Genomic DNA, 68937 nt, shown 5'->3' on the forward strand with positions numbered 1-68937 from the left:
CTGTCGATACCCGCCTGCATTATAACTTGGTCAGATACGCGTAGCACAAGTGCGGCATCGAACTGTCAGTTTAGCATAAAGTAAAATCCAGAAATTTGAAATCGATATCGATACACAGGAGAAGCCTGAGACAAAAACATCTCTTGAAATTAGTCCATACTGGAGTCTTTGCTTGTATAACGGTATATACATGCAGAAAAATCATTTCATTGATATTTATTCTGTGGATATGACTGTTTCGTGTTTCAGTTTGCATCCTAACATCACTGAACAGTGACTGCAAATTACCTTGTGAATGAGCCGACGCTGTGCTTTACAACGTCCACTGGCAAATACATTCAGTACAGAACCTGCAGTAGAGCGATCAATATACAATAACAGAGCAGAAAGGTCACAGATTCCATAGGCAACACTGTCGTTTACAGTAGCATAGTTTTACAGAACGGGGCTGAAACGAGCCCCATCTGCGTGTGAGTGGGAGAGGAAGAGACATAAAAAATTCATTAGAAGATGGAAGGAGATGTCATATCGAATATGTAGCCAGCTGCACTGATGGCCACGGCAAGTGAGCTGTGCGAGGCTGGTGAGGTAGCTGTGAACCAGCACTGTGGACCTGACCCGGGTGAATTCTAAATTACACCATCACAGAGGTCTCGTCAGCGAGGAGATGCAAAAGCAGAAGCATGATAAATGTCAACAGTTGCTTGTTTTAATGCTTACTTTGTAGTTTATCATAAAAACCCTAATAAATACTGGCTTGATTTGATTTGCTCATTGATGAATAGTAACAAAGACTAACTGGATTTCCAAGAGGCTTCTACTTTTTGGCTCAGAGTTTTGGCAAAAGCTGCGGAAGTCTTTTTCCTCAGTGCAGCAAGTGACATTTTCATCCAGGAAAATGCATAAAATATGCATTAAGACAAATGCACAGGCACAGATTGCATTCATTAAATTGCATCAATTACGGGACATGCAATCATAATAGAAAATCAGAATTGGCCAGATGATAAATCATGATCTTTCGAACCTTTATAGAAAAAGCTTGTCCCTGAAGACCGTTTTGACAGGAAGTGGCCTTACCTCCACTGTGATACTTGTGTAAAGGTGACAAAAGGCCCACACGGATTATACCGGTGGTAAAGGAGAGTATGATGTACAGTATGATGAAGTGGTCAAGCCTATCTTCACAATGCTAGGAATATCCACTCTAGATAACATCCTCCTCATCAAATATTTAAAGACAAGAGGGAAAAAAAATAGACTTAAATGCCAGAAGATTCACAGGGGGATTTAAAAGACTAGGAGATTGTTGCTCATTATCTATCTAAATGTCAGTGAAACGCGAAAGCCTTGCAGTAGACCTTAAGTACTTCAGTCACTACACAAATGTTGCTTTAGGCTTCCTTATTGCCCTTTAATTTGATGGGAAAACATGTTGGTCTAGTTAGAGGAAGAATGCATTAAATATGGTGATACTTGAAGACATTTACTAATGGTTCATGGCAGCCAGTCCACACACACACACACACACACACACACACACACACTTGCACTTACTTTCCTGCATACAAGCTGAGGTTGGTATCACAGTAAAACAAGGCATCTCCTCTCTCAGATAAAAACACATTAGAAGGTCAGAAAACAAAGCGTCTTTGTAACAACACCATGGGTGCAGCGTTAACATATTGTTAGATTTAGGTTAATGTGACAGTGAGTCACCAGCATCGAATAAACACGGTCCAGAGATCTGAAACTGTGGCTTCTCGTTTCCACCCCGATAGTAATTAGGTCCCCACAATATCTGGTTGTCACCTTGTTGTATCATTACTGTCGCTGGATCTTTTCACCGTACTTAGTTATTACTTAGCGCCCACTAAATATAGCTTTCCCCAGGCAGCCAGTGTGATAGCACTCTGCAGCAAAGCCAGCTGTGGGTTGTTACATCCCAACCACCCCCCGTCCACTCTAACCTCAGTCAGTCAAGAAGACTTAAATGGATAATGTGCCACTCACTGAGTTATGTTTTTTTCTTGAAGATTTACTCAACCGGGGACACTGAGGAATTGGAAAGGAGTTATTATGCTAGTTTATTTTCTTTCTAACAGGGACCCTGCTGCGACACTGAGCCCCCCCAGTCAATTAATATAAGCCTTATAGCTCTCGTAAGGACGCGCAGTGGGCTGAGATGCTTAAGAGGCAGATTTGATGAAATTGAAGGGGGAGAGACTGTATTTACTGATTATTTTTAGGGAATGCTGTTTTTTTTTTTTTTTTTTATCATGGGGTGGGCGAATGGATAAATGTGGCCTCTGTCCTTTCAGCTACACTTGATTCTCAAATGACATGTCACTGAAGATGATGCCTTCAGGCTCCACATATCTCATACCAACTTCTGCTTGAGTTTTACTGAAGTGTCAAACACGAAAGAAACTGATCCCAGCAAAGTTTTTACAGTGTTCGCTGTCCTGTGTCTTCAAGTATAGGCTTGTTTATCATACACATCCATGAAATTATAAAGTGCAGCAAAAATGTCTGTCTCAAAAGCAAGGTAATGCAGATTTCATTGCATATTTACAGGCATATTTACTTGTTAGCCTAAATAATGTGTACAACAGTGTTTTCTATGATTGTAGTGAATACAACACATAATGATATGTAAACAGTAAAAGATAAGATCAATAGACTGAGCACAGAGAACACTAAAATGATGGTTACAGAAATTGTAACCCCAGGTCTATGAAGAGGCTTTGTGTGTGTTTTTTTCTGTTTTTTTAGTTGCTTTAGAGGCCATGGTATACGGCCAGTAATGCACTCTGTGGTTTTGTGTTTTCGAATAATGAAACTTATTTGGTAGTACCAGACCACTTTTTTATCTCGTTCTATTTTGCCTTGGCCCCTTGTGATTTTATATATTCAGGACACATTTTCATGCTAATGATAGTTTAGCATTTAAAAAAAAATATCTGAAAAAATGTACATGATCCCCAGAGTATGAATCCTAATGATTTTGGTGATCCCCTGACTTTTGCTCTAGTGCCACCATGAATTTGACATGTATGGTTTTTAGTGAAAGGTCCCAACAACTATATGGCCTGCTATGAAATTTGTTGTAGACATTCATGTCATGTCAGAATGAATTGTGATAATTTTGGTGATAACACTTTTCCTCTAGTGCTAGCATTAGCTCAGCCTTTCACTTTAAGCAAGCCTGTACTTTGGATTTTGACCATGTACCTGTAAAACTAATGATATTCCCATCAGCCTCAGCTGTACTTTGTGTTAACTGCTAATTAGAAAATGTTAGCATGCTAACCTAACATGGTGAACCTGAACCATATACACAGTATCTATCCCGTCAGCGTGTTAGCACAGCCACACAGAGCTGATAGCATGGTTGTAAATCCACAGTGTCACTTGTTCCAACATGAAACCAATTTTTTTTTTTTAGCTCTGGCCTGGGGAGCTGTGGGTGTACTTGTTTTCATTAGTTTAGAAACTCCTGACCAATAAGTGAGCGAACAAACCTTTTCTCTGTCTTTTCTCTGAAACAACAACAAAAAAACAACCTAAAACAAAAAAAATAAAAATTTGTTTTCATGGTTTATTTTCATGGTTTCAGTAACCCCTTAATTTCTCAGGCAAATTTGATAGAAAATTAGGCTAAAATTAGAATTAGAGGAGAATAATCATGAAATGAAAATGATCAATTATGGCAGTTAAAATGCTGATGTTTGACCTTCTCTAGAGGCCTAGAAGTGCCAGTGCTGTGATTAGTTTTTCCCACAGTGAGTTTTACAAACGAATTTACCTCTGTTGTGTTTTTGGTAGACTAAATATTTTAGGATATACAGTGAAACAAAACAGCTTACTAAGCAGTGTGTTCTGGGAATTGTTATGGGCAATTTCATATTTTTATATGTGTACTTCCTGTTGCATTTAGACTTGCTGACATGTAATACAGTACCCCAACTCCCGCTCTCAATACTTTGTCTTCAGAACAACTTTTTTTTGAGTTTGCAACCCTAAACACACCTGCAGCTGGTTTATTTTTGCATTTGATATTCAGTGTTTACCTTACTCTATTTTTGTCATTTGGATGTGTGAAAATAACAGAACAGAAAATTATGCTGTGCAGCTGCTATAACTCATTTGTGCCATGAAGACATTCTCCACAGTCCCATGGTGCATGTGCTATAAGGCAAAAGACCTAATTAATACAGAAAATAATTGTTCTTTCTTTCCTGATGTCCAGCGGCCTTCATTTCTTCTCCAAAATATACAGTAACTTTACAACAGAAATGAATCATGGAAAGGACGTAAACATAAAAGCACTGATGATACAACATTGTGTTTTAAAATTCCACAGTACATAACTCAAAAACAAGCCAGTGTAAGTAAATATCCAAATATTATAGCCTATTTTATATCAATCAGACACATCTATGCCCATTTCCCAGACAGATACAGGATGGAGGCATCCTCTTTGTTGCTATCCACACCTGTCATCTGGGAGGGTTGCAATCCCAAGGTGGCCAGCAGCCTGCAATACCATCAGTCATGCTGGCTAGCATGGAGCTGGAGGCCCTCACTTCTGTTGGTCATACTGTACCCCTCAGTAAGTTCATGCATTTATGTCAAAACAAGGGCGTGTGTGCATGTCTGCACCATCGACAGCCTGGCCCTGTCCAAAAGTAATAAAATGGTCCTGCCCAGAATTCCCTGTTTCCCCATCTTTGATCTTCACGTTATAATAATAATAGTAATAATAATAATAATAATAATAACAAAATCAAAAGACAATGTGAAGACAATGTGACAAAGTGAAAGGGGTGGCTCATAGGGATAAAATAAAAATCACACAAATCCGCAGTTTCTCTCGACTTTACAGGACTGTATCGTGAGTTTCACCTCTTTATTTATCTGTCTGGTCCACAACTTCACTGTTCTGGCTCACTCTCACCGCTGTCACACCATCATGCCACCCCTCATGCCGCAGTAGCAGCTGTTTTTAAAGAAAAAGCTGTAAAATGCCACTGTGCTGTACCTGCTCAGCGACAAACAGCACACAGACACAGTTAAAGACCAGCTGGTGAACAAGAAAGTTTGACTCACATTTGCCGAGACGAAACAAACCCAGCTCCAAATGAATGATGATGTTTCTCTGTAGCTCTTGAACTCCTGAATGTTTAGTCATAATTATCAACTAAAAAGGTGAAGATATGACAAAGTTGTGTTTACAATTTGTTTCTGCGGCTCCCAAGTGGCCAAAAATGTTCTTATCTTATGAAGAAAGGAAGTGTACTTCCCAAAACTGTCAGGGACCTTGACTTCTACTTTTAGAAAACCTGCCAGGACTGAACCCCAACCTGTCAAGGGCAAGAAAAGGTCGCTCTGCAGTTTTGCCTCAGTACCGTAGTTTCTGAGCCAGGAAAAACCCTGTAAGTGGCCTATAACATTAAATGCAAATTTGACAATGCCATTGTGCAGAGAGGAGTGGGTGAGCCTATAGAGTGTGGACAAGGGGCTCATTTGATTGCTGCACTATGTCTTTCTCTTTAAAGACATAATGTATACCTAAATGTAGAGGAATGTCAATGGTTGACCTTGGCTGAGCACTTGAAATACATCAGTGATAAATACTACATTGTGTTTGGCTGGTGAACCATGTCATTGCTGTTGAATGCTATAATTTAGCTTATTATTTAATCATCATAGTGCTACTTCACTAGCTGTGTGACAGCTATGGCAGCACTATCTGCAGCTACATGGATGTTTTGGGCTGCATGTAGAAAGATAAATAAGCTACTATCCAACAAGACGACCTACAGGTAAGAAACTCTGAGACTCTCTCATGGTGGGCATATCATTTTAGAGTAACTACCAAATTAGGCCAACTCTGAATAATTCAAATTAATCTTCTTAATCAAGTATTATCTTGAAACGCCTCCTAACTTTAAAGAAGAGATTTAAGGGGATTTCATAAGCCATCGCCAATGACTGGTGACCTAATTCAGTTCTCTTTAAAAATCCACTTTACTTGTGGACCTACAGCGCATGTATTCATGATTGCCTGGTAATTTCATTTAGAAAAATGTCAGTGTTGACATGTTCAGGCAAGTTTGTATTAGTGCCCTAATTAGTTTAAAGAGCACTCCACTGATTTAGCTGCCCTGTCGGAGTCGGAGTCACAACATACAGAGAAATAAGCATCAAAATCGATAAAGCACATACAAAATTTTTCATCCCACACATTTTTTTTTTTTTAATCAAAATCTGTGGCTTACATTACCCCCAATTCGACCCGGCCTCTGACAGATTGATAAGAGATTCAGGTGTGTTATGATAGTTGCGGCTAGTTGAGGGATGGTTAACTCGCTTCTTTCTATCTCCACACACCAGACTTGATGTTCCCCTTTAACAATGCAATTAACTTTCCAACAATTACTTTAATTAACTCAAAATCAAGACACATTCATGGATTCTAAGTTTGTGTTGATGTATATTTTTTGTTCATTCATTCATTCATTAGTCGTACTGCTTACCTGGGCGGGCTGGAGCCTTTGGACTGTGGGAGGAAGCCGGAGTACCTGGAGAAAACCCACGCAGGCATGAGGAGAACATGCAAACTCCACACAGTAGGACCCCAGTCGGCCAGCAGGTTCGAACCCTTGTTGTGAGGCCGCAGCGCGAACCACTGCACGGCCGCGGCATTCTTTCGTTTTTAACAAATCCATAAAAAAAAGGCTAAAAAAGTCATGGCTATCAAGGTTACACAAGTGCACCCAGTCAACCTGCATGAAGTGCCACATGAACACAGTCCAACAGTTATGATAAATAGATAATATCAGTTCTATATTCATGATTGATTTGGATTGAATTATCTAACGGGTGTAGTCTGACTGTGAAGTTCACTAGATGATGTATGACCGAGCTGTCACTGGAGAAACTGATTTGTGGTGAAGTCAACACAGCAGCATCCCTCTGAGTAGGACATAAAACTGCTGGTCAGGGCGGCTAAATGCATCAAGGTCATCATAAGATGGATCCATGTGGTTCAGTGAATAAAATAATTCACCACACTTCATAGGCTGATGTACAGTACATCACATTACTGCTGTGGTTGAAAAAGACTTTAATTCAGTGCCTGGGAGAAACAGTACAGCACATTTTGTTATAAAAGTGGATATCCACAGGTTCAGTCAAGACATCAGTAGCACTAAGGCCAGGTTAGTCTCTGAAATTCAATGCAAGGTTACTGCAAAAACACTGCCTCCTTAACATACTGGTTTTTCCTGTCCCTATCACCCGCGACAGCAATCAGTCCAACAAAGATTAGCAGCAAACTAATCATTTCCAGCTTACTCACTGGTTTTCTGGTTTTTATAAAGTGGTATAAGGGAAAATAATCATTTTAGATTCAAAAGGCTCATCTTGCCCTCTGGATGTGGGATTATTCATTACAGTAATGTCTGTATCCAACAAGATCATTTAAATTTGGGTTGAAGTAAAAGCATCTGAAGGAGTAAAAACCACTGTAACATTTACATATTGGTAGAATAATGTGTAGAAAAGACGTGGTAGACTACATGAGCTTATTGTGAAAAGCAGTCCAGGTTGTGTAATAAGGCACAGTTTCTGATCAGAAGCTCTTTTGAAAAAGAATTAAATGTTCTGTGCTGTGTAGACTATAATTGAGGGTATTTAGCTTTTTTTTTTTTTTAATTTTTCCTAATCATTTTTTGTTCTTACATAACTTCATTTAAAAATAAATATCTATTATCTTCTTTAAATTTAAAATAGTCCTTAAAAGTTCGCTGTACCCCATCATAACCCACAATTCTAAAATCAGATTGTAAAAAATGTGGAAATGATCCATACCTAAAATAAAAAAAAATAAAATAAAATAACAGGATGGATATAGCATTTTTAAAAACAGTTCATAAGGTAAAACATTGATAACGTCAAAAAAAAAAAGCAAAACAAAACAAAAAACAAAACAAAAAAAGAACACAAACAACAAACATGTAATATACAGAATTTTAAAAAATGGATACAATTTGAGAACGCATTCAGCTTCTCCGCTGTTGTTCCACCCCTTGAAGAAAATATGTGCCAATGCCCCCAAGAAAAAGGACCAACACCCCTCTGTTCGACCCATCTCTTTGGCGTTTATGGAGGGGAGGAGCAGACGATGCAAAGCGTCTCTGCCAGGCAAAGAGCCACAGGGCCAGTTCACTGGACGCTGCATGTTCACAAGGCGCGTTATCAGGGAATTTTAAAAAAAACATGTCTGCTTGGACACTAAAACTGTGTTTAACTAGGGCCCAGAACAAAAAAAAAAAAAAAAAAAAAAAAAAAAAAAAAAAAAAGAAAAAAGAGGACGGTGGACTTATTTTTTGGAGTGCGTTATGAGGGCGTTCTCGATGCAGAGGACGATGTAGGAGCCGGAGCAGCTACTGGAGGTTTGCTGCAGGACGTGGCCACTCTGTAGCGATGATGCCAGACCAGTCACAGCGCGGTCGCCTGCTCGCCATGTTTCACAGTAGTGGTCTGTTTGCCGGTGGCCTTTGTTGTTTGATCCATGCCAGACCATTTTCTCTGGCCTGTGGCAAGGTACAAAACAAGCACACAGGTCAGAATATACATACACTGTACATTATATACACACGTACTTCTACAAATACAAAACCAACTGAATGTACAAACTGTAACTGCAGATTAACTTAACCTACGCTACTACACCTACAACAGCTACATGTTAGTGCACAGGATGCTGTACTGATCTTTCTCACCATGCGCTGTCCCTGAGGATATCTCTGCCATCAAAGGAGTAGATTGGTACATTCTCCCTCATTTTGCTTGCATTGTCACCAAAGATAGACTCCCAGCTGCTGAACAACACTTGGTCCTGAAAAGAGGGAAAAATATAATGTTCAAAATTTTATTTTTCTCCTTCATACATTGTTCATCGTAAGGAGCAGCAAGATACACACTACATATACACTCTAAACATTTCCAGGAAACCTTTTAAATAAAAGTAGTCAGAGCTACAGCTGGACCTCTGAAAATTGCACATTGCACATCTTCACTTTTGGGTGTAGTGTAAACACAGCTACACCCACTGTCTGTTTTGGAGTATATCTCCGATTCCCGAGCAGCAGTATCTCACCTTGAGGTTCAAGATGGGGAAGCTGTCCCTGTCCGACCTGCGGACGATGGTGTAGAGGTCTTGAAGCTTAGAGGACAGGAAAGCTCTAAAGGTTCCCTTCAGGCCCACAGCTCGAGCCTGCTGGAAGCACAGGAAGTCTGCCCCGCGGATCCCTCGCATGTTACCAGTCTGAGGGGCGTTCAAGGCGATGAGGTGCAGCTGTTGAAGACAGGTTTATGTTAGAACAGCAGCCTTTCTTTGACCTGCTCTTGCGACACATCAGTATGAATTGTTTTAATAAACGTAATAAAGTTTGTTTCGTTACATCACATCAGTCACATCAGGATATGACCCTTCTTCTGTAGAAAATACCAGATGTAAAAATTCAGTTCCAGGAAAACATGACTAATGTTAAAGACAACATGAGCTATCAGTGACTATTCTGACTGAAGCTGCCTCTCCTCCCACACTCCCCTCTCCATCTACCCCCTCATAGCCATGTGTCCAATCAGTGTACTCACTTTACTACATTCTTCTCAGAGCAGGAAAGAAAGTGTGTGTTCCTTATACACAGAATAATGACAACAAGAGCGGGAGCAGATTCCCTCCCCAATAAGTTCAAGGCTGCTTCACTGTCACAAATCTTTCTGGGGGATTTTGCTCCTTCTTTTGCTGAATTTTACCCAGTTTGTTCAATTTTTTTCAGAGACCACTCCCAAATCACTTATAACCTTCCTGTCAGATAGATAGACAGACTACATTCTCATCATCATCATCATCATCATCATCATCATCATCATCATCATCATCATCACTGTTTTTAAGGGTGCTGCACTGCTCTCTCCTCCTCCCCCCACCACCAAGTGCATTATCCCATCAACTAAAACGCCTCTTAATAATCACTCACTTATTGAATGTGAAATGTTAAGTACTTGAGCCTCAGGGTTTAGACTAAAGTATCCTGCATTAAAGTAAACTATCCTTCATAAAGAAGTAATTCATGTTCTCCTGGTTTGGCTCTACTCACTCCTGATGCTGATGTGCCCACGTGGACACCGGGCTGTGGGACAGGTGGGCTGGGTCGTCTCTGTGGAGTGACAGGGTATCTGTTCTCAGTCTGCTGGGTGGCTAATCTTCCGTCCGTCTGACCTGTGTGTCTGGGGTCTGGGAACCTGGGATCATACTGTGGGGGGTATCTGGGGTCTACAGGTGGGTGTGGGGGGGGCTCAATGGGGCGTATGGCAGAACCACCCTGGGAGTAATGGCCAGCTCCGTTGTTGCGGGACTGGTCCTGGGACTGGGGGTACAGGATCACAGGGGGAGGCTGGACCTCCGCCACCTCGTTCTCCTGTAATGAAAAACAAAGATTGAAAAATCATGAAACAGTCAAAATATCTTTATTCTATTTTGTTGTTTTGTTGAGTTTAACTCACCAGATCTCTGAAGAAGGGCCTGTACTCTCCGAGCTGAGAAAATACAAAGCAAATAAATACTGACATCTCAACTCACAATGAATTAATCTCCTGATCTGAATATATGTGTATATTAACATTAAATCAAATGCCTGTATTGAAATAAACACATAACTTAAACAAAGCTTTTGACACAAGTAAAGATATTTTACAATAAACTGCTGAACAATAGTTGTTAAACAGTAACAGTAAATTCTAGGCAGTAAGTGTCAGTAAAATCAAATTTCAAATAACTATAAATAAAGACACATTAAATAAAACAAGTAAATATCTGCATATAATCCTGCTGAAACATTTATTACTGGTTAATTTAGATGTGTCTTTTTGCACATCTACAAAAAATACCAATATTTCTGTAAAAATAAAACAAAAACAATATTAGCATCCTGATGTATTAGTTGGTACGTGTTAGACTAGTTTTATAAAGCGGGGATATGGCAGCAGTGGTCTAAACTTCTTTTTCACCTAGTGGACAAAAATCTGTAGAGCAGCAGCTTTAAAGTCTATAAACTGTATCAAAGCAATGTGGTATGGTCCATAGTATTAAAGCCTGTTTAAAAGTTCCATAAGTGAAAAGTAGATTGCTGTACCATGACTTGCCGCAGTCCATCTCGTACTCTTAAGTAGAGGTCTGCTTTGTCGATGATGTAGATGAGGCTGCCCTCTGCCTGGCGTCTGGCAGAAGCAATCATTGTCTCATACGACCTCAGAACTGTAACCTGTGGAAAACAAATATACAGGATATTAAGTGTCTGGTAGGAATGACAGGAATAATTAAGAAATGGGTGCCATTTTCTATCCAATACACAGACTGATCATTATGAATTATGAGTATGTGATGGGAACTGTCTGCTGAATACTCACAGTGAGTATTCCAGGTTAGTAGGGCAATTATTAAAATACAGTGATGGTACTTACACCAGAGGTGAGACCAGGAGTTCCAGGTGGGCCAGGAGGACCAGGAGGTCCAGGGACACTGACGGCTTCATATTAAAACAAAAGCTTGTTAATGATTTGGCTTGTTAAAAGCTCCAGTGAACTTAGTGCAGCAGCAGTAGATAGTAGCTTAAGGTCACCTCCACACTAGCTGTAGGAGGGACAGCATGACTCTTCAGAACTTTACAAGCTGTATTTCATTCATCCTTCAAAAGCTCTAACAGTGTCCTCAGGAGCGTGTAATGTATTCAAACTTACGGTGATTGGGCCTGTATGCTCCAGGAAGAGAGCCTGGAGCTCCTGGAGGTCCAGGTGGTCCTGGAGGACCGGGGCGTCCATCGTAACCAATGCCTGGTGGCCCTGGTGGTCCCTGGGGTCCAGCAGGGCCCATTATGGAATCTCCTTTTGGACCCTGACATTAAAGAGAAAACTCTACATTACTGGGACATTGCAGACACTTTTAACATGATCTGCACTTTACAACAAACAACTTTTTGTACTTCATATACTTATTATACACATGTGCAACAGAAGTCCTGTGCTTCTTGACAAACTGGGGTTTGATGGACATTTTACTCTCAGAACTCACTGGCAGGCCTGGTTTGCCATGAGGCCCTGGGGGGCCTTGAACTCCTCCAAAACGTGGATCATAATATCCACCACCAGGCTCTCCCTTTTCTCCCTTCACGCCTGGATCTCCACTCTCTCCCTTCAGTTCATTCTGTTGGAAACAGTTGAACATTATGATGAGTTTTTCTTACAGTTCATCCAGCATACTCATAAAACTGACCGGTTGTGTAGCAAGAAGCTGCTTTACCTTGAATGTGTAAATATCAAAATTAGCTGTTCCTACAGAAAAAAAACACAACAAAGACATTTTAGTAATTAAGCACTAATAGTTCACTTCAAAGCAGTCCTGCAGTGCAGTGGATGTGTATGTAATAATGGTAGTGTGTGTAAGTCCAGGACGTACCTGGGATTCCTGGAAGCCCTCGGTCACCACGCTCTCCTTTCTCCCCTTTAACTACTGTAACAAAACACAAGATTTAACACTGCAAAGTTGGACACAGTATCACACAGGACGTGTATATGACACTGGCACTGCAAAACTGTGACACTCTGATTCATTGATAGGGATGCCAGCTATGTTTTATTAGTTCATTCTCCAGATCTGGTAAGACTTGACAGCTTAATCTCTTGACAATACAGTGCATATCCCCACCAGGCTGAGGCAGCTGGATCAGACTGAAATTAAGATTGAACTGTTTATCTCTGCAGACACTTTAAACCTTTTCTAAATCTCTCTTCCCTCACTGCCACGTTGACTTAACTTCTCTGTTCTGAGCCCTCTCTGTCTTACAGTCTTATGTATGTGGGGCTAAAACAACAAACTGTGTGTTGGGAGGTCATACCTGGGTAATTCCTTGAAGTTTCATCATAGCGCTAAGAACAGAAAGAAAAAAAATGATCAATGACACACAGCAACAATAGAGAAAAAGATCTGTCTAAGGTTTGAGTTACATTATGCAATAAGGAACCGACTCACTATTTTCACCAGCCAGCAAAACTTTAACAGCAGAGCAAACAGACGGGATAATGGCTGACTGTCTGTCTGACTGACTGAAATATGGTTTAGTTCTCTGCCAACAGATGGTACATGACAGACATTAACTTTGTGGTACAATCTACAAGTAACTCTAACTGGTTTCCATAGAAATGTCTGGATCGAGGTACAAGGTTTGGGAACTTGTGTACTCACATTGAAGCGATCTAAAGGAATGGCTGGCCCGGGGGATCCGGGTGGTCCGGGTGGTCCTGGTGGGCCAGGCACTCCCTAATGAAAACAAAGTTATTCACTCTTTGTCATTTTTTGATGTGTGGATACAAAATGACTCATTAGGCATTGGTTAGACATCATCAGTAACTTAAGACAGTCGTTTACAGCTTTGATTCAGATCAAGGATGCTCATTAGAAATGGTATATATCTACATACATGTAAGTGTCTATCAACATTTAACACAGTGGCTTTTTTTATTCAAAAATATAAGTATTTATATAGTAGAGCGGAACAGCTGACATTTGTTGAATTAAACAGTAGCTATGTTTCTGAAAACCCAAGACGGTACAACACTAGAACTCTGTAAATAATGTCTTCAAAATATAAGCAGCTACTGAATACCACTTGAAAAGAGATCTCAGTGAGGCTTTACTGGTTCAAAGAAAGTTAATTGAAAGAAAATAAGCTAACAAGCTAGCTATCCAGGCAAGACTCTCTTCCTTTCAATAAATAAGTGTATTTCATGACAACTTTTTGAGGCATCTGAGGCTGTGGCCTCATTACACTCTGAGATTGCCTGGGGGCTGGACAAGATGATATCAAACTGTCTTTACTTAACTTCTGCAACTGCCAAGTCAGCCTACTGTAGTTACTGGTAATGATATTAATACTTACTGGGTAGCCATAGCCAGCGCCACCTCCTGACTCTCCTTTCTCACCCTTGTATCCATTTACACCAGGGCGACCCTGAGGGAGAAACTCATTCATTTTTTTTTCCATACGTGGAAAAACTGAAACAATCAGGTTAAAATGTAATTATTCTAATGTAACGATACACACTAGGTCAGCAACATGTACATGGTACTAACAGTGGCTTCAGAAAGTATTCAGATCCCTTCACTTTATCATGTTTTAGACCTTATTGGAAATTGATCAAATTGCCATTTTGCCCATCAATCTATACTAAATATCCCATAATGACACCATGAAACATAAACATGACATGATTTTATTTTTTTTGGCAAATGCATTAAATATCCCATTTTATTGGGTAAGACTCTACAAACTTTTCACACCTGGATTGAGCCATTGAGTCATCAGACTGGACGGGAAGCATCTAAACTGTCATCTATGGGGTTTAAGTCTGGACTTTGGTTGGGCCACTCAAGGACAGTCACAGACTTGTCCCAATGTCACTCCAGCATCGCCTTGGCTATGTGCTTCAGGTCAGTGTCATGCTGAAAGGTGAAGCATTGCTGCAGTCTCAGGTCATGTGCACTCTGGAGCAGGTTTTCTTTTAGGACCTCTCTGTATTTGGCTGCTTTCATCCTTCTCTTGGTCCCTGCCACTAAGACACACCCCCGGAGCATGACGCTGCCACCACCAGGCTTCATCTTAGGGATGGTATTAGATAGGCGATGAGGAATATCTGGCGTTCATCAGACAAGAGTTCGAAGTTCTCCAGTTTTTGCCTGTTTTTGAGAATCTTTTTCCTCGTGCTGTCAGAGTCCTTTAAATGCTGTTTGGCAAACTCCACCTCTCTACCATAAAGGCGTGATTGATGGAGAGCTGCTGCGAGGGTCGTCTGTCTGCAGAGGACCTCTGAAGCTCCGCTAGAATGACTGCTGGGTTCTTGGTCACCTGCTTGGCCAACGACCTTCATGCCTGGTTACCCAGTTCTAGGGAGAGGCCTGGTTACAAACTTCTTCCTTTTTCTCAATTATTGAGGCCGCTGTGCTCCTGGGAACACTCACAGCTTTGGAAATGGTTTTATACCCCTGCTCTGACCTCTGTCTACAGAGAGTTCCTTGGACGTCATGGCTTGGTTTTTGTCCTGACATGCAGTCTGAATTGTTGGACGGTATATACACAGGTGTGTCCAATCATTTCAATTAGCTGGTGGAATCTAGTTCTAGACACGTCTCAATCATAGTTGAAGCAAACAGGAGGCACCTGACCACCGTTTGGAGCCAGGGCAAAGGGTCTGTATATACTGTAAATGAGAGATCTCAGTTTTTAATTCTTTAATAAATTTACACAAAATTATAAAAACATGTTTTCACTTTGTCATTATGGGTTACTGAGTGTACATACAACAATTAATTTGACAACACAATAAAGTGTGTGAACAATGAAAGGGTCTGAATACTTTCTGAAGTCACTGTATTGTAAACACACAGTAGAAATAGAAATATTTAAAAAATATATATACATACACCATCATAAGACACCAAGAAAGGGGTACTTACAGGTCGTCCAGGCATTCCAATTTCACCCTTTAATCCAGGAGGCCCGTACTGGCCCTACAACAATCAATCATGAAATATAAGAAAATGTGAGCTGACTGGAGAATGAAGTGGAAAAAATAAAAAAAATTATATATTATATTTTAATTTGAAACAGTTTTGGTACATTAGCTTGAATATCTTAGATCGAAATGCTCAAACACTTACAGGGGGTCCGACAGGCCCAGAGGGTCCTCTGTCTCCCTACAAGCATGGTAAAAGCAAATTAGTTTCAACATCAAAAGTACAACCGTAACCCAGTACACAAAAGGCTTGAAAACAGGCAATCAACAGAGCACACACAGGATCAAAGCAGGAAACATGAGAAGTAGCAACATATGCTGTAGAGGAGAGGTATGTGAGTTCATTTGTATGCACAGTATGTTTATTATGTGTGTGAGAACATCAGACGACGTCAGACAGACTCACCTTCAGACCTGTTAACCCTTCCAGAGACAGAAGATTTCCATCAGGTCCGATTACTAAGCCTGGCTCTCCTTTCTCACCCTGAACACAGAGCAGCAGAAAGAGACAACATGCACTCAATTACCGTGATGTCATAATGATGAGGAGGAGCTAAATTAATGGTTGAACAAACAAAATATCGAGACTTTACCCTCGGTCCGTAGCCAGGAGGGCCAGGGTCCCCTCTGTCACCCTTTGGTCCAATAGGACCCTGCAGGATGACAATAAATAAATATGACATTCATAAACTAACAAGTGGACAGTCGTTTGGCAGCTGATCAATCCAAGCCAACATGATGATCCGTCCTATTAGACTCTGTTTATACCGTGCAGCTTCTGAGTTGCTGAGAGGGCCATTGTTTAGATATTGAGTGTAGAGATCAGTGGATGAGATGTTGGGGGTTATTTGAGCGGATGCAGTGCCAAGACGGTACAACTGTAGTAGAGAAGCACCTGATGCTTGCCAAGGTCTATGGATGCTAAGCTGTACTGTTACATTATCTGGAGGCATCATGGGTATTTGAAAGAAATGGACTGAGTGTAAAGAGGAAATGTGAAGAAAAATATCACCACCAGCACCAAAAGTCAGCACACAGAATTTAAACCTGTAATTAAATAGAAATCTACCAATGAATCGATTCCTGTTAACAAGTGTTGTCTGTGCAGCCAAAGCCTGATACAACTTTTAGATTTCCTTCTGTTTGTGTTTGTTATAGTTACGTTCCAGGGGAAAACATCAGGGCCATAATGGAGAGTAGGAATGGTTACAGCGACCTATTCTCACATACATATGGGCAAAGTATTGTCTTAAAACAGACTTGAAAAATCCTGATCCTGTCCTTCTACATTCAAAGACTCTAATCTGCTTTATCTGGACAATGTGGATGTGGTTCAGTCAGTTTATTCTAACAGTGGGCTGACAACACAAATAAACACCCCAACACCTGTCGTCATGTTTTCATTGAAACGTTAAATATTTAAGTTGGTTGGTTTTGGTCTTTTCAGGGGAACTACTGACAATGTGGAAAATACAGAGTATCTGTAGAATAAAGAATAATGTTTGTATTTGACTTGTAAAAAAATAAATAAAAGCAGCAGGAAAAACAGGTCTGTATTTTTAATTATCACCTGCTGAGAATCAGACTTCAATTATGTATGTAGGTACACTTCACATTTATTGTTATAATAGGGGCAAGGTACATAAATTATGTAAGACAGGGAGACTTACAGGGAATCCAGCCTGACCAGGCAAACCAGGTCCTCCCTGTCGAGGAAAACAACACATTTTACATTCAGCTTCATTAGACTGGTGGTAAACTGGTTGTTTACAGATAAAAAAAAAGTAAAAAAAAAAATCCAAACCACTTATTCTGGTCTGAGCTTGTTGTAAAACATGTGAACAGTATAAATGAGTGTAACACAACTGACTTTATTAAGAAGTTAAAATGGAAACAGATGTTTATTTCTTGATTGTGGGTATGTTTCATAAAGGTCAGACAGTCATGACAACAATCCTGTGTTTCCTATGTTTCTTTCTAAGGATCGCACACTGATCAACACACGTAAGGACAGGTTAACTGTATGTTTCACCATGTGGTGTAAATCTTGTTTGTCTGTCATGTCTCACCTGACCGCCCACTCTACAATTACAAGTAGACAATCAGTGTTATAAGTGTTGTCCTACTACAATGCAAAACTTTCACTAGAGATGTCGTGCATCAGATCTGAACACATACCTGAGGCCCAACACTGCCGACGGCTCCATCAAACTGCAGAGGCACAATAAATCACATAATGAAGGAAATCAAGCTGTTATCACTATTATGAATAAAATTGCTCATGATTTGGATTTCAGTCTAGAAGGAACTGCCTGACACAAAGTGTTTATTTTGAATGTTGCTTATCTGTGCGTCTGCCACTCTGTTTGCCTATTTGTTACTTACGTTGCCAGATGTGGAGTAGATGATTTGTCCAGGTGGACCAGGTGGTCCAGGTGGACCTGGGAGTCCATTTCCATCTCGACCTGAGTCACCCTAAAACCCCACACACACACACACACACACACACACACACACACACACACACACACACACACACACACACACACACACACACAGCACAGCAAAAAGATAAATAACTTTCCCACTGAGAAATACATCCAAAACCAAACTTTATCTAATGTAACACAGTTTTGTGTTTTATAATGGCAGGAAATATATGAGATATGGATCAGCATCTTACTGACAGTTGATTTGTAGTGAATATAATGTATAGATAAAAAGATATTCAGAATTAAAAACGATATTCACCCTCTCTCCTTTGTCACCTCTGTCACCCTTTGGTCCCTGTAAAATTCAAGAATGAAACAAAAGAATAAATCAATTAACAATAAATCAAAAGAAATTAAAAATGTAAAATTCAATTCACGTTTACTAAAGCACATCAACATCTTGCCACAGTTGAATATGCGTGTTTTTTAAGTGTATTTAAATATCAAATGGGGGAAATATATTCCCTTCAGTTGTCACAAAAGGCATTAGAGATGCAAATTAAATATAAGATATTAACTTTATTGACTAACCTGATATCTGATATACTTCTTCAAAATATGTTTGATATATTGACAAAATAATCTTAACTCAAGGTCCACTTACTAAGGAGCTGCATCTCACGGTCTTCATCAGTGGATGGAGTTTACCCAGTTGTCATCACATGACCTAAGTATGGGTAAGAACTGAGCAATCTCCATGACAACTAAGCAAACTCCATCCACTGGTGAAGACAGTGATGTGTAATGGAAAGCCCTGGAAAATGCCAGTAAATGGACTTTGAGTTAAACAACTATTTCCAAGGTCAAGAATGAACGTTAATGCTTATATCAGGTATATCTTGTTAGAGATGATGCTAGCTGCATCATGTTAATGTCGGTGTGACTTTTTCCTTAAAAAAACAAAATAATAATCTTTTCATGTAGAATATAATCAATACTAAAGACTTCAGGAATCACCTATTGTGGCCACGAGTGTAAATGGTCCATAAACATAAAGATTTGAAAATGCTAAATATTTTCCTCTGAAAAGTGTCTGTGGGGTAACATAGGAAACCAAATCCTGTTACATCACACAGGTTTCAAACATCTAACACTATGTTAACACTATGACTGTTCAACCGCTATGAGACCTCTGGTATCCAGTGGTGCATGAAATATTCTATTTTTTGTCAGAATGACAGATGTAGAGGGAAATCTCTTTTTCACCTGAGGTCCAGGGAAGCCATCCAACCCTGGTCGCCCGTCCCTTCCTACAAGACCTTCAGTGCCCTTCTGACCCGGTATGCCAGGCAACCCAGGTTCACCCTGCAGAGCCACATTCAGGTTATACCATTGAAAAAAAAACAAACCTCAGTGAAACACATATAAGAACGTTATTGTAAAACTGCATTCTGACAGCAGGAATAGCACAAAGACCAAATAGTTTCACCTCTATCAGCACTTAACTTTACAATGCTCTTTAAAAAACATCATGTTCAGTTTCAAACTCAACACAGGACTGTCTGCATTAATATTATTTCAGCCGACGCTGAAAATCTGAATGACAATCCAAAGATAATCCATATTCAGAGAAGCAGCTGTGACTGCAAGGATGACAACTATGTTGTTACTGTTTAAGTTCCTTTTAGACAGTGTTTTTATATTAACACTGAATTTAATTACTACTTGTAATGTAAAGTGTTTGCTCGCACTTCTTGTCCCATTGAAAATCAACAACAAACTGTGGCTCCATGAAGCTTTCAGCTACTTTCTGCTCCTTGCTTTGCTTTTAGCAGTTCATATGGTCCAAACATGGATGTGCCCCAAACCAAAGCTGATACAGCAGCCTATAATGGTTTTGCAATGCTGTTGTTTCTGCTGGTTGAGCAGGCACACGGATGAATGTTTGCTAACACACGAAGTTGGGGATACATTCTTGCTGTGACTTTGTATGTCTGTCCCCTAGTGGTCAAAAGTCACATCATAGCACTTGTATCAAGAATATTTTCATATTACTACTTGATACAATCATTTTTGTTATTTTCATTTCGATTTGTGTGCTGGTGTTATCTTTGTCAAGATAATGCCAAGACCTTATTTAAACCTTGGGCTGAGTTATTTCTGATTACACACTCAATACAAGATCCTTTTTTGGTTCAACAGTTTACCATCAAAGTAGAGAAACTATGAGAGTCGGGAAGGGGTAAGAAGACTACTGGATTGCTGGAAAAATCCTTATTTACTTACTGGAAGTCCAGGTAAGCCAGGAGGACCCTGAAGAAACACAACATTTGTCTTGGTTATTTGCCAGCTCATGTGTTTTGCTCCTGTATTTACAACTTCCAACTAAAAATTGTTGGACAAGTTCCAGTTAAATATCATGTAAAACATAGAACCACATTATACATTTAATTACACTTAGTTATACATTTAATTATACATTTATGATGTTTTTATAAAAAAATGACACTGTGTAAGCCCATACGATTAAACTGTAATCAAAACACAGTAAAATGATTACACAGGTCTGCGGGCCATACCTGTCACCTGTTTACCTGGCTTTATATGTAATCAACCAAATGGCCAATAGGACTGAACAAACTTTCTTCAAAAACTGATTAACTAAGTAATACAAATAAGACTAAAGTGACTGATCATTTGAATTTAAAATGAAATTTAAATTAAAAATGTAACGTGCTGCTCTTTATGAATGTGAGGCCATCTGTGGGGATGAGCTCATGTCACAGATGTCTTACCCTGTTTCAAAATTCATAATAGTGCTGCCATAAGAAACCATTCCAAGTGGGAAAATGGGAAACACTGTTCTTACTTCCAGATATTTTTGTTCCTTTAAAGCTGCTGATCAGAGACTCACTCTGGTTTGTTATAGGGAGACTAAAACTATATTCAAGAGGAACTATTACTCATTTTAAACGTTGCCTTTAATGTTAAGAGAGAGATATTATCTTCCACAGGACCTTAAGTCTTACTATGCAGGACTGACCTGACTTCCTTCTGGTCCTCTGACGCCAGGAAATCCATTGGTGAAACCTCCACCAGAGCCCTCCATGTCATCCTTCAAACACCAACAAAGATTTTACAACAAACTCTTAAAAACTCTTTTTTTTTTCAGCCTTTTTTCTTGTAATTTGAGATTAAATTCTGATTAAACCTAAGATTCACTGATGTATATTTTTAACAAACTGATGTTGTAACTCAGCTTCACTTCTGTGTATCTGACACACACTGACTACACACTGACACACTCAAAGAGAACTTACAAATCCAACACGATAACTTGGTCCAGGAGGCCCGGGAGGTCCAGGTTGCCCAACTGGTCCAATGGGTCCAGGCAGACCAGCCAGTCCAGGCTCCCCTGCAGGTCCCGGTAAACCAGGGTTTCCTGAAGCTCCCTGCAGGATGGTAGGACAGAAGTAAAATCAGTGTTTAGAATAAATAAATAAAACCTAAAATAAAACCAAACACACATGTTTTATCTATAGTGAAGTGCATGTAAACATGTTAAGGTCATGTTTTGAGTGTCACCAGTGTCATGCAGCTTTTAGTTACCAGTACTAGTAAGTATTTGAAAGGACATTGGAAAACTGCAAAAACACCCATGCTCATTTCTCTGGGACCAAATTCAGATGTCACTAAATGTTAAATCAAACCATAGCCGGCACTCAGATTAAACTTTAAGTCAAGTCTGTAGCTGACAATATTTGACAAACATTTGCATATTGTTAGAAGACACAAATCCCCTTTGATAGCTGACGTGTACCTGCAGATGGGAAGGCTTAGAGTAGGAGGAGGATAAATAGTGAGGCAGCAGATTGGTGAGAAAAGAAAAGTAGGAGCTTGGCTGGAGAAATGAAAGGGAAAGTTTTAGAAATAGTTGGATGAATGTCATTCTAGTTGTTAAGTGGACACCATTACATATGTCTGGTATCCCAAAAGCACATGAATTTTTGACTTACACTTGAATTTATGTTCCTTCACAGGCTTTTTTCTAATGAAGTCTCCTCTACTACTGGTTACAACAAGGATCATTTGGATTGGTTGTGTTTTGGAGAATAGATCTAACTGTAAAGTGGCAGCTACTTCAGAGTAAAAAAAAAAAAAAAGAAAAAAGAAAAAAAGTAAACAAATTAAAGTCATAAATCCGCACCTTCTCTCCAACTGCTCCTGGAAGACCCAGCTCGCCTGAATCACCCTAAGGTAGGAAAAAGGACGTGTTATCAGATGAAATATGAATATAAATACAAAGAGGACGTGTGCTACTGACCACAATATATCATAGTTCTGTACCGCCTACAAATGTAGAGACAAGCTGTTTTTCCTCTTTCTCAGACAAGGCTATATGAGATCATTTTTTAACATTTAGCTCTTTAACACATCTGATTCCTTACAAGATTCAGCATTTGGGAGGTTTGTCTTCCAGCAGGAACATGGAGCCTACCTCTTAGCAATGATTCCTACAGTCATTACTTTTGATTCATGTTATTTTACCACCTGCTCATCAGCAGCTCCTGCTCATTTAGTGCTGTGTTCATCCCACATTACACAAAGGAAGAGGCAAATAACCAGACTATCAAAAGTCTCAGCAACAGGTTTTCCTGCCACCTCAAGTGCTTCTAATGTTACCTAAAGATTCAAATTGTGACATGAATTGTGTCACACAGAGTAATGGGACTAAACAACCGCCAACAACATCAGTCCCCAGGCTGGTTAACGGCCTGTGTGCCCATTGGAACTGAAGTGTGGCCGTTCACACACATATTGCAAATTATTATCAGGAACCATGACCCTGGAAAACAGTAGCAGGTGTGATAATCACAAGAAAGAAATAAAACGTGTATTATTTGTTTGGTAATAACAGTTTTGAACTAGTAAGTACAAGTCAAAACAAGTCTACTTTTATTTATTTATTTTTTTTAGCAAAAATGACATTTAATTTCAGTTTGACTTTAAACAGTTAAATGTCATTTCTACACAGAAGTTACAGGGTTGCTAAAAATTAGATTCTGGTATTTTTGGAGACGAAAACAAGGACATTACCTTTTCTCCCTTGGGACCAGGAGTTCCTGGGAGGCCATCAGTACCCGGTAAACCAGGCAAACCCTGGAGGTCAAATGATTTGGTTCAGGTGTACAGCAGTTGTTGATTTGGTTAGACTGTGCAATCTAATGTGCAGCTTAGGGAGTTATCGGTCCAGTGGTTTTGGGAGACAAGAATATTGACACTCACAGGTTGACCGGGTGCCCCGTCCTTTCCTGGAGGTCCTAATGCCCCAGAACTCACTGCTGGGCCAGTTGTAGAGGGACCAGGAAGCCCAGGTGGACCAGGGGGGCCTGGTGGCCCAGGCAGTCCCTACAACAAAAAACATACTGTATAATCAGTTTACTGTAATCCCTGATGTCTTTGCAGATCAAAGATCCGTAGCTGCATAAAAGATGAATGAAGCAGAAATAGAATCTTTCAACAACAATTCATGTTCTTCATGCCTCGATTTTGACAGTCAGGACACAAACTTATTACAGTCAGTGAAACCGGGGGCAGATCAGGCCAAAACATCATATCACAATCTTTTGTAAAGAAGTTGTCATTGTATCTTTCTGCCACTATGACGCTTCTTTTTGATGTTTGTCCGCTCACTGCTACTCTTTGCCCACAATACTGTCTTCTGTATAAAAACTGTGTCGCAACCAATCTCACTTGTTGCTTAGTTCATATGGAGTATTCGTTTGGACAGCGCAGTTATTTATTTATTTATGAGCTGCTATATGTAAGTACTTAAATTTAAAAGTTCAGTCGCTGCTGACCAGCTAGCCCCGGCTCGTCCTACCTTGGGTTTCTCATCCCACAGATGGACTGCAACTCCACTGTCTTTGAGTTAGCAGACTAGCTGTTTAACTGTTAACAATGGGCTGGGTAGCAGTGATTAAACCTTTTAAAAATTAAATATATCTAAACATAGCACCTTTTATGGACGTGATCTGTATGATTCATCTAAAAAGTAGATCATAGGCCAAAGTAAGATTATCCACAATATAAGATTATCAGATCTGAGTGTTTAAAGCAAACCAATTTCAAACAAAACTGTGAATGCTCCTCACCCGAATAGACTCCAAGTCAGGGAACCCTGATCCTTCCATGTCCACAAAGGTCTGAAATCAATCAGTTGAAATCAGTTTAATTACTCAACAAATGATTCACATAAGTAGGTGGTTTTCTGCTGAAATAGTGTCTAGATGTTATCAAGCATGTGACTGAGGCCAAGATTGACTCACAGATCTATATCCTGGTCCGGGAGGTCCAGGGAGTCCTGGGGGTCCCCTGGGGCCAGGTTGACCCTCTCCACGGTCTCCCTGCATGAACAAGACTCATTAAGACAAGATATGCTAATCCCACAACAGAGATTTAAACTCAGATTATTTCATGTTATTTCATAATACTTTATTCTACTTTTTTTTTTAAATGTTTTTCTGTAACTGAGCATCTTACCTTCTCTCCTTTGGTTCCTGGGTCACCTGGGGTCCCTGGGAAGCCTGGAGGTCCATCAGGACCCTGTGTTGAAGAAACCATAATGTTAGTGAACTAGAGACATCAGGGAGGTAAACAAAGAAAAGGTCTCTACTTTAACAACCCATCATCACACAGTGTTTTGACTGTTGATATGAGCCATTGATCAGTGTTCTTTGTATTGTGCAGGGCAAAAACAAACAAGCAAAAAAACAACTTACAGTTTTTCCATCCTCACCAGGATCACCCTGCGAGATGGAAATAAAAAATAAAATAAATGAATTACTGATATATAATACAGGTAAAATCAGCCGAAATAACATTGAACTTTATTTTCCAACTTTTAAAAAGAAAATGTTTGAAACTTTAGAGTGAAACAGTTTCTCAACACGTATACTACGACAAACATGGTAGATGTTGTTTCAACAAAAACAGCACAACTGTATTTAGTGTTGCCAAGTAAAAAATATATCTCCAGTCTACTAACTGGCTCTCCATCAGCTCCCGGTGGTCCCTGGGGGCCTGGGACACCTTGTGGTCCAGCTGGTCCCCGGGGTGCAGGGGCCCTTGAAACAACTGAGCCGTCATTGCCAACTGAAAATTCGGTTGCAGGCCCTGGAGGGCCAGGGGGGCCAGGGGGCCCAGGGAGGCCGGGATCACCCTTCTTTCCTTGATATCCAAAGCCTGCACTGCCCTGGAGATGAAGAAACATCAGAGTGAACTGAGACTTTGATTAGACAGGAGAAATTAAAAATTTAAGCTTCTCCATATCTGTCATTTCAAGGTGTAATATTTTTCTGAGCCATGTCTTCCTGGAGCTTTACCAGAACCCAACACACTGAGAAAAACACTACTGAAAATCCCCTACAGTACATTAATGTATTAACAGAGCTGTTCAAGTCAGGGATGAAATGGCAAGCTGTAAAACACCAGTATCACAGATCAGTCCACTGTTTCTACACAAAACCTGTGTCATCTAGAAAGGAAACGGGCCATGTTGATGAAGAAGAGTAAGTGACAAAGACAAAAGGTAATTATTTAATATTTAGTAACCTGTAAAACATCTTGTTAACTAAGCCTCAGAGACTCAAATCGAAGTCACCTCAAAAAAAGAGACCATCTGTAACGTACCTTAGTTCCCTTCTCCCCTGGTTCTCCCTGATAATTAAAAGAAGAAACAGCGAAGTCAGTGCCAACAGTTTTCATTGGCTGTTAGATTTCAACCCAAAACACAAAAAGACAGTGATACAAATATTCACAGACATATTTCACCTAAAATGCCTCAGTCATATTGAATGTATCCACTGTCATTAGAGGTAGCACCAGTGGAAATCAAATTCTGCTGAGTTACAGAACTGCATGCTCAAACGTTTGTTCTAAAATGTTTAATTTAATTAGTTAGTTAGTTACCTGTAATACCAGCCTGTTAAAGTATTTCTAACTGTACCCTGGTTAACTTCATCATCATCATCATCATCATCATCATCATTGTTGTTGTCATATACTTGAGCCTCAACATAACTCAGAATGTAACTCTTGATGGTCAGTGGAAATAAGTTATGTTTAACTATTGTATTTTTCTTGTGTCATACTTCAAATTTAACAGTTTTTGTTCCATGCCATTTACACTTTGTTTAAGTATTAGAAAACTATATATTCATAAAACATGATGCATATGCTTGAATTAAATTAGGACTTGTAGCTCCCTCTAGTGTTCATTTGGAACACTTCACCAAAGCTCATGTTACTCCATCCTCCGTGCACTCCACTCCAACTCAAACCACATATCACAAATGACTTGTCTGGTACATATATTCCATCCAAAAAAAAGATCCAAACCTTCTCTCCACGGGCGGCCCCCCGGGAACTGGAGCCAGAGCTTGATTCTCCCTTCGGCCCAATTGGACCCCTATCTCCTTTCTCTCCTCTATCCCCTTGGTCACCCTTCTCTCCTTTAGACCCAACTGCTCCTGGAAAACAACGACAAAGGACAGAGTCATTGATGCCCTCATGAAAAGACCTTTCAGAAATGATTAACGACTGTATCCCACATCCCAAACAACAAAAAAGGACATTTCCTGCGCCCACAAGAAGAGGAGAAAAGAGGAAAAGAAAATGACTTTTTGCTCGATGTAGCAAAAATCCCAGTGCACACGACTGCAATTTATAGGCCATGTCAAGGTTTCGAGGTGGTAATTGAGTACACCTTCCCACAACTGCATGCATCACCATCCTGATATTTATTTTCTGGTGTGACGCAAACTGACTTTGCACCCTTCCAACTGAATATGTCACTTTCAGTAGAGACCGCATGAAATGCAGTTCCCTTCTTCAGTTGTGTAGAAATCACCCATCTCCAACACTGCTGACATGCACAGCAAAATGACGTCCACTGCAGGTAGGCCTGTGCAATGCTTCAATTGAGTGGTTAGAATTAAGCAGTAGAAAAATGGATCCCATGCCTCTGAAGGGATAAATAAGCACAGAATTCACTGAATACATTTGAATGCTACACGTCATAGCATTAATAGCCTCAGCTAGTGTGCAATGCTAGTTCTTCCTGTTCCAATCCAAAACAAAAAAAAAATATTTCTTTATCCTTTTCCTAGAAACAGACATCCAGACCATGCAACATACACTGTTTTACATGCTTTAATATCCATGAGAAAATCACTTGCTTCCTCAGTTGAGCTCCTCTGTTTACTCTGTGGGTTTTCAGGGGATTACAGCCTGAACATCCTAATTTTTCACTTCTGCTGACCTACAGTATATACAAACATGTCCACCACCCTGTAAAGTAAATAAATTCATGCACTCTTATGCTTCTGTGCTTTAAAAATCACACATATACACGCAAGAAGCAGGCAGAACATAAATACAGAACAGAAAGGAGCAAAAAAAACGAAACAAAAAAAAAAAAAAACACAGGAGATCCGGATGCTTGTCTCTGTGTTTTGAACTCCCTGACCCACCTGGTGACCCAGGAAGTCCAGGCCTGGACTCAACAGAAACGTGCTGGGAGTCACTTGCTGAACACAAGGCAAAAGACAGTGTTAAATTAAGTCTCCACATTAAAAGTATTTTCAGTCAGTGACTTGAATTCTCAAGTACATGAGGTAAGCTATTCTTTTTTTATTTTGTTGTATTGTTGTCTTTATGTAATCACTACTGTAGTAACTTAATGAGGTACTGTAAACCATAAAGATACTGTGGCAGCAGAATACTGATTTCCACTGGTTTAATGTCCATTCCTTGTGTTTTCTTGGCCCAAGTAATTCTCTTCTTCTTACTGGCCTCCCTCAGCGGTGGTTTCTTTGCAGCCATTCGACGGTGAAGGCCTGGTTCATGCAGTCTCCTCCAGACAGTTGGTGTTGAGACGCGTCTGCCACTTGAACTCTGTGAAGCATTCATGTAGCCTCTAATCTGAGGTGCTGTTAATTGTCGATTCCTGAGACTGGTAACTCTAATGAACTTCTCCTCTGCAGCAGAGGTAAGTCTTGGTCTTCGTTTCCTGGGACGGTCCTCACGAGAGCCAGTTTCATCAGAGCGTTTGATGGTTTTTGCAGCTGCACTTGAAGATTCATTCAAAGTTCTTGCAATTTTCTGGACTTACTGACCTTCATTTCTGAAAGTAAGGATGGGCTGTTGTTTCTTTTTTCTGAGCTGAGCAGTTCTTGACGTAATACGGATTAATACAGTTGTCCAATAGGGCTCTTTACTGTATACCAACACTACCACGACACAACACAACTGATGGTGTCAAACACATTAAGAAATTCCACTAATTAACTTTTGACGAGGCACAGCTGTTAAATGAAAAACATTCCAGGTGACTGCCTCATGAAGCTCGTAGAGATAATACCACTATTGTGCAAAGCTGTCATCATGGTAAATGGTGGCTACTACTACTAAGAATCTAAAATATGAAACTTCTTTTGTTTTTGTTTTAACACTTTTTTGTTTACTACATAATTCCAGTCTCCAGTCTTGTTCTAACATGTAGAAAATAGTCATAATAAAGACAAACCCATGAACTGGTATGTGTGTCCAAACTTTTGACTTTTGGTACTGTATGTTGAGATAAGTTTTCAATAAACCATAAAACACCTGCCAAATGTGTAATTCCTGATACCACCACTGGATGGTGGAGATGTTTCAACTTCTACACATCGTGGCTTTAACACTTGACACAATTTCCACAAATATATTATGTGAAAATTAGAAAGTGGAGTATAGCAGCAGAAATAAATAACAGATTCTCAGATAATGGTAGTACGGGTTAAATCACTCAGTGAAAATGATTTAATTTGATGTAATTTACACAGCAAGCAATGTAGAGTGCTCCTCACAAATGAGGGATCACCACTCCACATATCGCATTACACCTGATATCCACTAGATGGAGACATGTGTCAGTGAATCTACAGCATGTTCTGACTAGTTCAGCTGTGCATGCTTGGGGGGGTATGACCCCTGCAACACCATGTGCTGTTAAAACATTCTCCTCCATACCCAGCAGTTGAGTTAGTCACCTGTCAGCCTGTGCAAGTACAACATCTATTTCCCATCTTTTAAAGTGAAATGGAAAAAATTATGAATGACTGACAAAACAGCAAGGGGGCAGATCTAAAGGCATCTGTGTAATCACTCAAACAGAGATGCATTTATTTTTTTAACTGACAAACTCCTGCCTTGTACAAAAGAAAACATGACGGAAATACAAAGTATATTCCACCTCAAGTTGGTGTTGAGCTCTCTCTGCAATCACAAGGGTCTAACTTGAGAAAAACTGTGTTTTTCAAAAGTGAGTCTCTTTTCAGAAAGTGTTGTCTGTAACAAGATAAACTCACCTGTCTCTCTTGTAACAGACACCTCCTCTTTCTTGATGACCGGTGGCTGCTGAATGGGCCGAGAGGAAGGAGGAGTAGTCTGCAGGAAAACAATCATGCAACAGAGAGAGATAGATATTTAAAAAGGGCAAACAATGGCATTTCAAGGCCATATTTCCACTGGTATCTCCGCTACACTGTGGAGCCTTAGAAACAATGTAAGAACCGTGTCACTGCATGGGAAAATGCTGTTCTTGTTCCCATCAATCCCAAACAATCCCAACAAAAATGACTCATGTTTCCGCCCTGTGTCACCATTCAACTCCACTAATGTTTATAGTTTGTGCTCTTCCTAACCGAATATTTCCCAGCTCTACAACAAGCATATTTTAAACATGACTGAGTCAACATGTGCATGGCAAACCAAGGGCTGAGTAAAACATTTTTCTTTCTTTCTCTTTGAAAAAGTCAGACATCTCATGCCTGGGTTCTATTGCAAAACTCATCACATGTGAACCTTATTAGGGCTGTCAGGGAACACAGCCTCTGGTCTGTCACACTGATCTAGTCTGCAGCTACAACATGTCATTACTCGGAGTTATAGCGGCACCTGGAGTTCAATCACTGAGTTTATTTAACAAATCACATCTGTGTATTTATGTGTACTGTATATATGTGGGGTCATCCAATTGCTGCTACTCTAAACCTCACTTTTAACCTGCACCACTGAACAAGTAAAGCTCCATGACCATATAAAAGAGTTTGAGTTCATGGAAGGACATGGAGTGTGTGTGTATTTGTGTGTATACCTGCTCTTTCTGCCTTTTCCTTGACCTTTGTGCTCCCTTTTTACTACTGTATTAACCATTTAAATCAATTATTGCACGTTGAAATAGCTTAATAAATAGCTTCGTGTGCCCTTTATAGTAAAGTGTGTTTGTGGGTAGGTTTTGTGGACGAAAGAAAGACAGGTCAGCCTTCAGTGTGGCAATAGTCTTCATGCCACTAAAAACACAGCAGGACTGTGAGAAGCAACAGGAATAATTGAATGATGGGTGGGTGGGGGGTGGGGGGGTCACTTCTGCCTCCCAAACTGCCTTTTGGGCAAAAAGAGAGAGGGGGAGGAGATAATGCAGATACCCCCTTCTGTAGCTCATTCTTCACCGGTTATACACCTCGAATTGTCACCTGTGGAATTCAAGAGAGGAGTGGCATGAAGAATGTAGAGGAGGGGGGCAGCTGAAGGAGCAAAGTGAAGCCAGTGTTGTTAATTAACCATTAACCAGTTTCCTCTGTGGGAAACGTTTCTCCCCGCTGTGCTGCACAGCACTGACTATGCTAAGAATTTGGCCAGGCCATTATTGAGTGTTGTAAGTTGATGTACATATTAACGTGATAAAGAATATCCCTTCCTGTTCACTCCTTTACCTATCCATCATAGCTGGGGATGATCGGTGGGAGGGTCTCCCTTTAAAGCATAGTGATGATGGATCTTAACCACACAACCCCCCCCCCCGGCCGTCTTTAAGAGCAGGTATGCAGCTCCGATGGCAAATCAACATATTCCACCTACGCAGGAGGGTAGCTGTTTTTTTTCAGTGCATGTCCTATGAAGTACAGAGAGGAAACATATTGGAATTTGCACATGTTTGTGGTTGGCCTGAGGAAAAAATAAAAACTGTCCAACTGTTTATAAAATGCAGTAACAAAGGTTTGACTGTCATTTGTCTGACTCTTACTGGCTTTAGTGCAATAGAAAGGAATCAGAGTAAGAAACACGTAAACAGAAACCATGACCTCTACACCATTACCTCCCAAAAACATTCATCATGAAGATCGAAATGAACAAAACAAACCAAAAAAGTTTGCTACTTCACTTCTTTGTTTTGATTAGACAAATGTAAAAAGCAAGGCTCCTTCTTAGAACTCCTTGTGGATGTTACTCTACTCTACTTCAGTAAATGTGTGTTGTAAAAGTCATCTGTGCATGACTTGGAGTTTGCTTTTCCTGTCTTGTAAGTTTTCTTCCCTGAAAACAGAATGCAACATAGCTCCATCAGCATTTCCCCCAGGCTGTTAATATGAAGATGAAGACGATCAGGCAAACACAAAACGCTGATTTATCCATTCTGTTTTATCTACTGACTGTAAATCAGTAAATCACTTCTGATATTTATTTTGTATTCTCTCGATCGGATCAGCAGATTTAACATGGAAAAGTGGACAGTATCTCTAAAGGCAACCTTACTACATCCTGTAGAGATCTGGAGATATAACTATACCTCAAAATTCTCAGATGAAAAAGCAGAACATGAAGTGTGTTTCATAAAACTGAAAATATACTTTCATGCGCTTCATAGTCCTTTGTGAACTAATTGACCACATCAGACACAATGATACCCCCCACATCGAGTTAGTGTCATGCTCTGGAAACATTTCCTGTTTGGGCTTCATGCTGAAGGGCGACACTTCAGCAGTGACACTGTTAAGGATGACTGACTGGCTCTGCCATCTATCACCATGAATTCCAGGATGACAAAATGGAAAGTTTCACTTCTACAACTCTCTCTTGTCTAACTTGTCTTCGCCCAGACATGCCTTAATTGCACTGGTTGGACAATTGTGCAGAGTGTAGGTTATACTTTCTGTGAGCAGACATCAGACGGAAAAAAACATCAGCAGGTAGGCATTAGATGCCAGCTGTTGTCTTTTACATTACATTGCATATTACATGATGGTAATAAATGCCTACTGAACAGATGGAAAAGCCCCTTGTAAAACGTACAGAGCATCAAGGCAAGAGTAAGTAGAGCAGTAATGATGAAGAGACTTCCGACTTGAGGTACCTGACCCTGCCCTCACCGTCTCCTTCTCCAACTTTCTTTCCACCTCCGTCAGTTCCTGTGCACAGCTGATTGAGAAACCAGTCAGAATAACAAAGCCTTGAGGCGGGGGGCTCCAACTTGGATCCGATTGAGTCCAAATTGACATCTGGTTTTTCCAACTCTCCACTATAATTGTGAGTGGGAGTGAACAGACGCACAGAGGGGAAGGTGCCGGGTGGAGCTCACGCTAGAGTATGTTTCAGTTTGCGTGGCTATCTTTGAGGGTGGGAAGATGTGAGTGGGTGTCTGTGGAATCTGATTGTGTGTGTGAGAGTGAGAGAGACAGAAAACAGACAGAGGAAGACTGAAGGACAAAGCGGAGGGGGGGATAGAGAGAGCGACAAGAGGAGAGATGAAGGAGGTTGCAAAAAGATACAAATAGATGCAATGATTTAGAGAACTTACATTGGTGACTAAATGAAAAAAAAAAAGAAGAATAGCACAAGCATGACAAGTGTGAGTGAATTGGACAGAGCAAATTTGCACGTGCATGGTGGTGAAGAGACTATTATCTTGTCCGCTTTCATGCGGCCTCTGTCGGTTTAGGCCTTCATCCACGTGATAAGCGTCCATCTACATCTGCCCAGAGCGCGCACACCTCACCCAACACCAGGTAAACCCCCTGCAGGTTGAGCATGTGCAGTTTATTCTGAATCAATGAACTGAACACTAACATTCAAGATTAAAACCCTTCTTGCTGGCCTTACTTGTTGTGTGGGCTGCTATTAGCAAACGAATGATTCCTTAACTCTTAGCCTTTAGGATGGGCACATTTTAACTCACTCCAGTCTGATTAGAGGCAGCTCTTTATTTAAAACATCTTTGTATCCAAATGTATAACACAGAGGCATCTCGATTATCAGACATCAACTCAGCAGTTTTTAATCTCTCTTGAGGGACCAGTGTTCACTCACTCACACCCAGTAACTTGAGTGGTGTATCTAACAATGGGATGACTCAGTTTGCGGAAGCACGGTCTGCTGTTAATCATCTTAGCTGGCTGGGTGGACATGTCTGGTTTGATCAGCTGTTTGAATCCTCTTTAGGGAAGCATTCTTCCTCTAATCATCCATTCATTTTTTCTCCTTCTTACTCTCGTACACACTCTTGACTTATAGTTTAACATCAAGTTCATTTACTTCCAGAGCAATTTCCAGGAAGAAACTGATACACCTGTAGTGTTTCAATATATTAATGTGTTGTTTAGTCAGGATTAAATGACGGGGAAAACAAAGTTACTGCATGTAAATATTGTAAAACTTTAAGAAGTAAAAGAGTTCAATAATAAAAAAAAAAGGTTGTTCCATACCGTCCATCTGTCTCTCTCCACGGCTGGTTTTAAGGGTCTTCTTTCTTCATAGCCACTTCCTTCACCTGAAGCCTGAGGAGACCAACCATACATACAACATTTCATTTCAAACCCACAAGATATTCCTCTTGGTTTAATCCAGCGCATACAAACCTGTAATATCTGAAAACACGAGTGTCAGTTCATGAACTCTTTACTTGAATTCTTGGTCAATTTCAAGTCAGCTATAATGGAATTTAGCTACATAGAGAAATGTCTTTATTGCAAACCTGTACAAATATCTTAATTACATAATCTCAATGCTGTTTGCGCTCTGTGTGACAGCATTAGTGGCCTATTTCAGTTGCTCATGTTGTTTTTATTGTTTTTTATGTCGCTTTCTTAACTGGGGTCCCTTTTGAAACAGATATTTTAAACTCAATGAGTCTTTTACCTGTTGAAATTAAGGTGTAATTTAATACTGAACTCAACAAATTGACCTAATGTCATTAAGTTAAATGCTTGTATGTTAGCTGTATCGACAATTTACATCAAGTACATAGGTCTCATACAGTAAACTCCTGTTACATTCAAGGCTTCTTAGTAATTGAACATCTTGAATGTGTGCTCTGTACTGTCAAACAGCTGTGTGTGTGTATGTGAGGTTATCGTTTTAGATAAAAGGCACATCCTGAAATCTGAAACCTGTTATTTCCACTGCAAATGTGATTTCCCAGTCTAATCCAAACGACATCTAAAGATCTGATGACAACGAGCAGTCAAGTCTTGAGGACAAGGTTTTGGTGGTCTCAGCGAGCAGAACAGCTGTGAGGGCAATGTTTTACTAAATAACAGTTGAGGCTGCTGGTGGGCTGCAGAGAGGCACCTGTGTTTGTGTGTGGGTGGTCAGGGTCAGCAGTGACAAGGCTCCTCTCAGGCTCTTATCTGTTACAGATTTACTGTTGGAAACTAAGCGATGTAACATGCTGGAATAAACACAGTCCAGTTAGATGTCATTACTTGCTTCTTCAGGGCATCTCTGCCCTAATTTAAATACTTTACAACAATTTTTTTAAGTTATATTTTTCAGGCATTTTTGCCTTTATTGTGATAGAGACAGTGAGAGAGAGAGAGAGACATGAAGGTTGGGGAGAGAGAGAGGGGATGACATGCAGCAAAGGGCCAGGGGTCAGATTCGAACCCATGGCCGCTGCGGTAAGGACTAAGCCTATGTGGTACGTGCTCTACCAGGTGATCCACCGGGGTGCCTCCATTTTGACTATGACTTTGAACAGAATTGACCATTTCCTAAGTTGGTTACTGTTGCTAAGCACATGTTTGTGATATCAGTGCCAGATTTACCATTGTAATCCTTAATGATATAGACAATGAGACCCTGCTTTCAGACAGGGCGTAGACAAAAGTAGACTTCTCATTTCAAGCCAAATTAAATGACAGTTGGTGGCAGATTTTATCAGCTGTAGCTAGCTAGCTTACTAAACTACACCTCTTCATTCTTCTAACAAGCAGTATCTCTCTTCCCCTGCAGTCGTACTACAGCATATCAGTCACATGCAGAACATTATCATTAAAATGTGATTGTGACTCACCATATCTGAGTCATCCTCGTCCTCTTCACAGTGTCTCTCAGCAGCACGGGGGTCTCCCACCACCCTCAGCTCACCAATGAGCCCCTGTTGCAAAATAAGTACATGGTCTTTTGATGTTTGATGATTTATATATAGTAATGTAAGAACAACACTTGCTCTCTCTCTCTCTCTCACACACACACACACACACACACACACACACACACACACACGACTTCTTACTTTCAACATATAAATATAGATGTTTATCTCTTGAATTGCTGCTAAGGCTTTGGCAATATTTCTCAGGGAATTCCCCATTTCCACAAAATCAGAGTGGTTCTTGATGTCTCCAGTTTAACCTCTGCCTGTGAAGTGCCATTATCTCTGTCCCGCACACATGATCTGATACATGTTCCCACACAGGATGCTCACAGATAGTATGAATGCTATCTTCCTGCCTATCAAAGGCCCATTAGCTCTGTATGTAGAAGTGCTGAGTTATTTGACGTTGACTCTCCGGGTCACATTTATGTCCCTTGGCGTCAAATGGATTTTTAAAGAGAACTTTGAAGATAAACGGAAAAAGGCTCTTTGACATTTTAACCCTGTCTCTACACAGACTTTTAATGGTTGTACCGATAGGGTCCTTTTTTGTTACTTGCAATGTTTAGCTGACATGTTATGGTCTTTTTCTAACAACTCACTTTAGATCTTTGTAATAAATCATAGATCTTAGTCACAAACAAGGCTAAACTGTAACCGCAGCAAGTTTTTGCTAGTGATAAGAAAAAGGGACATCTAAACAAATAATATTTCAGACTGGAATGTCCATTTTATAAATACATAAAGTAAATATTTAGATGCCAAAGATACTTCCCAAGTCTTAATTTGATTAGGTAAATTAAATTCACAAGACCCCGGGAACCTAGGGCCATGTTGAGGTCAACAAACAGCACATGGTTAACAAGTCCTGAAAGAAGAAAATTCCCTTTTTAAATAAGCGCTTTACAAAACAGCTTTCAATCACAAGGGAATACCTTAGACATGCTTGTGTTCAACAGCGATATAAAACAAAATAAGCAGCAGTCTTCACACACAGCAATAAAAACGATTAAAACGATACACCTGAGAGAGGAAGCAAGAGATGATGTTTCAGCTGGGCAAACAACAGAAACTTTACTTCAAGGGCTTAGAGCCCGATTGGAACCACTTGTTTGGAATTTGAACATATTCACTTGTGTAAATATCTATTTCAGGGTCATTTATGTGCACATAACCAGCAAGATTCCATATTTAGAAATGCTGAATAGTGTAAAGTGCAGGGTAAACAATCACCATCATGTTAAAGTTTAACTCAAAATGAGGAAAACACCAAGGTGTTAAGGTCATGTTGGCACTTGTGTATGTCCATTCCAAATAAGGCCATTATTTGCACAGAAAACAGTGACTTATTTAAAGTTATTGAAGGACACGCAATTCATACAGCAAAAGTATCTTAATTTCCATGAAAAATAAAGAAGATTTGCATGAATCAAACAAACAGTAGCTTCTAACTCCAAAGGGACCTCGGTTGTATTTTCAAGTCTGGCTTGAAAAGCAATGACGTAATGAGCTATCTTTTATATTGGGAATTATCATTGTCAAAATATTTACTAAAGAGTCCAAAAAGTCTCTTTTCCCCAAATTCTAAGTGGACTGAAAAGACATAAAAGAGTCATTAAATACTGAGGAAAAGCGTGACACTGACGCAATGGAGTGGCAAATTGTACAAATTGTGTTTTCAACACCTAAATTGTTTTATGTTTTTTTCCCTTTTGCTTTTACTATTTTGATTTGTGCAAAAAAAAAAAATGCCAATGGTTTATCTGTTTAAAATAAGTAGTTGCATGCACAGAGGAAGAATGAACAGTTATCCCTGATTGCATGTTTTGTCTGTGCAGGTAGCCATGGGTGAACTACAATAACCCTTTAACGGCTGAGGTCAACATTTGTTGCAGTCAACTGCTGAGATTTACTGCAGTCAAATGACTGCAGATAATTACATCCCAACTGTGAGGTTTCCCAATTATTTGCAGACAACTCTAAGGAGGATGGTGAGGTGGTGTGGACATTTATGTTATGCTTTTGGAGTTGGCCAATTTGGGCAATCAAGTCATATGAGGGTTATTCAGCCAAGATGTTTCACATGCCTGACTATGGAAAATCAAAACACCGCGCTGAACTTTTCCAAAGATTCTCGCAGCAGGAATCCCCATCACATCAGTGAGGTCAATGTCATAACTATTCCGTGCCAAAGCATCACGCACATATTTCTTTATCAACTATGAAAGCTTTTTAAAAAAATAAAGTATACATTTCTACATTATTTATCCCTTAAATTATTTAGAATTGTTTTCCTCAGCCCATGTACGCACCAGGAACTTCTCAGGATCAGCTCCTCCAGCCTGCCCAATGAAGACGCCGGCACCGGCCTCCAGCTCCATCTCATCCGGGGACCTCTCGATGCGCATCACCTGAGGGTCTGTGTCACAGTTGAGGTAGAACGTCACCTTGTCATCCCTCACGGCGATAGCGAAACGGGTCCAGGTATCCCTCAAGGAGGGTACAAGGAACCTGGCTGCTTCATAAGACTGCTGTGAGTCGGGTTCTGTGTAGTACAGGATGACATTCTGGTTGTCACCCTGGACAGGTGACAGTTTGACACCCACATACATGATCTGCTGTGAGGCATCTGTGACAGAGAAGATGACTCCACCCCTGTCAGAGGTAGGTTGCAGGTTGAAGATGAGGGCAAAGTCTCGGTAGAATGGGCTCGGCAGGTGAGCGCGTGCCAGCTGGCCCGTGTTGGCATCGGGGCCAAAGACATACGCGGGGCTGTTGTCGGGCCCATAGACCCGGGTGATCTCACTAGGAGGAGGATCCCCAATCAGCTGCGTCAGGGTGACTCCACTGTCTTCTAGAGGGTGAGAGAAAAAAGATGTCAGGCCACAATATGCACCAAAGTAAAGTGTAGGTTAGAAGGGAGGGCAGCATGGCAGGGTATAATGTTAGACCAGGCTCTATTAGGCTGTTGGTGGTTTGGCTTAAAGTGAATGTCTGATTGATGCAGGTACAACCGCTGTCACGTGCACAGGACGGTAGTATTTTAAGTCTCTGTTGTACTAGAACACAAAAAATGAAATGGAAATCAACCACAACTTCCTCAAACCAAACTGTAAGCTTTTTTGAGAGGCCTTGGCAAAGCGACTCTTCTCAGGGGACCACAAACAAACAAACCATTTTTATGACTCCTAGACCACAATATGGAAAGGCCTGACATCCCCAAAGAAGGCAAGGGACTGGTCACAGGAGACTAAGAAAAACAGATGACTTTAGCAGACCTGTATTCCCAAAGACCGCTAACACTAAACTCCTGATTCCTAAACTGAAGGGAGGCACAGTCCAGGAGAGACAGTGCATGACTTGAGAGTTGATTAAGTGCTCACAGTATATGTGCCAGAAGAGTTAAACTCAAGATGGAACCATGTAGAGTTATAGTCTCTAGATGTGCTCTCTGCAAATCTCTATGGCAGGAAATCACATTAACAGACAGAAAAATGACACATTTAAAAACCTTTAAATTTTCTCATATTTTGAACCCCTGTCAATCGCCTGCGTGCAGAATAAGGTGAAGACGTCACATTCCTGAAGACGCTAAAAGAAAACAGCACAACTCTTCCGACTTGTGTGTCATCTGCTAAATGTCACTGCTCCAGGGCACACAGGGACCAACAGCTGGGCCTCCTGCATATCCGTGCTCACTCTTCCATCACCCTGGGTGACTCTGGTGAGGTCAGCGCATAATTATCGGAGGCGTTTAGGAAATGCAAGGAACACAAAGAGCAATGTGTGTTCATTCACACGCATGGTAAAGACAGCTTTTGTTTCACTGTAGCGTCAAACTTGTTGCTGAATCTTTCTGCTTGTTCAAAAATAACATTTCCTCTTGTTAAAAGAAAAATCACAAAAATCACTGTTTTGGGAGAACACTTGATGTAGTTTCTGACGCTTTGAAGAAATGCTTTGGTTTACCACCTGGTGACTAATGTGCGAGCTCTATTGCTCAGTTCAAAGCCTCCCCACTGCCTCGACTGCTGGAGATCAGTGGGGTCGGCAGTTGGCTTTGTTGAGAGCTTAAACACACAAGGTGTTCAGCTGAACCCGAGGTCCTGCTTTCCGCTGTACAAGCACAAACACCAGTCTGAATATTCTACCTGCTGTCTTAGAGCTAAAGATGCTTTAATTTGAATCTGAGCTAACAGAGAACCCAGTCAAGCTGTAACAAGACAGCAACAAAAAATACATTCCAGTATTATTTATGCAGTTCCCCCTCTCTGCTGATAGGACAGACATTTCTAAATAAGACTATCAGTAGCTGACTTATCACTGTACATTCTGACTAAAGTGTACACGCAAGTGATGTATAATGATGTGCCAAAAATACCAACCGAATCTGGAACAGCCACATTTCAATGAGTGATACAAATGTGAAAAAGCCTTCTTTTTTTTTTGCAAGATCTGATTTAGTTGACTGTAAAAATGATCACTTCAATTTCAAAATAGGATCTTGGTGGAAAATCCAATAACATATCCAATACAGAATATTTTGTCAAGTTAAGGACAAATTCAAAGAGGATATCTGTCTAAATATCTATTAAAAACAGACATGTCACTGGGTAAAAACCTTTTTCTAAATCCTGAGAGAAACATAGCACAACATAAACCAGACATGTTCTACCTAAACTGAAATATGTTAACCGTAAAATGACAGATGCAAACAGACAAGGAGAGTACCGGGTTCAGAGCCACACTGCAGCATGGATGGCACTGAACAATAAACGGTCATTTGCACCAGGCTGACCAGATGTTTACTCTGATAAAGTCAGAATGAGAAACCTCAAGGGTCTCCTCAGTGGGCCTGTGCTCACATGTCTGAACCTGGCTCCCTCCTATGCACACACTCTGCCAGAGCAGGGCTGAAAAAGGCAAAACTTAGTAGTAGCAATTCAGTGATGAAATCCATCATGTGGGAAAGCACACCATTTTAATTTGTAAATCCCCCTGCTGCGGGTGCTGGGGCCGACATGTGAGCTACCTTTAAAGCAGAAACACTCCATAACTGAGCATGTATGGTTCCTCTTTTTCCAATAAAAACATAACATGACATTTATTTTTGGCCTGAATGACATTGATTGTGCTTAAAAAATGTCTGTCTCCTCAGGATGCAGTTCACTAGCTTGTTTAATTTTCAAAAATACATGCAATTTGTTAAGCATACGTTAAGCAGCTAGTCATAAAAATTATTCGATTTGTGTGCAGATTAAACTTCAAGGTCGGTAATAAGTTGGAATGTGAGGCGCATCTCTCAAACAGAGCACGGTTGTCCCTCAGCATGCAGCATGCCTCTAAAGTGCAAACGGAGGCTTCAGCCTCACGCTCCTCTCCTCTCTCTCCACAGCATCACCATCTCTTCCTCAAACATCTGATTTTCTAATGTACTTGCCAAATGACCAGCAGACATTCTTCTGGAACGTGTGTGCACAAGCTTTCCAAAGTCCTCATTAGTGAAACATCTCTCCCATTGGTCATCACTCGTGCCGACCAGATGTGCACTCTTTTGGACTATGTTCAGAATTTACCAAAAAGAAGAACCAAGACCCAAGGACTGTAACTAAGCACTAGATGCAAAAAGTATCACTATTTACTTCAAATCTGATCTTCAAAAAAAATATATCCTGATGTGATTCTGCCAGATGTCTACACGGAATAAAAGAAAGTTTAGGACTGTAAATAAAGACAATTTGGTTAGGGGATGTAAAGCACATAAAAAGGGTCCACAGGAATTCTTTTGCTGAAGCCTGTTCAATGTGCCCGCATTGTCAGAAAAGAGCCAGCCAGTCATTCCCTCTCAGAGATCAAAAATTGTCGGGTACACAGGGTTCACCATTAGCATTTTAAGTGCAATCTCAATTCAGGTTTTCCAAATAGCTTTTGTTGTCCAATGACAGCTTCAAGGCCAGTTGGGTATAGAAACCAAGAGTTGATGAATGGAATGCTGTAGGGTTTATGGTGCTAGTTTGTCTTGTCAAGACGACCATTAACTGACCGGGGACACAGCTCTTTTTCGTCTCCTAACATTCCAGGATGGGGCACCAGAGTTTGTGATACCCTGTTGATAAAGCTGTATATACAGTGCAAAACTGTATATACAGCTTTGGGAAGTACAGGATCCTGTCTAATCCATGGGAAAACATTTGAACATCTGGACTGTCTGGAGAAACCTTATGGTTTCACTGACTACGCTCTATCACCATTTAAAACATCCCTTGAGGCCTGCTGACAAGGGCAATGATCTCTCCCCTCACTCTGCAAAGAGCTGGTCAGTGGCCTGACCGTGTGTTTGGAGAGTTCACCTCTAGAGACATGAAAATTACAGTCCCATGATTGTAAAAAAAAAAAAAAAAAAGCATAAACTATGTATGTAGCGCTTGTCAGACAATTGATTTAAAAGGGAAGCTAATTGAGTTTGGCCACATGATATATTGGTTGTGTTTGCTTTCTGCCTGTTAGATCCCTGTTTGATCTTGTGGTTTCAGTGTCCGGCTGCTCGCAGGGTTGAAGGGAGTCATTTGTGATGCTTATAATGTAAAATCAATGTCAAGTACTTGGTGGAATCGATTCTATCTGGGGAAATAAAATACTTTATAAGATTTGGTTTGACATGACAAATTCATTTACCTGTAAAAGCCTATTTTGGTGCTTTAGAGAATGTAAGCATTGATACATACAGTCTTATGCGAGGAGATATGGTTCCACGACTACTTTATGAAATTTACATACTACATAAACTATAGCAACATAAAAGCTATAGTGGCATATACAGGTAACTTTAAGGCCAAACCCAGGCTCAGAAAAAAAAATGAACACAAGATGTTTTAAATATCAAAGTATACTGGACCTCAACACCATGAATAAGTGGTCCTTTCTTCCTGCAAAGTGTATTCTGTGAGCCACTGAACAAAATGTCCCGTATCTTTAACCCGATGTAGCAGAATGCTCTGAAAAACATATCAGACCTGAAAACCACATCACAGTCCAGGAAGGAGTTTTTTTGTTGGCTCACGCTGAAGACTGAGCTGTAATTCACCAACCACAAAAAGGAAGATGGCTCTACCACAAGCTGTGCACTTTACTCTTTGGGGAAGGAGTAATATGATACTGTTCAAGTTCTCTACCTGTAAGTAAAGAACTTTAGAGCAACACACAGGGTATAAACAAACCCTTTGCCCCACACACACACACACACACACACACACACACACACACACACCACTAGCTTCATAAATATGTGTTTTTTGGAACTGTAGAGGAAAATAGTACTTTATAGATATCCACAGAGGCACAGTGGAAATGCTTAGTTTACATCCAAATCATCCGAAATGCTGAGGCAGCACTGGTCTCCTTCAGAGTCTCCTAAAAACTTTTAAAGAGTGTCACAAGCAGGCCGTTATCCACCTCACAACATTTCTGTGCTTCTGTACTGTGTTTAGCAACACTGGCTCAACAGTCCGGTTTTTGTACTGGTGCTACACAAACCAGAGGGGGCATTGAGTTTCTGGCAGCAGAGAGGTCGGACAACACTGTGCCCATAATTGGAACCCTCCTGAGAGCCAAGTCAAAATGATTCCCTGGCAAGCAGCACGCAGAAGAGCCAGAGCCAGCTTTGGGCGTTCCTGTCATGAGATACAATATCAATCTCTGCTCAATGGAACCATGGTGCTACAAATCAGTGTCAGACCTCCAAAGAGGGGTACAAGCCCCAAAACACAGACTACGTGCACACACACACTGAGATACCACCAAAAGAGCCGTGTTTATCTAAACAGGAAAACATCCTTTTCATCTTTTTAGACCACCACAGAGGGGGGCAGGGACGGGATTTTCATTTCATTTCAATTAAACAGCCTCAAGTGACAGAGAGTAATGGAGTTTCTCATACAGGATATAGTTTTACCATCAAGACCTAAGTCAAATAAATTGCAGTTGACCTTTAGACTCTGATATGAATGACTGCTCATCTTTCAAGCAGGAGACTGGTAACCATGGAAAAACATCATTAAAAGGCCTATTGTGGCCTAACAATCCTGTCTTACCACAGGGGTAGCCCCCCCGTAGTAAAAGGAGCACATCTGACAGATTTCTTACAAGTTTCCATGCACACACTGATATCTCAGCAATCTTCCCACAGTAATCTCCCACATACACACATCTATGGGCTACATTCAAATATTTTTTTCATGTATAAACCGCTCCTTTGTGTTTCTTGCCCCATTCCGATGGCCTTGTCTTTAATTCACCCAAAATACCAACTCAGAAAGATGTAAATATATCATGAGACATTCTTTCATGACAGGTCATAGTTAAATGATGTAGGAGTGGGGTGGTATTAAGGCCCAGAGCAAAAACAGTGTGTGAATACCCTCCTCCCACACATCAAGCCAACAGAGCTGCAGATGGTGAAAAGTAAAGTTCCCAGACACTGCGTAGTCCAGGTTCTGATCAGTGAACTGGAGGAGGTCAAAGGACTTGTAAGTGGGTAGACGCAGTAGAAAACAGTCCAGGATTAAGTTACAGGACTAACAAACAGGGGAATAAAGCATTTTTGACTTCAGGGCAAACATTAACAGAGCTTTGTGACACACTATCTTGGGCATTTATGTCTGACATCACTCAGCTGAAAGTCAAATCCCACCAACTGGTCAGCCACTTTAAATTTACCAGCATGATCACAGGCTCCTGCATTAAGACACTGGCATTAGAAAACTCAAAGGCAACGTCTAACGGTCTCTAAAGTTTACCAGTTATCCTCAGGATCTGGGGGCAAACAGATCACACATACTTACTCAGTAGCAAAGTAATTTGTTACATCGTGTCTATCAAGCATCAGTCCCACGACCAGTGTCCATTAGTAGGTTTTTAAGCTTGTTGTGCTTGAATGAATGATACCAGACGGTCTTGACTGCCGTGGCTTTCCTGTCTATCCAAGAAGAATGATGTAGAGTAACTGAAAGCGCTCCAGTTATACCTTCAGGCTACTATACAGGTGATACCCAATACAAATGCCTTGGCTGTGAAGCAGCTTCTGGAGAACCTATAAAAGCTGCAGCAGGAGTGTAAAGACAGCAACAAGATTATACTTTGCCTGAGGTGTATTTGCAGTGTCAGGACTGCTGGGTCTAGAAGCCCCTACATATAGTATATCATTTTTTTAGGATTCCAAAATCTTAACTTAGTCTAAACTTACACCTGTGTCAAACTATTTGAAAACTGTGTGAGGTTTACAACATGAAGCTTTGAAATATGGCCTGGTGAAGTTAACACTATGTTTTCTGCCATGAAAATGAATCCTCCTAACCCTCCTGATGTAGAAAACCACACCATCACCCTGCACACTAAGATAGAGAAAGTTTAAACTATTCGAATCTATTTGGGCCCAGATGTGTCACTTAGTTGTGGAACCAGAAACTCGTCTCCACTCGTGTCTGTCAGTGGAGCAAGCTGTCAGAAAGATAGCAAAGCTGTAAAAAGGCACAGTCTTGAACTCTCAGTGATATGAAGTGAGTGTGGAGGGCAGGAGTGTAGCCCAGTAAAAAGGATTTGACTTGTTTGATACAGGAGTAAGACTAAAGGATGTTCTCACATGAATCAGCATCAGCACTCACAAGTAGAAATAAACATCTGACTCATTTTCTCCATCATTTTTTTAGTCACCAGGGGCATGAATTGTATTTGTTGGTTTTAATCCTAGAGAGGATACTGACATGCACACTGTTTAGGACTATATCATAGTATGTCCATTTAAACATAACTTAAGCATAAGCACATAGCTGTTAGTTTACTGCTGCCATTTCAAACAACAAATTAACAGCGCTGGTATTTGACATGCCATGTTCACTGAATCCAAGGGCATTTTTGACACAGTAATTACAAGCACATGAGATCAAAGCATTCATCAGCTGCTTCACTGAATTAAACTGCAACAATCTCCATTATGCACATAACTCCAGATCAGAATCGCATGCCTTGAATGGTCATTCATTTCTTTTACCTTAACATCTTCACCTTAAAATGTGTCACCTGAGTCAAAACACAGTTGTATAAACTGACATCCCTCTGAAAACCACCGATGCAAACATGACTGCTTACCATGCATGACAACTTACAAATGTACAACAAGCTGCCTGCAAGCCACTCACTGTCAAGAGACATGCAACTCTATATGCCAAAGTTTCTACAGTATTTCATGCACAAACTGTTTACAGAGGAAGAGCTTCTGTCTTCTGTAACTTCAGATGTATTAAGGCTTACGAGAAAAAGCAAACAGAGCTACAGTTTCCTCAGTATTACAAAAAAATACAACACAAAGAAAAACCAACTGTGCCTATGGCAGGAAAAAAAATAATTAGTACTTTGTTCCTTCTTAATATATGTGATAAATAGTATTGGGCACAGAAAATATCTTTACCTGGTTGTGTTTTCTGATGTCACGGCGATGTTCATTTATTTTTGTACTATGTCATGCTTTAAGTTTACTTGACACTTTTTAAACCGATAGACTATCTGTTGATGCAAAGACTGCACTCCAGGACATGATATACAAAATGTACAAAAACATGTCTGACCCTTTGAGTTAATAACCTACTGACAAAATACACATCAGTTAGAACCAAAAACCCACTGAACTGTGTGTGTGTGTGTGTGTGTGTGTGTGTGTGTGTGTGTTATATGGACCTTCAAGGAGTAAGTCACATGCAATCCAAAGGACAAGGGAAACATACATGCAAAGGTTAAACACTGCAAAGTGTACTGGCACCATGCTTGTTAGGCTGCACCCAGAACTTCCTTTTAGCATCAAGAGTAACAAACTTGCAGCATGCTTATTTTTCTTTTCAATCAATTTGCTGTGTATAGGAACCAAGACATTGTTAATCTCACTGACTCAGTTTTGACACTGACAGGGATAAATCACATTTAACTGGGTGGGTACTGGGTATTGGGTGTTGGGTATTTGGTGGAAACACCAGACAAACTGGGGAGTAGGGATTTTGAAAACTGGTTCAAAATGAATCCCAAAACTAGGATTCATTTGAACCAGTGATTACCTTTCTGGTTACTAACTGACAAGCACTGATACCCATCATCCTCATCGTCTGGTAGAGTGTGGCACTCCACGGGGAGGTGTCCCTCATCCAGGAGGGTCCAGCAACTGTCCCGCAAAACTTCACAGAAACTCCGGCAAGGCAACACCGGCAGTGAACCCAGAGAGCCACACTTTGGTACCAAGAGAAGGCAGAAAAACCACTCCAGACTATGGTGGCAATGTGACCTCAACAGCCATGCCCACTGGTTCAGGAGTGCCCGGACTTCCTCCACACTGCTCTGGTTGAGGTAATTCGGCACAACAAATCTTTCCCCAACCATTGAGGAGCAGAAAGGAAGAGCGGCATCTAGCAACAAGCATTGTGAGGATTCTGTGACCTGTACTGATTTAGCTACTTCTGTGTGGCTTCCAGCTGGTGCCTGGCTATCTATGGCTGTCTGGCTAAATACAGTTGCTTGGCTAGGCTCTTGCTCACTTACTGATGTTTGTGTAGCATCTAAGATGTGACTGATTTGGCTGGCCACAGTCTGGCTAGTTGCTGATGCAGAATTAGGCTCTTGAATGGTTGTGGGTATTGAGGTAGTATCTGTTCTCTTGCTAGCTATTTGTGGTTGATGAATTAACAATTTCTGGGTATTAGTTTGTGTTTGGGTTGTAGAAAACATCTGGTCAACAAATGAAGCTTGGGTAGTCTGGAAAACCTGGTTAGGTAAAGTTTCCTGAGTAGCTGTTGATTCAGAAGCTGGTAACTGAGTAACTTCCACTTGTTGGTTGTCCTTGGTTACCAGGGTAGTCTCCTCGGAGTGTTTGCCTTCAATTTGAGTTAGTAAAACCCCTGGGGCGGAGTTTTCACGAGAATACTGTGTCAGATCAAAGCTACTGTTAGGTTTTCTATTTCTGCTAGTGTTATTGGGGATTTCAGTAAGAAATTCAGGATTTGATTTTGCACTACCAAGATCATGGCCCTCATCTGTTCCGTTATGAATGATCAAGTCACTGCTTTGAAACTCATTTGTTTGGGACACTGCACTGTCTCCACTATCTAACCCCCTGTGATCAGTGGCCATTATTGCTCCTTGTTGGTTTTCGACGGAAAACCCTTGTGTTTCAAAGCCAGATTCCCCTATAGTTTCAGCTCCTGTTGCAAACCCAGATTCAGACCAGAATCCAGAGCCAGACCAAATATGTGATGCAGTGTCTGCTGCCAATTGAGACTCTGGGCCAGATTGGTATCCTGCTGCATTTCCTGTAAATCTTAAATCATCAAATCCTTCAGAACCCATACCCTTTAGTGAGGATGTGCCATTACCAGGTTTAAGTATGCGTGACGAAATCCCTGTTGTGCCCCTTTCTGGTGGCCGGTCATTCTTGGGTTGCGTTGTAGGTATTAGAGAGGTCAACAGAGGAGTGGTCTCATCCCAAGTCTGCACAGTCTTTTGGATCCCATGTCCTTCATCAATGATCTCCGCTGCAACCCCATCCTCTGTTGGCTGTTCTCCACTACCTGCTGGACTGCCAGACCCCTCATGGTCCATTGTTGGGGCCAAAGTTGTGGTACCAGTCCAGGACCAGAACCAAGCATCAGAGTAGACCATCCACTGGGCCAACAAAAACAAAACTCCAACCTGGGTCCTCATCTTGGGCATAATGTCAAGTCTTGACCTCGTCCAGCCACTTGATCAGAGTCCAAGAGTGGACTATGACATGTCCACACAGCCACTACACTCCTCACACAGACTTTCCTCCCGCTCAGTCCCCACACACACTCCACTAGGCAGAGAGGAAAAGTGAAGAGGAGTGCCCCATTCAAAAGAGTAAAGGGGGAGAGCAGAAGGAGGTGTGCTCCGTATTGGCTGCCCTGCCAATATTTCCTCTCCTAACTCCTCCTTCCTCCTCCTTCTCCCTTTGTCACAGCAGTGAAAAGCGATCCCTCCTGCTGACTGATACCTTAGAATTACGGCAGCCTTGCCTGTCAGTGTACAATACTGATGCTTTCAGTGTTTTAGAGAGAGGGGCAATTTGTTCCCCTTGACTTGCTCTCTTTGTTCAAACATGATAATAAGAAAAAACTACAACAGATCTAGCTTTAAAAACTGCAAATTGTGTGAAAATGCAGTGATCTTCTGATTTCAGCTTTCAACAAAAAGAATCAAAAGCTGTACTGTGGTAATATACTGTGAAACATAAAGAGCAGTGCTGAATTCCTGCTTATGGATTCAAATTAGTTCCAATTAAGTGCAATAGTGCAAACACTTACTGAGCAAAGTTGCCGTTGTGGTATGTTGACACGTTTAATAATATATATAATCTAAGCAGCAGATTATAAACAGTATCCTTTTACAGTACTTGTATTGTTGTATGGGATAATGCTGTATATGTCTAAACAATACAATTCAAAACCACTGAGTAAACTAAACCTTTTTTATGATTCAGGTGAAAACAGTGTCAAATTTAAGGCATTAGCCGAATTCATGCAAATCCATCAGTTTATTCTCTGACACTAGCTTGGATGTACCAAAAAACCTAATGTCCCTGCATACATTGTCTCTGCTCCACATGATGCCATTTAATGCTAAATCCAGTTTAGACCCCTGTCTTCAGTACTCTGTGGTTACACAGTAATCCAGGCCTCACTTTCTTGTCCAGACTAGTTTCTCATTCTGCCTATGGGATCAGTTGACAGAGACCCTAGACATCTGCTAATCGGAGATTAGTGATAAAAGCAAGAGGAGGTTTGTGCAAGTGTCTCTCTAATAGTGCCGGGCTTTAAAATAAAGGCAGGCATTTGTGCATATAACCTCTGTTGCTGACAGAAAGAAACTCAGGTCATTTTGTGCACAGCAAGCCACCAACCTTATAGAAGTTTCCACATGTTTATGCTGAGATGCAGACTTGTCTTTAAGCTTGACAACTTTATCCTTTAGTTCTCTGTCATGGCCTGGGGTCACTGATGATCCAAATGTCTGCAAGATTGTGACTGTTTGGTCTAACAAAGAGGGAGGGCCAACACCAAAGCAAGGTATAGCGTTCCATGTTTATGTATTTTAAGGTATACAGCTAATGAAAAGAAGGACTAGTTAACTATGCTGACTAGTTGACTGTGATGTATTACAGAAAACAAGGTAACTCACTGATTTATCACAAGACCAGATTATTTTTGCACTTTCTGCCCAGATGAAATTTTTCATGAAAGGAAAATATTGTGTCTGGTCATATGAAAAGCAGTTTGCTTTTGGGCAAATATGACTCAGGGACTTGTGATTGTCTTTTGCTGGTTGCCCTTTTATTGAAAAGAAAATGTATTCTTCTAGGAACAGATGAAAAAAAAGTCTATTTGCCAATAAAATATTTAAAAAAAAATGTATAAAGAATGCTGAATTTCTGTTATTTCTCTGTTAACTTCAGTGACACACTTCTTAAGAGGGTGGCTGTAATATGATAACAGTAAATAGTTAACCCTCTGGGAAAGGAGGTAACATTCTTGAGAGTAATACCAAGCAATTGTTCACTCTAAAACTGTCAAAAATAGACAATTTAATTATGGCTGTTACATGAGAAAAATGAAGAATGACAACTTCAAGTGGGAAAATAATTCATTGTCAAGGTGACTTTCAGCCGGTGCCATGCAAAAGGGAACAATCACGAAATGTTACAGTAAAAATTAAAAGCAGGATGCTCATGCAATGTCATTCTCATGCCACAAGACGACTTTCCTGAGGTCAGACGAACTCAAGGATCAAAGTAATTGCCAGTTTCCTTTTGTCGGTGTGTAAACCAAAATAAACAATGTTTATAGTAGGAACTTTGTAAATAAACTCTGGGATAATAAACTGGTAATGATTAGTGTTAAACATCAGACCACCCCTCGAATGGATTCTCGTGTCTCATTGTATTATTGTGCAGGTTAGGATCACAGACCAACATCATAGCTGGTGCCTTTTTAGAGAAAGTTAGTAAGTACTCAAAGGGCTGTTCAAAACTAGGTTCAAAGCCAGATCATTGTAACCTAAGGATGGCAGAGGTTACAATGCTGAAATGCAAAATCCAGACAAAAAGTCAGAGAATGTATCATGAGGAGACTCGAGTCAGAGTAATATTATTCCAAAGATGATAATGACTTAGCCATGAGATAGGAGTTTGGAAGAGTGTTCATACAAACTTGAAAGGTGGGAACCTTGCCAAACAGACTTGGGTGGCCAAGCATACCCCTTGTCACCTTGTCAAGAGTCGCCTTAGAACTCGGAAATGATCTGCTTATTTTGGAAAAACCCTAAGATGGACAAAGCTAAATTGCACTTAATGAAGTCAGTGCATTTGCACTGTTGGAGTGACAGTTTTTTCAGCAAAGGTAATCTGAGGTAATCTGCAGATATGAACATATCATGAGCTATGTCCAAGGAATGTGTCCCTCTTTTCAACATCCTTTTCATGTCTACTACAAACTGTGCAGAGTACAGTCTGGCAGAGTCATAAAGACAACACAGACAGAGTTATTTGTAATTGGAACAGGTAATTACAGTAAGAAAGGTTGAAAGCTTTGCACTCTGCTGCACGTCAAAGACAGAAGCGAGACAGAAAAAGCGATTGCAACTTAAAGAGGTCAGATAAGCAGTTCTCTAAATATGTATTATTTCAGAAAGTGTGAAAAATGTAGCTTAGTGGGACTAACACCGTGTCTACACATGAGATATAGCGTGAGCAGCACTACGTCTGTGTCTATAAGCTATTTATAGATAAACAGATACTTTTTTTTGACCCTGTGGGGAAATTGGTTTGCAGCATAATCACAAGGCATTTCGTCATAACATCACAGAGCCACTATTACAGAGTCACCAATAGCATACTCATAAATCCTCATACGCTACACATATCCATACAGAGTCAGCAACAGACATGCTCATGCACATGCCCATACACATGTCTCGTGACTTGCACCAGAGATGGTCTGACCAGCTTTTTATGTGCATTACTTGTTTAAAAATTTAGTGGCTTGTAGAACAAATGAAATTTTGGATCCGTTTTTGGTGAACAGATGAGAATAATATCGTCGCCCAGATGGCAACAGTTTAAATGAAGAGGCAAGGTGGTGCCTCTTGTCACCCACAATGGTGTTTGCCTTATTCATTAGTCTGTCTGTGTAAATGCAGTCCAAACTTGGTAACATGAGCCTCAACAGTTCACTGACTGTTGTTACCATTTTGCTCACAGACTTTTTCTGTGCCTCAGTGACATTGCCAAACCAGCAGCTGATGCAGAAAGCTGAAACACTTTCAATAACACCACGGTAAAACATTTGACTTATTAAAGAGTAACAGTTTCTTTAAAAAGTAAATTCCTTGTTGTGACTCAGTGTGTATGAGGTCAGTCCACAGGTTCAATTTGAGCTTATGGTCAAGCATAATGCAAATTCCAAGAGCTTGTAGTGTCTCCCCATTGATGAAGGTAAGGTGTGAGGATTGTAACTTTCTAAAATCAATAGATACATAGACATGAATATTGATCACCAACGTTTCACTGGACATATGCATGTAAAACACGCTTTGGGATGCATTTACATGTGCATAATGTGAGTGAAACTTGAGCTGTCACTGTACAGAAAGCTGCATTGATTAAAACAGAGGCTTATCTGTTCCATCAGACAACTGAAAAACGCGGCTGAAACACTGTAGACATGCCATAACCACTGGAATTTCATTATCAATTGACAGAAACAACAGCTGAGCATTTGTTGTCAGAAAATATATTTGTAAAAATGCATTGGTCATGATATTTGTAACCAATGTTAATATTAGACACACATGGCCAAGATCTCATATGACTAGTATCCATCTGTTATGAGTCAGAGCTAAACCAATCTGTGACAGTAACTAAACATCATCTTCCTTCCACTTTGGTTTTACTTGACAATTTCAATGATGGTGAGGCAGTGTCATTCAAACTTGCCTTTTATGAGGGTTTAAGAACTTCCCTTAACCCAGTTCACATGCTGGTCACCTGTTCTCAAACTGCTGCCTGCTGACAGAGGACCATAACCTCAGCAGGGATTTCTAGCAATTTAAAGGGTCAGTCCCCCCAAATTCCAGGAAAAAAAAAAAAAAAAAACACAATTCACCTCCATTGTATTTGGGTGGTGGCAGAAATCTTAGCAGTGGATAAAACCAATAATAAAACAAAAAACAATCAATGTTTTACAAGAAGAGTTAGAAAAACCAATCATTCAATATGCTACACTTTAAGTTATAACAAAATGAAAAATCTTTTCTATCATTATTCTGAAAATAATAAATCTTTGGCTATGGAGTTGGTCATTGTGGAATTTAAAAGTGGACTATAAAAGCCCTGAATTAATGCATTTACTATTTAGTCTTTGAGTCAGTTTTGACTTCTTTGGTTGTGCCAATAATATATTGTACCTGCTTTCTTCCAGAAATGAAATAGTGCAGACTCTATAGATATTTCACGGTGGTGTTCCTTATAAATTTCTGTGATGTCTGTGACCTGTGAAATCCTGAGATGTTTGAGCAGGGGTTGAACTGAAATTCCAGGCCTCCCCAGTGTCTGTCCTCACAATCCACAGACAAAAGCATGAAACCTAAAACCAGGAATGAGTCTGAGAGCTGAGACCATCAATTGGAGGATGAATGATTGACTAATTACAACACCAACAAAACCTGCTGAACATAATCCACGAGGGGCGGAAGGGGTCCAATTATCTGTCACAGCATGGCGGTATTTTATGTCATAGTGACTGTCAGTCAGATATCAGATTTCATATTCAGAGTGCCAGTTTCATCGGGGCTAAATATAGCTTTTGTGAATAATTTAAGAATGCGAGGTCATACAGATGCAACACAATATCCTACACAAGTGGCACTGCAAAGAGGGAGAGTGTGCATTTGAAGGAAACCTAAAACATCTGACATATGTATTTAGGGAAATGCATTTTTATCATTTAAAGGCTTTGCCACTAGTGAGGATTGTACTGCATGGCAACAGTAGACAGTGTCACTTTGACCTGAGGTGTAACTGCCATACAAACAGAGAGGCATGAAACTAGACACACGTTACATCACAGGTTGACAATTCAAAAACTGTGAGGGTCTATCTTCTGTAGCCTTTAGAAGAGCTAGAGGGCCTTTTGGCAGCAACACCCCCCCCCCCCCCCCCCCCCCCCCCCCCCGCACCTTCACTGGTGTTATTTCAGCTAGTGAGGGTCGTTGACCTCTTGGTGTGAGTCATAGTGTAGCAAATTAGGACATCCACAAAGGACATTCACAGAGACTCACATGTGGCTGAAATACATGTGCAGACACACATTCGGACACACACACAAACAAACTGGGGCTGCAGTTGCACAGCGAGTCACAGCTGAGCAGCAGTGTAAACAGCGAGACAAACATATACAAACTCACACACACACACAGACACACACACAGACACACACACACACACACACACACACACACACACACACACACACACGACTTAACTACATGCCACACCACACACCTGCCTGAGCTGCAGCCACACAGCATGACACAGTTGAGCCGCAGTGTAAACAATCTCTCAATCTGAGTTAACTGCAGAAATGAGGAAATGCCTGTAACATCATCAACTGGTACAGATCACCGCTGTGCATCTATCTCTCTCTCTCTCTCTACATGCTGCATGTCTGCGTTTGTGAGAAGAAAACTTCCCTGCATCCCTGAGCAACAGGTTCCAACACAGTGCTGAATCACAGTACAGTGCAGGGACTATTCAGTGGCTTTGGAGTAAATGTAAAGCCTGTTGTGAATACAGACTGCATTCATCTCTTTTAAAGGCACTATCAGCAGTTTGTGGTAATGTAACCTTCTTGTTCCAATCTCATGGTAAGCAGTTTTATATACAGTATGTCTTTGTATTGAGTAAAGGTTAGGCCTTTCTGGTGGCACCAGATACTAAGTATGTCCAACACTGATTCAGTGCTGGGAATGGAGGATGAACTGCATTACTGTCAGACTCAGAAAACAAAGTTTGAAACCTATATATCAGCAGTATACATGTATGTTAGAAGGTTAAAGTGAACTTGACAAGGCAGCAGCAGAAACATATACAGCACATCTATACCGCCACACCGCAATGGACAAATTACTTGTCTGAATGGAAGAATTCCAATGATATCTTTCCTCACATCTCTAAGATCTCCAATCAGTGAATGTGTGTCACCGAGTGTGTGAGACACGAGAGGTGGGGGGTTGGGTAACAGAATGGAGGTCAGAAGGTCACAGCTATCAGATTAGGAGGGAAAGGGCTCCTGCTTCCCACAAATAGAGACTTATCACAGGAGTCCAGTTTGAGTGCCCTGCAGGAGCAGGTAGTGAGTGAGTAACTTTGCCTGCAGTGTAAACAACACTCGGTCAGACATACATTTTGTAAATCTCAAGCTGTTTAAGTTCCATAACTTCAACATGAAAAAGAATGCTTGAATGCACTCAGATTAAGTGCTGTAGACATGGGAAGATGAGCACAAATCAGGAAATCCACTTTGAAAACTGCCAGTCTGAACAAATGTAAACAGAGGACACAGCAGTTTTATATTCTTTTGAGGCAGTTGTAGAATTCAGCAATGACAATGTTTGTCAAATTCCATGTTTGACTGCAAGACAGACAAAAAGTCCATTAGCACATTGTTATATTGAGTATATGCACTTGTGCGTACTGGACTGAACGGCTGTGTGTTTGAAAATGACACTGCATTGTGCTGTGGCAAAGGCTGAGGCAGGATCAACTGCTTTGCTGCTATAGCACAGTTTTTATTTTGTTTTTCTCATCACCACTACCCACACAGTGGTCTGGCTGAAATTAATGTGTTTTTGCTGCAATGCCAGAGTCAGTCTCAAAGAACCTTCTAGGTTTTTATGTATTGGGAGATGTTAGAGCCTAGCAACTATTTAGCTAATGGATTTATAATTTCAGTCATTTTTCAAGCTGAATTGTGGAAAACAAAATCCAACTTATCTGGTTCTACCTTGTCAGATGAGAGACTTTGCTGCTTTTCTCTGTTTTATAATGAGCTGAACACACTGAAGGATCACCCAGTGAGATAAGATTCAAACCAAGACAACACTTTGCCTGAGATGTGATGATCCATGTCAGAGAGTACTGACGGCAGGATGCAGTGGTTCACTGTATCAAAGGCTACTAAGACGTCCAGCAAGATAAGAACTAAGGACTGAGCTGCAGCTCTAGCTGCCCTGAGGGCTTCTGTCACAGACAACAGAGCTGTTGTGCTTCTAGATGTTTATATAAAGTATTAATCAAGACCTGAATTAAACAGTAATTGTGATTTTTCTCTCTTAAAGGGGTATTACAGCCTTTGTCATTCTCTATCAATGGCATTCTCTATCAGCTGCAAATACAACATTATCTCCAGCATTGACTCGACCTCAACTCCATAGAGTAAGAATTGACAAACAGAAATCTCACCACATGGCAAAGTAAGTATTAAGTTATCAATACAACCTTATTAAATCCCTGCAGATACTGTATATAATGTTAACTACTGTATGTCCTGAAAGGCAGCAACAGTTACTTATTGCCCCTTTAGAGACTGTTAGGCTGCATCCCTCCACTGAGACAGACCGTCAGACGGAGCCCTGCAGGGTTCCTCACAGTCCTGCTCAGGCAAGCAGAAACAGCTTGGCTGTCACTCTGAATAAGACACATTCCACAACAACAGGAGAATATGTAGCCTGTGGTGCTGAAACAACAGTAACAGTATAGAATGGAGGTGGAGGGGCACACAGTACTGTATGTGGGATTAAAAAAAGACCATATTACCATATTTTATGCATTAAAGAAATGTAATTTTCTCTTCAAAGATGGATTATTGTTGCACTCTGAGGATATGTCAGCCATATATTCCACTCAGTTTGAAACACCATGAAATTCCCTGCTGACCACTGAGTGATTTATTGGGTCTTTGGCTTGAGAATTAATCGAAACCCATGAAACCCACAATCATACATTGTGGGTTTCATGGGTTTCGATTAATTCTGGGACAACACCAGTGAAATAGATAATGTCAAGTTCTTTACATTGATTTTATGTAGATAAACTACAAAGTCTGCGTCTATCACTCACAGTCATACACGTAAAAGGTATTTACCAGAAGGTTCCAGTTTCACTCAGCAGCATGGCCACCTGATATCACACTTATAAAAACAATTATCTCATTAGGTGTTACAACTTGGAACATAACTTGACCTTAAAAGAGGTGTGATGCAGGAAATTACCAAATACTTGAAAGCCCAGCTGCCTTGCAGTCATTCTTAAAAGAACCCCACTCCAAAAGGACTTGTTGGAGAGTTCTTGTACCTGTAATGACTCCGCTAATTAGTGCACTGTCAAGTCAGAGCATCCGGAAATGTCTGTAACTGTAATTGGCCCACAATGCCTGGAAGGTGTTATCTCAACTAATGACAGACTCTGTTGATTCTTCTGCCTGAATCCAAACCTCACTGATTGCAATACGTGGAGAGACAAGCTGAAACTGCACAGTACATTACTTTAATAGATGTTCACCATGAAATGTATATTGGCTTTTTACACATTGACATTTCGAAGTTGTGCGGCAGGTTTATAGAGTTTATTGCCATCCATTAAAGGCTATGACAGAAAGGAACAATAATTCCACTGTTCTGTAGCTCCCCCAGGATACACAGTCTGTACCACAGACTTACATACTAAACAGACGGATGCATCACAGATAACAAGTAGCATTAGGAAAATCTGACGGTGCCACTGTAGTATTTCTGCCTGGAGGATCACTTCACCACCCAGAGAGATGAGGGGTAACTGCGGGGAAATATCTCCCTCTGCTGTCCACAACTAGACGTCGTAGAACCCATAACAGATGACATTCTGCTTTAAAATACAACCACACGAGAATGAAATCTGCTTTATTATCCCATGGAGCTGCCCGATACTAAAACTTAGTTACTCTTGATACTGGTGGATTTATCATCTCATGAAGAATAAGATATTACCAGATAATCACAAATAGAAGTTCACAATGATCAGTAAACTGAACTGCTCTGTCACACGGTGTCTCGCATCATTGCTGCTGCACACTGCACACCAAATGACAAAAAGCAAACTTCACACGACAGGTGGTGCTCTCTGAACAAAAACACACCTGTGGAAAATTAAACACAATGTCCATAAGGTCTGTCAACAGCAAACAGTACCTCATGGCAGATAAAGCATGTGGTCAGGATACAGAAGAAAAAAAATGACTTCATATTTTTAGAAAAGCTATGAAAAGTTTGTGTGTCCAGTTGCTGCGCTTATGTGTGTTTGTATGTAGCTGGAAGGTGGGAGGGGAATGATCGTATTACACACAATTCCTGTTTAATGTGATGCTCACTGAGATAATAAACTCATTACAACGTGTTTATTTTCATCAGCTACACCGATGCGGAGGCCCAGCCTCTGGAAAAACTCAACACACCTGCACTGTTGATGTCACAGCACAAAAAAAAAAAAAAACCCACAAACATGTGTTAACAGATATTATGTTTCCTGATGATGGGGCTCAGCAATTAAGCCCCTCAAGGTGTCTTCTTTTTGACATGTAATAAGGCATGAGATGACTTGCAAAGAGACCTATGGATTGATTATACAATTACACTCCCTGACAAAGTAAATTGCTCTTTCAGTCAAGCAAACATTTCAAAACAGTAGATATTTTGTGCCAGAAATGCACAGAATATCTACATAATCTCTATGTATTTATCAAAGACATAGTGAAGAATGTGTTAACACAACCGTGTCTGCTGGTTCACTTGTGCCATTCACTGGTTTCCTCAGTAGAGGGAGACCAAATCACTGCGACGTTTATTATGAGGTTTCAATGGGACACTGACCTCATTACAGTCCAAAGCACTTAGGTCACAGGACTGTCATTAGCATGCACACACACATGCGCACACACACAGCAAACACACATATGAAATGAGAGACAGGTGGGGCAGACAAACAGGATGACAAAGTCCATCCAGGTCATCTTAGGAAACAGACACTAAATATTCAGTTACACTAACATGCAGCAAAGTGCCATGTTGAGTAGGTTCCTCCAGCCTCTTTTCATCTGAATATGCCTCTATAATCACTATATATGGTACCAGATTTTTTTTTTTTTTTAATTACTGGTGTTTTTATTTAAAAATCCCTACTTTAACTTCATTCACAATGTATATTTCCTTTTTAAGTGCCTTGTCTTTTCTAATAGTAAACAACTCATGAGACTGACTCCCAACTTCAAAATCAATTTTCCCATTCCCATCTAAAATCTTATCATCGCTATTTTGTACAGCTTCAACAAAAAGACAAGTAACAATAAAATGAACACAATATAATGCAGAGAAACTCGTACAAATACAGTAAAATCTATCAAAAATGGATTTGAAAAGAGCCAGAGTCCAGCATACAGCCTTCTGAGTCTCTGGGTGAACTTGAAGTAAAGGGGTCATCTTACTCTGACAAATCATTTACCTGCTTTCTAGACCTGAAAAGAATGGAGAGGGACTCTCCCACACCTGGAATCCAGACACTGCTTGTCTAATATGGGAAGGGTTTGAGGGTCACAGAGTTGAAAATGTCCCATTCAGGTTAGCCACATATTTACTACTGAATATCTGGGGCTGACAAACCATATAAAAATATAACCATAATATTTTAAATATGAACATCTGGGATGGGAGAAAAGACATGAGATATTATCTTATTAATGATTGCTCCTGCATACAATGATCTTATTTCAACAGTGACTGCAGGATTTCTCCAGGGTCATTTAGCAGGCACCAGGTGGCTACAGGTCAGAGGATTGGGCCTTTTGACTGGAGGGTCACTAGTTTGACTCCTTTGATGAACTGGCAGGAGAAATGTCCTTAAGCAAGGTACTTCACCTCCCACTGGTGCTGCTCACTGACTAATGATAAATGACTGTTGTTGTATAGTATAGTTCAACCAGTTGACTCTAGTTTAACTGATGTTTTTAGCTTTGATTCAATCTGTTAATGTATTTAATGGCTGTCGTTCACTAGCAAAATAGAGTCGTGTGCCATACACACAATGTGATTGATGCTACATGAATGTAACCTGTGTTCTGGCTGACCAAATGCAGGCTGTTAACAGAAAGAGAGAGGAAAATCCTTCATATCTCCTTTTTTCCCATTGCTGAACACCATTCGAGGCGAGTCTGGAGGTGGATAGGTTAGTAGAAAAATTGCACGTACCAGCTGTTTCCCTTCAACCTCCTAACAGGACAGTCCACAGCAAGTCTGAACTTTTCCTTCTCCAGACATCTGACACACATGAAAGAGGCCAAGGGGTCCAATTTGGGGCCAAATACCGAGCCATATTTTGTCACCTCATAAAAAATGTCAGATTCCAGCCAAAGCCATGTTTAAGAAAATCAACCAAACAAAAACACTGCATAACTGAGCAGCTACCACTAGAGAGAGATAAGAAAAAAAAACTACTGGCCAGAGATCCGAAGGTAAATAATTTCAGGTTTTGCAGCATCAGCTCATCACCAATCAAAGAGGAATCCTCACAGCTGCTACCTGATCAGCTACAGTGTTGTGTTTGGGGAACGGTTGGCCAGCTAGTGTTGACAACGCTGTCATTCTCACTTCCCACAAGGATGAAACAATGTGGAGATCGGAAGTCTGGAGTTAGGAGTGTTGACTTTGGGGATTAGGATCCATAACCGGATAGGCAGAAAAAGAACAAATTATCCAGATACTTGTTTGAGATGCATCTATATGTGACTGCAGGGAGACTGAAAACAGAGCTGGCACTTTTTAAATAATCCCTTGACCTTTTTGTTTCCTCTCAAAAAGGCCACGTCTGTTACTCTGCGACTTGTCTGTGCTAACATATACACGGTATTTGTCCCCTGAGGATTCGTTCGTGTACATATTTATTTTTGCGTGAGTGGTTGTTGTTTTTACTATTATCCTTTCCCACATGAGCAATGGCAGGATGAATGTAGGTTATGAGAATTTCTGTAGATAGTTTTACATCAGGGAAATGGTGCACTGGGAAAAAATTGATCCTGAAGCAGCATCACCAAGATGAAACAACAAAAGTCAACTAAACTCAGGTTTAGAAACTTTTTTAAAAACATTTGTTTAGCCTAATTAATACAATTCTCAAAGGGATAAGTATCTCAGATATAGATTACTATGTCTGCCTTGCATCTTTGCCTAAGTTGCTGGCTTTAACCAGCATTGTAGCAGGAAATGTGATGAAAACGGCTGCTCAATGTGCCAGATTCTTTAAAGGTAAATTAAGCAAGATTAAGAAATGAAAGTTTAAAGAAGAAAATCTTGTGTGAACAGGAGAAAGACGGTGTGTTTGTTTGGTCTTGTTTTGTTTAATGCACCATGAAAGACACCATTAGCATGATAAGTCTCATTGTTGTGGCTAGGTTCTCTTTTATGTGGGATCTGACTTGATGTCTGGCATTTGTAACAAATCTTGCTCACATTATGTGAGAATTTCCTGTCGCACACATTGAAAGCCTTTGACTGGTTTTTAATGGTGACCTCTTTAATGTCTCTCATCCATGTAATGAAACAGACACAGTAGATGGGCTGGTAAACTTGGCTTCAGTACAGACCAGCCATCATCACTTTGCCAGGGACGGATCGAGACAGTGATGTGCTGAGACATGAATTTAGAGGAGCGTTTTTTTTTTTTTTTTTCTTCATAGCTTACAGGGATATGAACCATCCTGTATGGATATTTATACTCATCTCACACTTTGTACTCTTATGTATAACATACTGTATACATGCTGTCAAAGTTGTACTACTACCTCCATTACTGTCCATAGGAAAACAGGTTTATCTGTAAAGCTCAGGACATGATGTTAAGTCAATTCATGTGTCATGGATACGGCAGAACAATCACAACAAAGCATTTTGAACTCATTAAAGATTATATCTCAGTCTCAGTGTCTCAGACAGTGTTTATTTCCGCTCACTGACTCATGCCAAAATGCGTAAAACTTCACTCTGTGGTTAAAGAGTCAGGATAAACAGAGGTAAATCGGAAATTTCTCCTACATGGTAACAGATGGAGGGGAAATCCAGACATCTCGATTACCAGACGGACTATAACGCCAGGCTCTGTTCTTCCATGTAAATAGGATTTGCAAACATTTATGTATTTACAAATATTTAGGCTATGTTTTTGGGTGCCTGCACTAGACAACACATTATATGTGCAACCTGTTCAGCTTTAATATTTGGAAAGTTATTTCAAAAGATTTCATCCTTGGAGAAGTTAAATCTAATGATATTTTAACTGTAGATTTTTGCACAGTTGTGTTGCAGAGTGGGAACCACCCAGGTGGTAATTGTAGCTAATAACACAGAGGAGTCGGCCTGGTTTTGACACTTTTAGATACAGTACACGTGGTTGTTTGGGTGTGCCTGTGCACTTGCATCGAACTAAACAACCCAGTTAAAGGAGCTAAAGGAACAGGAATTAAGCCTTGGACTCCACAAATCATTGGGCAATTCCAGCAATATCAACCAGGCCATTTCCTCGGCCTCTTAATCCCAAAATGAATGAAGCATGTGTTTAAACATCAAAAGGTCCCTGGACTGTGGCCGTTAGAGGAGCATTCTTCTGTGACCAGACCAATGAAAGGGAGTCATTTCCAGAAGCCTTACTCAGCCGACCAAGCATTAACTGCCCTCAAGTAGTCTACTACAAAAAGTAAAATAAGATAAACTATACATAAGTAGAAAGTCAACAAGCAGTGTCATTGCCACAGCATACCCTAATAAGCTTTTGGTCATTTATTTTATGTCTTCACGTGCTTGACAGTACTGCCAAACAAGTGCAGCAGTGATAACAAATGAGTAAAATAATAATTACCCACAAGTAGCCTGCCTTGTATTTTCATAAGCAGAAGAAATTATCAAAATACAACTAAACCTCAACTGCAGCAGTGACACACCATTATTGTAAACTGTTAAACTCAGTATAATCATAACAAACTAATCCGATCATTCTGGTTCTGCTCAGGCCCGGTGTTGTAATGACAGCCCTCACAAATGACTCCATCTTAAAATCTGTTCATCAAAAAATAAACTAAAATTGCACTCAGCAGAAAGCATACCCACTCCAAGGCCAAACACTCCTACACACGTCTGTCGGATCCAGATCGTTTTCTGCATCTGCACCAAACGGTACCAAGTTATAAAGCTCAACACCATAAATATGCCTGATTCTTAACATCAAGATCCGTACATTGTTTCCTGAGAAATTGACAAAAGGGTCAAAAAAATGCCCTATTTCACAAAGTTAAGGGAAGTGAGAAAATAATTTCCTCTGATTCTTTAATCAGATCTGGACCGAAGTTTAATGTGTTCTTTCCTGCCCCACGGCCCATTTCTCCAACAAGTTTGGTGCAAATCGCTGACAAACAAAACCTCCTTGGCAGAGGTAATTTAAAAAATGTCACTACGATTGTTAGCGGGTTAACAGCAAAACCAATTAAGAATTTAATTTTTTCCTGTCTAAAACAGGCCTCTGTAGTGACATTGTGCTTTTAGACATACAGTATATCTGCCAAACATTTCAGAACCAATTGTTACAGCAGAGAGGGGGGGTTAGCTCTGTGTTGTCGCCGTTGGAAACCACTGCCATGAATTCAAACCCTTGTCTGTGATGGGTAAACTTCAGGAGACGATACAAAATAGATTTTGGGCAGAATAAGTGAGTATTACTAGATCACCGTATAATATTACTCCCAACCATGCGTAGTTTGTGTCTCTCGTGTATGATATTGTAGTAGTGAGGATCTGTTTCTCTAACTATCTGAGTGAAAAAAAACTTCCTTTGAGGATTCTGAAATACCTCAAGAATAGCCCTTGCTATAAAACGCCTTCAAATGTAACGCATGAGTCACAGACTGGGGCTATACTAACCATATGACTCAGGTTCTTTAGGGGAATATTTCAGACACATGCAGTGGCACAGAGTTCAGCACAGAGCCCTGAGGTGCAGAAAACATTCACCATACATATTCACAAGCACAGGCAATGTAAGTAACATCCATTATCCAAAAAAGGGATTTCAAAGGGAACTGCTGTCTTAGTTCAGCAGATGTAGTCTAAAGAGCGAGAGGTGGAGGAAGAGCTGGGATAAAAAAAGAGGAAATTCTGTGGCTTTGCATCTCCATAATCCACGGTAAGCAAAGAAACTGTTTGCAGATGAAAGCCCTTGTGCAAGACAAGACAATACAAGCATGCAAAGGAAGTGGAAATAAAACCCTAGAATACTGCTGACTCAGAATACATGATATCCCATGCCACACAAACCATGGTAATAGATGAGGACAGCAGCTGCATGTGCACTAAAAATTCAAAACTTCAATGTTGGCAAACATAAGGATACAATGAACCGCCAAAGCAATGCAAGATTGGACATGAACAATAATATCAGTCAACAGTGTGTACTCTAATCACAGTTTCATATTATTTGAGACATTTGGGGACACACCTGGAGAACCAAGGCAGACGACGTTATCTGCTTTTGTTCCACTAGTTTGTGTTTTGTTCTTTCAGCTAATACAGTTAGTTACATTCCCTTCAGTTACATTAGGACACCCTTTCCTTAATCAGACACCATTCAAGCCAGTAGACAAAACAAAGCCACCAACAAGACACCGCTGTGAGCTTTAGGTTTCCTGTTCTATGAGGAAAACAACACTACATTTTCAATGCTTGTGCATTTACACTATAATTTAGAAAAACTAAATTTGAATTGGGGAAATGGTGGTTAAACATCTGAAGTGGTGTTTGATGGGGTACTCCTGCAGAGATTTTTGGGCCCTAAAATGGGTGAAGATTTCAAAACACTGGGTCAGTCATTTCTCACAATATAATTTAATAGCTTATGGATTCTGATAATACCCCCCTTGTCCATTGTTTTGCACACAGGCTTTCTGTTGTAAATGTGGAGTCACATAATTTACACACAATATTTTTTCAAACTTGGTGATGGATTAATGAGCACTACCCTAGGGCAGCCCCTGATATTTTCCTATTTGACTTGTAGTCCTTACATTTGTCGACTAGTCATTGCATGTTTATGATATTAATTTCATTATTTAAATATATATTTTTGGAGGGAGGGTCAGAAAATGAGTCCAGGGCTGAGAAAGAATCTTTTAAGTAGCAATGTTAACATTGTCGTACTTTACAGGGAAATACAGAACCGTAATATTCAGAAATAAAAATATAAATTTTGGTTTGCGAATGACACAAGCCGCGTGTTAACGACGCTGGTAAAACACGATAATAATTCTGAATGTGTCAGAACAAGCAGCAAGGAGACCGTTAGAGTGAGCCGCCATGCTTAGTGCCTAACATTCGGCTATTTACATCTTTCAAATGACAAGCGTTGTTTGAGGTCAACGAATGATAGGCAAATGTTTGCCTGCACAGCTTGCATGTCGCCCTAATTGGGGTCATCCTTTAGCCTCTCGAAATGACCCCACAATTTGGAATTCCTGCCCAACAGACCGGTATCTAATTACCAACAGACTGTCCTGTTTACAGGTTGTTTCGATGTCTGATATAGTATGTCCCCGAAGAATTGCTCTAAGGCTGCCATAAGTCTCTGAAACGTGTGTTAGTAAAAATAAACAAGTTGTTGCTGTTGTTCATTGTACCATGTTTATTATTTTATTTTTTAATTTTAACATGCCCAGTAAGGCAAACCTAAGACGCTCAGTTACATTACTATCCAATAACCACAGGTACCAATCGTGTAAATGATGTCCGTCAGTGTCACCAGTTTTTTTGGAGTTTGATTTTTTTTTTTTCTTGCAACAAACCGTCGAATCAAAACTAGAGGGCATCGAAAATTTGAGGGCAACAAACTGACCTCTATGTGAGGAACTGATGGAATGGTCCTTTGATGGTATGCGTGTCCATTAAGTTAAAGTGAGTGTGGCCAATGAGTGTAAACTTGTGTCACACTGTCAAGATTTCATACCAAGAAAGGACAGTGTTGTTTAGATGCTTTCTTTCATTTAATGAAAGAATGAAAGAATAAAGCACTAGGAACTGGACTGAGAGACACGGACCTTCTCTGACCAACAATGCTCTTTCTGCAATGTCCATCTTTTCAATCTTCACTCACAACCCTAAATAGCCCCTCACCCCCCAACTCAAATGCCCAAAGTGAAAACATTCCTTGTTAAATTATCCCATTAGAACAAAAGAGCCTCTCTACAAAAAAGGGACAAAAGAGGAAAAAAAAAAAAAAGCATTCCAATCATGTTGGTTCAGGCTTTGCAATACCAAAATACTGCATGTGAAAGGGGAACGGCAGGCAGGCACACCAAAAGTATCGCCTCAAGGCTCTGGTTTTGTGTGGTCAGTGAGAGAGGGCGGGGTTTTTCTACCACATACAGCCTCCTGGAGACAAGACAGTCTGACTCAGTTCAATTGTCAGTCAGAAAAAAAGCTTTTTTTTCTTTGACATAAATGTCAATCTAGGAAACAGTGTTACAGTCAGTAATCGAGCCTTTTTCACCACATGACATCCTCAAAATCTCTATATGGTTGTAAAAGCATGAAATAAAAGTAGATTTGAAAAAACTGTGGCCTTGAGTCATAAGATGAGAATATCAGAAAGTAACATTAGTCACTGCAAACGGGGGAGTCACAGAATCAAGTATCAGTAATTGGTAAAGCATGTCTAAATGATTTCTAAGGGATTTGAGAGGGAAAAGATGGAGGTGTTTTCAAACCCCATGTGATTTACTTCACATCTGTACTTTCATGAAGCATCAGGAAAAATACAGCTGACAGTGTAGGAGGAGAGAGAGTGATCTTCCAAACATGTAACGCAGCAACTGGATTACTGTGGGCCTCAAACATTTAAACAGACCTACAGGGATTAACTTTATCGTTGCTTTGCATTTGTCATGTCGCTCAATGACAACAGATGGCTGCAGAATAGTTTCTTCACAGCATGTAAAGAAGAGAAGTTACTGTGTTCTGAATTAGAACTAAATTTTCAAACTTTCTAAAATGTGCCTGCATTGAGCACATAGCACAAATGCATCCACAGAAGGTTTTTTTTTGCACAGTGACAAACTTGAAGCTGTAGAACTTGGACAGGCTTATCATCATCTCAGCTCATTTGAATTGGTCTTTTAACCAAAATGAAGCTGAACTTCACAGATGCGTTTTTTTGAAGCAAATGATTTAAAAATAGGACACGTTTGAATCAGAAGATATCACATAAAAGAATAAGTAAAAGACAAAAAATCTGACCAAGAATTCAATTCCAACTTTCAATACTTGGACACGTTTTTGTCTGTACCCAAAAAGTATGAAGTTTTATACAAGGCTCTACTCTTGAAATGGACATTTTTAACCTTAAACACATGCCTCAATGGCACTAAATAAACAGTAAAACTTGTCAACAAACAACACCAAAAACTTACAAGACCACACTGAAAAAACAGGAAGAGTCCTAAAGGATTGGGTCATCTCGACACAATGCTACCACACACCTTTTAAAGTCTGGGTGGGGCATACATGTCTGGCTATCTGAATACCTGCTCTCTTTACTTGTCCCTCTTTCTGTCCCTTGCAAGTTAACTTTTATGACCTTGCAGAAAATGCACGGGTTCCTGGGGTGTGGAGGACACTTAAACGTACACAGCCTGTGCTTGTAGACGAAAGACAAAACGGGAAGTCTACATCCTTTCATCCGCAGACATCAAAGATTTGACAGAACTGAGTAGGCAAACCCAGACCCACAACTGCTCTCACACACATCAGTGTGCCACCGCAGCAAGAACACTGCCACCACTGCTACACAATAAGAAGAATGCATTTGTTAAAGAGGCCTACCCTGTACTGAGTCTGTACAAAGCACACAGTGGCCTGTACTGTGGCTGACATCATGTACTGTAACTGACGATTTTTGCAACTGTATGATCCCATTTTGTATTTCAACTATTTCAGCTTTCATTTTTTTCTTTTTATAGTTGCCATGACATTTGATACAGATATCCAGTTGAATCCTAATGATTTAAGAGATCCACAGACTATTCCTATATCATCGCCACGAGGTTTACATTTGTTATTTTGACTAAAACAGCTCAGCAACTACTGAAAGGATTTCCCAAAAATTTAGGTACAGACATTCACAGTCCCCTCAGGATGAATTAATCACTTTGGAGATCCCCCTGACTTTTTCTGTTGCACCATTAGCAGGTCAAAATTTACATTTCTCCAATACTTTGGTTTCTGACCAAATACCTGCAACATTATGTGCTAATTAGCAACGGTTATTATGCTACAGATTTAAACTAATACTGTGAACATGTTAAAATATTATACCCGCTAAACCTCAGTTTGTCAAAATTGTCATTGCATATTAGCAAGCTGCCATTAATATTTAGCTAAAAGCATCACTGTGCTTAAGTACAGCACCACAGAGCTGCTAGCATGGCTGCAGACTCCTGTACAGTCTTGTTTTATAATATCTGACACCAATAAGAGCATACAGTTCAAAAGACATGAGTCAGTAATTACAGTATGATGAGAGAAGTCACCTCACACACTTTGAACACCCACCTCTTCCCTTGGCTTTTTCCCTGTTTGCATTCAGTGTCCTTTTTTTTCCCTTTTTTTCAGACCACATTATTTGGTGTTGGCCCAACTGCCCTGTGTGCCAAAATTAAGACTGACATGCCTGAGATTTTTAGGTTTCATGTGTACTTTATTTCGGTGTCTCTGGATTAGCAACAGCAACATATACATTTTCTCGCTGTTTAAAAATCTGCAGTGTAGGTCTACTTAGTCACTGAGATCTGTGTCACAAGTCAGACTGGGCATTTTGAACAGAGGGGGAACACAGACAAGATCTCAGAGTCCCGTAGTGTTTCAGTTGGATGGTGGGAGACGTTAAGTAAGGATACATGGCTATTGTCTGCCCTGAGGCATTCCCCACAAGCTGTGACTATTCACCAAGGAGACTTCATGTTCATCTGTGTGTGTGTGTGTGTGTGTGTGTGTGTGAGACAGAGATGGGGAGCAGAGACAAAATGCAGTCAAGACTTAGGGATGGGGTGAGGGAGGGAGCCATTTCATTGTGGGTGACAGAAATCCTTAATCCAACAAACACACACAATAACACGAGAATTTGGAGCTACACACACACACACACACACACACACACACAGCTTTAACACCATGGCATTTCTGGCAGCAGAGGAAGGTGAACTCCAGTTGGGAGGAGGAGGAAGTGGTGGGTGTGTGTGTGTGTGTGTGTGTGTGTGTGTGTGTGTGTGTGTGTGTGTGTGTGTGCGTGTGGCCTCGTTTTCTTTTTCCTGACAAACAATACGCCATTCAACTGGAGAATAAATACAACAAAAATGACAAAAGTACGCAGCAGCAGCTACAAATTGTTAC

General features: G+C 40.4%; 1 protein-coding gene across 1 annotated transcript; it reads right to left on the reverse strand.

The window, feature by feature from the left end:
- Nucleotides 1–8378: 8378 nt before the first annotated feature.
- On the reverse strand, nucleotides 8379–48013 carry col18a1 (collagen type XVIII alpha 1 chain). The gene is made up of 41 exons (XM_022740591.1): nucleotides 47739–48013; nucleotides 37644–38185; nucleotides 35248–35331; nucleotides 33659–33730; nucleotides 29486–29564; nucleotides 26475–26605; nucleotides 25767–25793; nucleotides 25123–25329; nucleotides 24857–24883; nucleotides 24618–24680; nucleotides 24404–24481; nucleotides 24230–24280; nucleotides 23361–23483; nucleotides 23172–23234; nucleotides 22282–22326; nucleotides 21395–21526; nucleotides 21118–21189; nucleotides 20361–20387; nucleotides 19341–19439; nucleotides 18394–18429; nucleotides 18028–18117; nucleotides 17821–17853; nucleotides 17313–17348; nucleotides 16236–16295; nucleotides 16049–16126; nucleotides 15788–15823; nucleotides 15584–15637; nucleotides 14010–14081; nucleotides 13316–13390; nucleotides 12969–12999; nucleotides 12530–12583; nucleotides 12374–12405; nucleotides 12146–12277; nucleotides 11815–11968; nucleotides 11539–11603; nucleotides 11211–11339; nucleotides 10582–10614; nucleotides 10176–10496; nucleotides 9170–9367; nucleotides 8793–8908; nucleotides 8379–8603 (listed from the first exon to the last, which is right to left on the reverse strand). Exons 1-41 carry the CDS (start codon nucleotides 47962–47964, stop codon nucleotides 8390–8392), a joined length of 4197 nt encoding a protein of 1398 aa, XP_022596312.1. The 5' UTR covers nucleotides 47965–48013; the 3' UTR covers nucleotides 8379–8389.
- Nucleotides 48014–68937: the final 20924 nt, after the last annotated feature.

This window comes from Seriola dumerili, unplaced genomic scaffold (assembly GCF_002260705.1).
Source record: "Seriola dumerili isolate Sdu_G_001 unplaced genomic scaffold, Sdu_1.0 BDQW01000052.1, whole genome shotgun sequence".
Taxonomy (NCBI): Eukaryota; Metazoa; Chordata; class Actinopteri; order Carangiformes; family Carangidae; genus Seriola; species Seriola dumerili.

Bases quoted from the DNA above. Each gene is read 5' to 3' on its own strand.
- col18a1 (XM_022740591.1), bottom strand. From the start codon at position 47,964: ATGGACCATGAGGGGTCTGGCAGTCCAGCAGGTAGTGGAGAACAGCCA. The intron at 33,731-35,247 runs GTGAGTCACAAT...TGGTCTCCTCAG, and splicing joins ACGAGGATGACTCAGATATG to GCTTCAGGTGAAGGAAGTGG. The intron at 23,484-24,229 runs GTGAGGAGCATT...TTTTTGTTGTAG, and splicing joins CTGACTTGGAGTCTATTCGG to GGACTGCCTGGGCCACCAGG.